We start from the raw sequence: 72,089 nt of genomic DNA on the forward strand, positions 1-72,089 counted from the left end.
TTTCTTGTAGAGTAACTTCAGCATGGATAGGTTTTAAACTACTAATTAAATTGTGTGCACACATTAACATAATAGGAATATAGTTACGTAACCAAAGCATACCTGTAATTACCAGCCATCTCCAGTGAAACCAAGAAAACCAGTTAGGCACCTTAGGCATTTGTGAAAACTTATCTATGATATGGTGGATATTGTCCAACTGAACTTGAACAGTCTGAGAGAATTCAGATAAATTAGAACAACCCATTCCTGGGGACTGTTCACATCCCATATGTTCTTTTAACAGTAAATAGTCTGTGGTTGTAAGATTTTGGAGTGCTACAATTTGCACTTATCCAAATTCTTGATTGAGTTCCAACAGTATAGATCCAGACAAAATTGTTGTTTTACTGTATGCACAGGCCAGCTTAGATATCTCCTTCCTCATTCCAATGGCAAGTCCAGGAACTGGTGGGATGAGTGCATCTACAGCTGTAGCAGTGCGTGGATCGTTGTTGCGGTTTTTTTTTTTTTGCTGATCATCTTCTGGCATGAGTCTTCCCGAGAGTGCTGATGTTGGAAGTTCGTTTTCATATCATATCTTAGTTCATTTTTGGGGTAGCCAAATTAGGCTTTGATCCTCTGTATAAACACAAACAGACCCTTTGCCTACACTTTTCTATGCCCTTTATACCCTTGTGTAGAACTCATTGGAGGTCACCACATAGGAACTGCTTTTTTTTTTTTTTTTTTTTTTTTTTGGTATCACTAATCTACACTTAGATGATGAATACTTTGTTTACTAGGCTCTCCCCTATACCAGGTCCCCCCTATATACTCCTTTACAGTCACTGTCCTTTAGCGTAGCAAAATGTAGTAGAATCACTACTTGTCTTCTCTGTGTTGTACAGCCCTCCCCTTTCTCCCACCCCGCTATGGATGCTAATCTTAATACCCCTCTTTTTCTCCCCACCCTTATCCCTCCCTACCCACCCATCCTCCCCAGTCCCTTTCCCTTTGGTACCTGTTAGTCCATTCTTGAGCTCTGTGATTCTGCTGCTGTTTTGTTCCTTCAGTTTTTCCTTTGTTCTTATATTCCACAGATAAATGAAATCATTTGGTATTTCTCTTTCTCTGCTTGGCTTGTTTCACTGAGCATAATACCCTCCAGCTCCATCCATGTTGCTGCAAATGGTAGGATTTGCCCTTTTCTTATGGCTGAGTAGTATTCCATTGTGTATATGTACCACATCTTCTTTATCCACTCATCTATCGATGGACATTTAGGTTGCTTCCAATTCTTGGCTATTGTAAATAGTGCTGCGATAAACATAGGGGTACATTGGTCTTTCTCATACTTGATTGCTGCATTCTTAGGGTAAATTCCTAGGAGTGCAATTCCTGGGTCAAATGGTATGTCTGTTTTGAGCATTTTGATGTACCTTCATACTGCTTTCCACAATGGTTGAACTAATTTACATTCCCACCAGCAGTGTAGGAGGGTTCCCCTTTCTCCACAGCCTCGCCAACCTTTGTTGTTGTTTGTCTTTTGGATGGCAGCCATCCTTACTGGTGTGAGGTGATACCTCATTGTAGTTTTAGTTTGCATTTCTCTGATAATTAGCGATGTGGAGCATCTTTTCATGTGTCTGTTGGCCATCTGTATTTCGTTTTTGGAGAACCGTCTGTTCAGTTCCTCTGCCCATTTTTTAATTGGGTTATTTGTTTTTTATTTGTTGAGGTGTGTGAGCTCTTTATATATTCTTATGGACGTCAAGCCTTTATCGGATGTGTCATTTTCAAATATATTCTCCCATACTGTAGGGTTCCTTTTTGTTCTATTGATGGTATCTTTTGCTGTACAGAAGCTTTTCAGTTTAATATAGTCCCACTTGTTCATTTTTGCTGTTGTTTTCCTTGCCCGGGGAGATATGTTCAAGAAGAGGTCACTCATGTTTATGTCTAAGAGGCTTTTGCCTATGTTTTCTTCCAAGAGTTTAATGGTTTCGTGACTTACATTCAGGTCTTTGATCCATTTTGAGTTTACTTTTGTATATGGGGTTAGACAATGGTCCAGTTTCATTCCATTCTCCTACATGTAGCTGTCCAGTTTTGCCAGCACCATCTGTTGAAGAGACTCTCATTTCGCCATTGTATGTCTATGGCTCCTTTATCAAATATTAATTGACCATATATGTCTGGGTTAATGTCTGGATTCTCTAGTCTGTTCCATAGGTCTGTGGCTCTGTTCTTGTGCCAGTACCAAATTGTCTTGATTACTATGGCTTTATAATAGAGCTTGAAGTTGGGGAGTGAGGTCCCCCCTACTTTATTCTTCTTTCTCAGGATTGCTTTGGCTATTCGGGGTCTTTGGTGGTTCCATATGAATTTTTGAATTATTTGTTCCAGCTCATTGAAGAATGTTGCTGGTAGTTTCATAGGGATTTCATCAAATCTGTATATTGCTTTGGGCAGGATGGCCATTTTGATGATATTAATTCTTCCTAGCCATAAGCATGGGATGCGTTTCCATCTGTTAGTGCCCCTTTAATTTCTTTTAAGAGTGACTTGTAGTTTTCAGAGTATAAGTCTTTCAATTCTTTGGTTAGGTTTATTCCTAGGTATTTTATTTTTTTTGATGCAATTGTGAATGGAGTTGTTTTCCTGATTTCTCTTTCTGTTGGTTCATTGTTGGTGTATAGGAAAGCCACAGATTTCTGTGTGTTGATTTTGTATCCTGCAACTTTGCTGTATTCCGATATCAGTTCTAGTAGTTCTGGGGTGGAGTCTTTAGGGTTTTTTATGTATAGTATCATGTCATCTGCAAATAGTGACAGTTTAACTTCTTCTTTGCCAATCTGGATTCCTTGTATTTTTTTGTTTTGTCTGATTGCTGTGGCTAGGACCTCCAGTACTATGTTAAATAACAGTGGGGAGAGTGGGCATCCCTTTCTAGTTCCCGATCTCAGCGGAAATGATTTCAGCTTCTCGCTGTTCAATATAATGTTGGCTGTGGGTTTATCATAGATGGCCTTTATTATGTTGAGGTACTTGCCCTCTATTCCCATTTTGCTGAGAGTTTTTATCATGAATGGATGTTGAACTTTGTCAAATGCTTTTTCAGCATCTATGGAGATGATCATGTGGTTTTTGTCTTTCTTTTTGTTGATGTGGTGGATGATATTGATGGACTTTCGAATGTTGTGCCATCCTTGCATCCCTGGGATGAATCCCACTTGGTCATGGTGTATGATCGTTTTGATGTATTTTTGAATTCGGTTTGCTAAAATTTTGTTGAGTATTTTTGCCTCTACGTTCATCAGGGATATTGGTCTGTAGTTTTCTTTTTTGGTGGTGTCTTTGCCTGGTTTTGGTATTAGGGTGATGTTAGCTTCATAGAATGAGTTTGGGAGTATCCCCTCCTCTTCTATTTCTTGGAAAACTTTAAGGAAAATGGGTATTATGTCTTCCCTGTATGTCTGATAAAATTCCGAGGTAAATCCATCTGGCCTGGGGGTTTTGTTCTTGGGTAGTTTTTTGATTACCGCTTCAATTTCGTTGATGGTAATTGGTCTCTTTAGATTTTCTGTTTCTTTTTGGGTCAGTCTTGGAAGGTTGTATTTTTCTAGGAAGTTGTCCATTTCTGCTAGGTTTCCCAGCTTGTTAGCATATAGGTTTTCATAGCAGTCTCTAATAATTCTTTGTATTTCTGCGGGGTCCGTCATGATTTTTCCTTTCTCGTTTCTGATACTGTTGATTTGTGTTGAATCTCTTTTCCTCTTAATAAGTCTGGCTAGAGGCTTATCTATTTTGTTTATTTTCTCGAAGAACCAGCTCTTGGTTTCATTGATTTTTGCTATTGTTTTATTCTTCTCCATTTTTTTTATTTCTTCTCTGATCTTTATTATGTCCCTCCTTCTGCTGACCTTAGGCCTCATTTGTTCTTCTTTTTCCAATTTCGATAATTGTGACATTAGACCATTCATTTGGGATTGCTCTTCCTTTTTTAAATATGCTTGGATTGCTATATACTTTCCTCTTAAGACTGCTTTTGCTGTGTCCCACAGAAGTTGGGACTTAGTGTTGTTGTTGTCATTTGTTTCCATATATTGCTGGATCTCCATTTTGATTTGGTCATTGATCCATTGATTATTTAGGAGCGTGTTGTTTAGCCTCCATGTGTTTGTGAGCCTTTTTGCTTTCTTTGAACAGTTTATTTCTAGTTTAATGCCTTTGTGGTCTGAAAAGTTGTTTGGTAGGGTTTCAATCTTTTGGAATTTACTGAGGCTCTTTTTGTGTCCTAGGATGTGGTCTATTCTGGAGAATGTTCCATGTGCACTTGAGAAGAATGTGTATCCTGTTGCTTTTGGATGTAGAGCTCTGTAGATGTCTATTAGGTCCATCTGTTCTAGTATGTTGTTCAGTGCCTCTGTGTCCTTACTTATTTTCTGTCTCGTGGATCTGTCCTTTGGAGTGAGTGGTGTGTTGAAGTCTCCTAGAATGAATGCATTGCATTCTATTTCCTCCTTTAGGTCTGTTAGTATTTGTTTCACATATGCTGGTGCTCCTGTGTTGGGTGCATATATATTTATAATGGTTATATCCTCTTGATGGACTGAGCCGTTTATCATTATGTAATGTCCTTCTTTGTCTTTTGTTACTTTCTTTATTTTGAAGTCTGCTTTGTCTGATACCAGAATTGCAACACCTGCTTTCTTCTCTCTGTTGTTTGCTTGAAATATCTTTTTCCATCCCTTGACTATAAGTCTGTGCGTGTCTTTGGGTTTGAGGTGAGTCTCTTGTAAGCAGCATATGGATGGATCTTGCTTTTTTATCCATTCTATTACTCTGTGTCTTTTGATTGGTACATTCAGTCCATTTACATTTAGGGTGATTTTTGAAAGGTATGAATTTATTGCCAATGCAGGCTTTAAGTTTGTGGTTACCAAAGGTTTAGGGTTAGCTTCTTTACTATCTTACTGTCTAACTTATCTCACTTGTTGAGCTATTATAAACACAGTCTGATGATTCTTTATTTCTCTCCCTTCTTATTCCTCCTCCTCCCTTCTTCATATGTTGGGTGTTTTGTTCTGTGTTCTTTTTAGGAGTGCTCCCATCTAGAGCAGTCACTGTAGGATGCCCTGTAGAGGTGGTTTGTGGGAGGCAAATTCCCTCAACTTTTGCTTGTCTGGGAATTGTTTAATCCCTCCTTCATATTTAAATGATATTCGTGCTGGATACAGTAGTCTTGGTTCGAGACCGTTCTGTTTCATTGCATTAAGTATATCATGCCATTCTCTTCTGGCCTGTAGGGTTTCTGTTGAGAAGTCTGATGATAGCCTGATGGGTTTTTCTTTGTAGGTAACCTTTTTTTTCTCTCTGGCTGCCTTTAATACTTTGTCTTTGTCTTTGATCTTTGCCATTTTAATTATTATGTGTCTTGGTGTTGCCCTCCTTGGATCCCTTGTCATGGGAGTTCTGTGTACCTCTGTGTTCTGAGAGGCCATTTCTTCCCCTAGTTTGGGGAAGTTTTCAGCAATTATTTCTTCAAAGACATTTTCTATCCCCTTTTCTCTCTCTACTTCTTCTGGTATACCTATAATTCGTATATTGTTCCTTTTCGTTTGGTCACTCAGCTCTCTTAAAATTCTTTCATTCCTGGAGATCCTTTTATCTCTCTCTGCATCAGCTTCTCTGCGTTCCTGTTCTCTGTTTTCTTGTCCATTAATGGTCTCTTGCATCTTGTCCATTCTGTTTTGAAGTCCTTCCAGAGCTTGTTTTATTTCTGAATTCTTCTTACTTAGTTCTTGCATATTTCTCTGCAAGTCCATCAGCATGGTTATGACTTTTGTTTTGAATTCTTTTTCAGGAAGATTGGTTAAATCTATCTCCCCAGATTCCTTCTCAGGGGAAGATGTAGCAGATGCCGAAGCTGTCTGGGTTAGTCTTGTCTGGATCATATTTTTTTGCCTTTTGATGTTGTCAGGTGCTATTGACTGTCAGCTGGGAGGGCCAAAATTTTCACTTGCTACTGGCCTTTCTTTACTGGGACATCTGCGACCCCTAGTGGCTTGTGTTGGGTAATTGCGTGTAGAGTGGGTCTTTGTGTCTTGCCTGGCCGGAAGGGAGAAATTTCCCTTTCTGTGGGCGGAGTTTGTCTCAGGCTGCTTCTCTGCTTTCGCAGCGCCCAGAGGGGTAATGGATGGGGGGGCTGCTTGACTGTTTACCTCCGTGAGGGGTCACAGAGCTGTTGCCCAGGGGGTTAGTGTGCCCGGTTTTCCCTGTAATTTCCAGCTGCTGTACTGTGACCTGGGTTGTTTCCGTCAAGTTGTTAAGTCCCTGTCCCTTTAAGACTTTCAAAAAGCCCCCGCTTTTCTTTGTCACAAGGGCATCATCTTCGGCACCCGCTCAGAGGTCTTACTGCCCTGTTCCCCCAGTATCCAGGGCCCTCTGCCCATGCACTGTGTCTGTGCTCTGGTGGGGGTGGCTGGGGCTGGGTGTTTGGCAGCCCTGGGCTCCGTCTCCCTCCCGCTCTGCCTGCTCTTCTCCCGCCGGGAGCTGGGGGGAGGGGCGCTCGGGTCCCGCCGGGCCGGGGCTTTTATCTTACCCCTTTCACCAGTCGCTGGGTTCTCGCTGGTGTAGCTGCAGTCTGGCCACTGTCCTGCGTCTTCTGGTCTCTCTTTTAGGGCTAGTTGTGTTTGTTGTATTTTCAAAAGTATATATGTTTTTGGGAGGAGATTCCCACTGTCCTACTCACGCCGCCATGTTGGCTCCGCCCCTCTCTAGGGTCCATATTGAAGTGAAACTCTGTTGAGTCTTTTATTGAACATTATATGAGATTAAAAGAAAAACACTCTGTGTTTGAAGTGGTTAAGTGTAGTGTGTGTGTGTGTGTGTGTGTGTGTGTGTGTGTGTGAGAGAGAGAGAGAGAGAGAGACAGACAGACAGACAGACAGACAGACAGAGAGAGAGAGACTTATGAACCCCCATGAAGAGCTTGGAGTGAGTTCCCCAAATGTATAGTCAACATCTCTATAAAGAGAGTTCATGACTGTCAAAACCATGGAAAATACAATTATTTTGCTCTTTGGTTTCCCTGCATTATCACTGTCTCTGAGCTGTTCACTAACACATTTCTATGCAAGCCAGGTAGTGGACCAAAGCAATTTTTTGTGTTATTTGGTTCTCTGCCAATATCATCTTCCCTTTAGACCACTAAATTTTTGAGGGAAGAGCTTCTGCCTTATTTATCTTTGAATCTCCACATTAGACTCCATCTTCTCTGTAACATAACAGGTGCTTAATAAATGTTTATTTGTTCATTAAAAAAAATAATATTTGGATTCAAAAAATAGTAAATGGGCACATTTTTAGTGGAAATTTCATCCAGAAAAAAGAAATAGTTTACTTCTGGCAGAATAATGCCTCTCAATTCAACTATCCTGTTGTGTTTTAGTGAGTTAATAATCTTCATCTGCTTTTTTTGTAATATTTTAATTAGTCCTCATTCTAAGGGCTCAAAGAAGGAACTAATTATAGTAAATAACCAAGAGTTAATTATTAAGTGCCAGGTATTGGTCTAAGCTTTCTCTGTATTACCTCATTTAGCTATCAAAAACTAACGGAACTATTGTTATTATCTCTTGTGCAAATCAGGCAATGGGTTATAGCTTGCCCAAGGGCGCACAGCTAGTTATTAGGACAGTATGGAGCTAAAGGAAGATTGCTTGATTCTAGGCTGGTGTCTTAATACTGCCTCTTAGAGAAGGATGGATGTGCAAGTGCATACATTAAGGATGATTCACATTTGCATTGTTAAAGAACAAGATTCAACTGAGTAAATTTGAAGATCTAATTGGTTTTATTAACTGATTCATGAATGGGGCAGAAGCTTATCTAGCAAGTGGAAAGATGCTTCGAGGGGCTATACAAAATGGAAGGTTTTTATAGACAGGCCGGTGAGACAAAAAGTTATTAACAAAAGAAAAGAAGGGATTGTTTCAGGCAAGGTCACTCTCCCTTAGTGGAAGAGCATGGGGGTCTTATCCTGCTGATGACCTCTTCTTCTTTTTGGGGGTGGAGAGTGCTCACGTGGGAGATTACCTCATTGATGCTGGCCAGAAAATGCCTGATTGACTACGACTACATTTCTTGGGGAGGTTGACACTGCAGTTAGGCTGGGCATTAAGGCCTGGTCTGGTGACCTGGCCCAGCACATGCTCATAGGCCAGTAGCTTTCCATTTTAACAGCAACAACTTGTTAGAAGAGGTTGAAAAGGAACTGAATTATAAAGAATTTTGAAATTTTCGGTTGCAGCAAACTTGAATTTGGCTTTTAAAGCATTGTTTTTTCTTTATCCATGGATTTATTTTCTAGGCATTCTGTCTAGAGCCCATTCAACATGGATACTGGTATGGAGGAAAAATACACATACTTAATCTGAGACTGAACTTCATAAAGACCATGCCACATAAAATAGGTGCTGAATAAATCCTTTTTTGATAGTTTGAGGATGGTATTAGTATTCTAAATTGCACTCTCATTTTAGACTAATCTATAATTCTAGTTTATGACTTTCTCATATCCATCCCTGCTTTGTGGAAATGTATACCCAGATCTTAGATTACAATGTAGCATTGATTCTGCAGTAAATTTAATGTTCATATTGTATCATATCATAGTCAATTAAGGAACTAGCAATTATTTTTTGATGGTGATTTAATTTACTGGCATTTTAGAGTAATTCTACATGTGTATGTACACACAGACTAAAAAATACGTAGATCAAGAATCAGAAATCCCAGGTCCTGGTGGGAGTTTCATATAAAGAATTTAACTTATTCAAAAGGACAGCTCTTACTACCTCGGAGTTTTCATTTTTGTAAGTTTGATGGAGTTAAGGATTTTTTTCAGAAAGACAGAATGGCTTTAAATTTGTCTTTTTAAAATTTCAAATTAATGTCTAAAATTAACTGATAGAACCATATTTTGGATCATCCAGAGGACTGCTTGTAACCAAGTAGCAAGTTAGGATTTGACAGTTGGCAGTTGGCGTTTGCCTTGGCCAAGTTTCTCAGCCTCCACACTCCTGACGTTTTGGAATTGGTGATGATTCTTCTTTGTGGGGATCTGTACAGTATGGTTAGCAGAATCCCTGGCCTCTACCTCCTATTTTATTTAGCACCCCTTCTTCCCAGTTGTGACAACCAAAAATGCCACCAGATGTCGCCAAATGTCCTCAGGATGTAAGAATTGCCACAAAGGAGAACCACTGTGTACTGGTGTCTAAGAATGTACTTAAAGCGAAGTGGTATTTAGATGTGAGATGATAAGAAAATATTCGACACAGAACTTAATACATAAGTGGTACATTTCAAGCCAGGTAAAGGCCAAATGACATCACCTGCATGAAAATTTAAGGTTTCACAATAGTTTTTGCGGAGAAACATCTTAGAGCATTGAATCACTGCTATCACAGGATAGTATAAGCATTAGGAACTACGATGACAACACTGTGTTGAAGCAATCAGGGAGCATATTTACTTTAAGTTGCAGCATAGTAGCATCAACTATCTCTCTAATTTAGTGAATTTTATTCTTTTATAATTTTGTTTATATACATTGGTAAATTTGTTTTGGCTTTAGAATTAGAAGTCTAAGCATAAGCTCTAAGCATAAGGAGTTTATACTTAGTTTTGTGTTTGTACAATTTTAACAAACATAACAATAAAAACAATTTGTCAACACCAGAGAGCCTCAAAGAAGTTGTTTTTCATTGAAAAGGACCAGTACATTTCTGAAGCTGAAGAAACACCTGAATTTGGGGTATCAGAGGCTGAGAGAAGGGAGGGGCAAAGGGCAAATGGGAAGAGAACATTGCTGAGAAACCTTGGGGAAACTCTAGAATTTGGTGCTTGACTTCTGCATCATTTAAAGTTGTGCCAAGGACATAAGAAAGGAAACTCAATGTGCTCTTTTTCTAGTTTGTAAATGACAGAGACTGCTAACTGGATTGCTTTTCATTTCCTTTTGACAAAATTAAAAAGTTTATAAACACACTTTTGTCTTGCATAAACCACCATGTGAAAGCACTATTATCCTAGTGAGATAATTTCAATTTAGATCATAAATGAAGACATAAGAATCAGGGATGCAATTAGGTACATACTCAGGTGATTTTGACAATTAACTGTGTCCTGTTGTACAAGCAATAGATAATCCCTGTGATGTATTTATGCTATGTTACATTTACAGCAGGTGGAATGGCCCCCCAGGCTGCAGAACAAGATCCTGATACAGAGCATACTATTGTTACCATATACTTTTGTTGGACTCACCTGTTCAGAGTCCTTGAGACACTACTGCTTTATACACCAAAGGAGCTGGAAAACTCTCGCCTTCCAGCCATGATCCTTTGCCTCTTCTCCTTTCATTCTCTTCACCTGGTGGTATTTTGCAGTGGTGGTCATGGCTTTAGTAGTTGAAGTAGAAGAACCAATCCTCTTGCTGAACTTCCCAGAATGAAGAGATCCCTTGAATAATTGATTCCTCCAGCTGCTCCAGGATGGCTGGAGATGGTACCCTTCCCTGGGCCCCAGGGAAAGGAGATGAGAAAAGTAATTAGGGATTGGATAGCATTTCTTAGCCTTCCGTGAGGAAAGACATCCTTATGCCCTGCAAACCATGAGCATGATTAGTCCCCTCTACCTTACCCCTCATCCAGCAGAGGCCCAGACAGCTACATTGCCATAGAGATGGCAGCACCCGAGTCTCTCAGTTTCAGTCTAAGCTCTTAAGGAAAGCTTTAATGCATCAAAGCTGGTTTTGAAAATTCAAGAGGAAAATCCCTGAAGACAGAGAAGGGGCTCTCTGATGAGAGACTTTGGGGAGCGTTTGCAGGGCATTGGGAACCTTGTTTTCCTCTCTCCCTTTAGGAGGAAATGGGATGTTCAATCATTTCATGTATCTCCAGGGAATTTGGGCCATTTGAAGATTTGTAGTAGTATTGCATTTCTAAAAAGTCACAATAAAAAGTGAACCAACAGAGTAGATTAAAACTTTGCTACATCATTAGGATGACCCTCTGCTAATTAGGATCATTCCTTTCTTCAAAAAAGATGATTCAGGTTACATATTAGATATAACAATTGGCAAAGAAGCATTCTTTGGTACTTAATGTGACATAATTATTCCAAAGTCTTAATGAAAAAAAGACAGTTTATGCAGGAGGTTCTATCTTTTACTGTGTATATGCTAATATGTAGCATTTATGCTTTGAGGTCCTGATATCTGAAAAGGGAGATCACTCCTTCAAATTTCTATGATTATGGAATCAAGCCTCTCACTCTTATAAATGAACCAGCAGCAGCATTTAATAGAAAATTTGAATAGCTGTTTTATAATGTCAACCTCCTGCAAGATAAGTGAAAATGGCGACTTCGTTTCTTGCAGGCACAACTGTCTTACAGTTGTCTTGTAAACTGTCAAACCTTTGATGGGTGCAGCTTGCACTGAGCTTGTTTAAGATATAGGAAGAATCCCCAAAGAAACAAGAATAGAGACTTCAACCTTCCAAAAGTTCATAAGCTCATTTGAAAACAATTGTTTAGACACTTCCCTGATTCTCTTCGTAAAACAAAACAAAGTCTGATTTCTTTGAAAAAGGCCACCCTTCCAGAAGATGTCCATATAGCTTTACACACTAATATATTTTTCAGAACTCAAAATTGCTGAAACTAAATTTATCTGAAATTTTATGAAGCAAATTCTCCCTTGACTATTTTATTTGTTGCCTTTTGAACATGCGTATATGTTATCAAGAAATAGGCTGTCATGGTTATTTAAACATTCCATTTTTAAATTCATCCTACATTATGGGTAAATCTGGTCTTTTATGGATAAAAGTTTAAAAATTGAGGATGCACAAATCACTCCTTTTAAAATTATTTTTCTTTTGTATTTTAAAAAGAAGCAGCTTCTAAATGGAATTCTTCCAGGTATGTACATTGCAAGCTACTTACTATTCTTTAACATTGAGGAAGCATTCTTTTCTGAAAAGGTAACCCTGTGACTGTGGCCATTGAAAGCTGGGATTTCAGGTATCAGAGATGAAAAAATACTTTCAGGCCTTTCATCTGGAATAAAGAGCTATCTGAATGAAGCAAAGAATGATCTTTCATCAACCACTTCCATGGTTGGGTTTAGCACACTTAAGCACATTTTCTTTTTCATTGCAACTGATGTTATGTGCATTCTGAAATACAAACTAAAGTGCCATGTTGTTTTAATCCATCTCTGAACCAGAACGTAGTACCTAAGGAATATGGAAATATATTTCCATAGCTGAGTTTTGACACATATATTTCCTTTCCTCTCTACTCCTCTGCATTTTCTTTCTTTCCTCCTCATTTTTTGGGGAGATTTCTTGCTCTTCAGTAATAGAATTCATTTTGTGTGTAATGGAGGGCACACAGTATCTCAGATGCTAATTAAGTTTAATTTCCAGCTGAAGCATTTTTCATGAATACTTAAAACATTTAAGAGAGATCTAAATAATTTCAGCCGGAGAGGGAGTTACATCTTTCACGAACTTGGCATTCATTCATTCAGCAACTATTTCCTGTATGCCTGTAATGTGCAGGGCACAGTGCACAAATCCATGTACTAATTAGAAATTGTCCATGCCTTCCAGTAGGAGGAATAAATACTTAAATCAGAATTATGTAAGAACATCACATACCTTTGTGTAGAGCCAAGAATTCTCCCTAAAAGAGAGATGGCAATTGAGCTGGATATACTATATAACATGCAATTTTACCACAGAAGAATAAAGGAAAGGATATCACAAGATAAGAGACTAGCGTAGTCAAATGCAGAGAAGTACTCTCTTGGGAAATATCAAGAAGTGTGGTAGATTACACAGCAAACTTTTTTTCAGCTCAAGGCAGAGCTTGTGACTGACTCTCTCCACTCTTAGCAAATCATCTTTATCCTCTTGTGGCCTGTCTCCCTTAGCCCTGCCTAGTCTCTCCACCTGGAAGGCCTGGTGCAGCTTTGCTCAGCCCTTGGGCCATTTCAGTTGTAAATAAAAAGCTTTTTTGAGTACTTGGTCCCAGGAAGAGGTAGAGTCCAGAATCCATCCTGTTACCCTGGACTTGGGGTCAGCAGTGCCACGCTGACAGGGGTGCCCTGGGCCACAGCCCTCCTTTGACTCCTTCTGCGGTCCCTTGTGCTGAATTCAGCCGACAGGGTCACTGATTCTCTGTCCGTTTCTTCCTCCAGCTAGAGTACCTGCGTCATTTGTTCCTAGCTGGCCTATTTGGAGAGACTGATTGTTCCACAATGACAACATAATTGCCCATGCAAAGTATATATCCTACTATTTTTCTTCTCCCAATGTGCATTTTTCCCTGGAGTGAGCTTCCTTTGATGTCAAGTCTTGGCAGAAGCAGGAGAGATGAGGCCTCATCACCTAATACTACTCTTGCAACACTGACTTCAGCTGTCAGCAGCCTTTCCCTCTACTTTGAGGCCAGTTCTGGACTTAGGACAGTTTCTCGGTGAAACACATTTTGGATGCAAGTATTTGGATAAAAGTAACAAATTTATTTGAGCTAATATGAGTGAGAAGAAGATATATTTATTGGAAGTATGTGGGTATATCTCACAGAAAGCTGTAGGGCCACGTCTTGGAAAAGGCAGCTGGGAGGCTGGAGGCAGCAGGAAATGATGGACTCTGTTCAAGATACCATGACCACGGGGATGAATCAGCTCCACAGCTTTTCTTCCTTTGCAACTGATGCTATACCTGAGCCCAATTCCTGAGAGACTGATCTAGATCAATCAATGTTTTTCCTTCCCTTTGGCATGGTGGCTTAACTGACATCCTATGAAGACCACAGTCAGTGGGAACAGAGTAATCCTCCAGACAGAATGGTAGTGTTACAGACAAAAGAAGTTGGAAATACTTGACAAGCAAAACCAGTACTACTGACTGTAATCAGCCTCCCTCTTTGTCTCTGGTCTAACTTATTTTCTCCTCAATGGCCAATGCTATTTGGGTCCAGTATACACTGAGACTAACCCCTCCCAATTTATAACAATATTGGAGTCTCAAACATACTTTCTACTATGAGGCTGCTTCTCAGAGGTTTCTCATTTAAAGTTTGGTCAGACTAGGTTTGCTTGCCTAATGTAATCAGAATCCAAAATCCTCTACCCAAGGGACTACTTTTACTTTATTTCTGTTAGACTTGAGAAGAATAACAAGACATAAACTATCTATAATTACAAAACTGCAATCAGGTTTTAAAAATCTTAATATGTCAAGCACCATATCAAGATTTCCCAAGCCTCTAAATTTAGATTGGGCTAAAATTCATATAACTAATTCTGGTAATGTTTCTTGAAGCTCAAAAATGAAGAAAGTAATTTAATGGAAGTTGTACCTGTGCCTACTGCAGTTTAACATTTCTTGTACCATGAATTACTTAATAAGATTTGATATTTCTTATTATTGACTTTAAAATTAGATACATATTTTCAAAAATTCTCTTAATAACATTGTAACATTTTAAATATATGCAGTTCTTGTTAAAAAATGGGATTTCTAATTCTTGCCCTAAAGCAGTTCTCACGCTTCTCAAACTGATCAACCATGAATTAATTATTTTTTTAATTTCATTTGAAAAAAAGGTGAGTGATTAACATGTTAGGACATTTAAAGGCATTTTCAGTTAAAATAGCCAATGATTCTGTGACTCTCTAGTATATTATTTGGCTGTGTTTTCACCTCTTGTGATGAGCCTTTTGCAACACATACTAGAGTGCTTAATTCAATACATTATAGCTAACCCTGTCTCTTAATTTAGTTCAAATGTGTGGCAATTAGGCCTAAATGATTGATTTTACCATTACGTAAACCAGGCATTTTGCAGAGACATTCTGTCTCTTTTGATCATTCTCCAATTATGTATCTCCTCTTAACCATCTTCCAGATTCTACTGTGTGTTTCCTGTCACAGTGGAGAGTGGGTATCAGGTGGGTGAACAACTCAGTATAATCCAGAACCAGCACTGAAGAAAGAGAAACAAGAATTGTTTTTTTATTTCTAATGATAGTGCTGCAATATTATCTCAGCTGTTGGACTGTGGCATAGAAGAGAGATGATAGAATTGTCAGGCTATAAGAACTTTAAAAAAAATGAACAACAAAAAAGCATTTTGAATCCATCTATTTTAACTACCATTTAAAACAGTAATCATCGGATGCTCTTGACCAGACCTCAGCCTCCTATGCAACACACAAGAGAAATGGGCCACGAGAGCAAGAAAAGATGACTATTGTCTTGGGTTAAAGGTCAGCGCACATATTGTTGTAGTGAGGTGGGAGGCGAGAGGTCCCTGATGTTAAATAGAATTAGTTTTATGGCTGGACTTCTTAGAAAGCAGTGGAGCATTCTTAATCTGGGCTCAGCTCCATTGCTTCCAATGAAGAATTCTTAATATAAATGCACTGAATCAATCTGGATTCAATTGAAAGCAATACTGTAAGATGCAGAATATTTCTCACAAATCTTTGCTGCCAATTACCAGCTCATGTTAGAATGCACTATTGATTTCAGTAAAAAAAAAAAATTTCTAAGTCCATAGAGTATATAAAATATAGTTTAAAAATATTTATGTAACACACATACACATGCTAGTATTTGAATTTATTGAAAGATACATATTATCAAGTATGTCAAAATATGGGTGACTAAAAAAATATGTCTCTTTTGCCATGAGTCAAAGAGACGTATCTTTACAGAAATAAAGAAATCTTAAGATTGGTGTGAAAACAAGATTGGTGGAAAATCCAAAATCTGCAAATCCATCTTAAAATCCTATTAGAGCTCAACATTGTGCTAACATGTGAAGAATAATGATTTTCTTAAAGGGTAAAGATGGGGGCAACACAGAAAATATCATGGATTTCTCAAATTACTGCTCCTAGAAGATTGTATCAGTACCTGAGGGTAGGTGGCATATAGGGACGATCTTGAAATAGTTACTACCTCACCCCACCCACTTGTTATTGTGTGAACGTCAAAGTCCCCAGCCTGGATCCATTTACAAGGTATATAGCAGGAGTTAACATTTTTCAAAGAGTTAGATTGAGAGGCTGGAGAGACTAGCAGGCCATCCCTAAGTAACCTTGGATTTCTCCATGTGACTCCTTAACAACTCCTCCTAATGACATAGCCTCTGCAACTAAAAATTTCAAAGTAAAAACCACCCTTAACCATTACATATCTGAGCAAATACTGTGCAAGGTACAGAGGGCAACTGTAGCCATGCTACCAACTCTGAGGGAATCAGTTGGCCCTCACCTAAAATCAGCAGAATGGAATCATGGAAGCTGAATCTCTAAAAATGAATAATAAATGCAAGAATATAATTTACTAGAAAAAGAACATTTCGTTTAATCTAAAGGTTAAGCCCTTTAATATGCTTCCCAAGATATTGCTCATTTAGGATAGTGTGCAAGAAAACTCTAGCAAGAACAAACACTGTAGACAAGTCAGAAATGTTTTGCTAACAGGAAGGACAGATCTAAAAATACATATATTTGGAAAGGAATTTGGACCTCTCTCTCCACATTACCCTCAATATTTTTGAGTGAGTAATGTGATCCAGTTGTGATTGATGAGAAAAATGTGACATGAAAGACAATACCAGTGAGTTCAAATGGTATGCATTTAATGAATTCTCCAGTCTGAATATGAAAAAAGAGGTTTATACTTTTATGTACATTAAAAATCAGGTTTCTTCCCTAGATTTTTAGTCTAGTTGGAGTGTCTTGATTTGCCCCCCAGCTTATAGATGTGGAATAAAATCAAGTACAAGATGGCCTAATGCAGTCATTTCTGATGGTCATAGATAAGGAAGAATTCAAGGAAATAGTGAGAATTGAACTGACCCTAAAAAAAGTTCAGGAATTGAATCTGAAATGAAAAAAAGTGATGAGGGACATGTTGACTTATTTTATGAGACTTTTTGTCCATTTGTGAACTGTTTTTGTTTTAGTTAACTGGAATTTGAGCTCAATAAATCTATAGTCACGTGGGTGGCTGAAAACAATGTACTATCAAATTTTGAAAATAACAGATTGGCATTTTTACTTTTTAAAGGGTCACATAGTAAGAAAAAAGAGACTAAAGGCTATCTTTTATGTTCTCTGGGTTCTTCACCATAATATCTGATCACTTTTATGACTAAGCTATTTGAATAAACTGCTGAACCTTGACTCACCACATCAACTGAAGCAGCCTCAAATCCATTATAGGGAAGGTAAGTCACCTTTGTGAGTCAAAGATTCCCATAAATTATTTTCATTATAGACTAGTGGTCTGTGAAGATTCAAGTCTTTTGAAGAGTTGGATGCATTGTTTTCTGTGTACTATGGGAAATTATAAGTTGTTTTAAAGTTTCAACCATTTTAAGGAAATCTATTCAGATTCTATCACAAGTACCATTTAAGTCTTCTTCTGACCAGATGTTTTGTGGGCATCAATGCAAAAATGCAAGTATTATGAATGAGAAATATTTCATACTCTGTTTTTTTTTCAAATTTGAGAGGAGGTCAAATAATATCCATTTATAACAATTGTGATAAAGTACCCTTTTTGCCATTTCCCATTTGACATAGTCCAGTCACTGTGATGAATGCCTTACACTCTTTTATCTAGCACTCCTCTGATTCCGTGAGGAAAATGAGAAAAGCAAGACAAGGAGAGGTCAGTAACTTACCCACATTAACACAACTGCTAGTGAAGAAATCAGAATTAAACCCAGACCTGTTTGATCTAAACCTGCATTTTTGATCCCTCCTCCATTAAGTGGGTGTACTAGCTTTCCCAAAGTTACATGCATGGTGTGTTAGCCAAGATGGTTTATTCCAAGTGACAGAACCCAGCTTAAAATAACCTACTAAAAGAAAAAAAAAATGTGTTGGAAGGTTACAAGGATGATCCACACAATTTCGAAAAGTGCTGAAGAAACTATAGTTGTTTCAGAGGTTAGGGATTGGGACCAGGATCTGGAATAAAATCACACCCATTTCTTTTTTCATTTCCTCGATTATGGGAGACCCAGAAATTGTACACATACTATTTTATATCTTTGCAAAAATTATCTGGATAGACTGCCATTATTTCTTTTGACAACTGTGATAACTAAGACATAATAAATGAATTGAGTTGTCCAAGATGGGTGGCTGATTGGTGGCAGAGGCAGGATTAGAGCCCAGCCCTCCAGACACTTATACCATGCTCTGCTAATCTACTTGTGTTTTATCAAGCCCAATTGTATCAGTATTCCTATAAGTAGTAAAGCCTTTTTTATTTTAGATATATAGGCAGGTTAATGGAGATATCAATATGTGTTAAAGCGAAAATAAATTTAGTATTTGAGATTCTCCTATACCTCAGATATTCTTATGAATATGGACCATATGGAACACAGGGAGAATACATTGGCAATCAATCTACATCTTATTTAAGGTGTCTGGCACTGTATTGTAGTGTTAAATGAAAGATTACATTTACTTTTATGTATTTCATTAATTCCCTGTAAAATTTTTCATTAAACTGCTTTTTTAACAGCTGTTTTGGAATATAACATTTGGTTTGTAGCTGATACAAAATGGGAGAAAGCTTCTTCTGATAAAAATTACTCAGTATTCTTTTTTAACCTTATGTAGAAATGCTAATGATATAAAGGCGAAGCTATTGACTGACTCTGATACTTAAAACATTTTTAATCTTTTGCTATGTGATTTCAAATGGACAGGTTTCCAAATTAGATGCCTTACCCACAAGATGGTGTCCTAACATTAGCAACTGATAGGTTGAGCTTATAAACAGAATTGACTTTTCTTAGCAAAAAGGTTTTTCAAGTTGAAAATGCCAAGTGCCCATGCATAAAAATAATTACTCCTCGGCCTGTAGTTTTGTGCAAAATATACTTGGGAAAATGTATTGTTCACCTCTATTTGATTAACTCTCTTTGTCATAGATGTGTGTTTATTTACGTTTAAGCTACACCAGAGTACTTAGTTCATTAACTTCTAATTTAGCTAAAACACAGAGGAAAACTGTTTTCCTTGCCAATCACAAATTCTCATATGGCACAATAGTTGAATTCTGTGTGATGTACCTTTTGTTGTATATCATCAGAAATACACTTAAGAATTTAAAAAACTTTTTACTCTATTTTTTTAGAATTTTCATAATGGTTTGCTTTTGAAATTGAGGATGGTAACTTTCATCTGACTTCATTAAAAATCTGAATATGGGGAGCGCGCGCCGCCGGCCCGCCCCGCGGCCTGGCTGCGCCGCTGACAGGGAAGCGGGGCGGCTGCCGGCGCCTCCTGGTGCCCGGCGCCTCCGGGCCTCGGGATGCCCAAGCCGCCGCGGGGACGAGGCGTAGCCCGGGTTGAGCCTCCCCGGAGCCGACGGCTCGCGCCGCGCCCTCGGGCCGCCCCACCTGCTGAAATGAGTGGTGGACTGGCTCCAAGTAAGAGCGCAGCGTATGTATATGTATCCAACTTGCCCTTTTTCCTGACCAACAATGACTTACACAGGGTATTTTCCAAGTATGGCAAAGTTGTAAAGGTGACTATAATGAAAGATAAAAATACCAGGAAGAGTAAAGGGGTTGCATTTATTTTATTTTTGGATAAAGACTGCGCCAAACTGCACCAAGGCAACCAACAGCTGCTCGGCAGAGGGATCCGCGCGAGCATCGTCGTCGACAACGAAGAGCCGCCGAGGTCACCAGGCCCGCAGCTACTTAGATGAAGCCCCGCCACTAGGAATGCGGGCAAGGTGGTCACTGAAGTTATGCCTGTCCTGAAAATATGCTTGGAGAACGTGAGCCTCCAAAGAAGAAAGAGAGAAAGAAAAAGAAGGAAATTCCTGAACCAGAAGAAGAAATCGAAGTAGTAGAAGAAAGTAAAGAAGAAGGGGAAGATCCTGCTCTTGACAGCCTGTCAGGCCAGAGCTTTCCAGCAAGCCAGAATTAAAGAACAAACAAAAATGGAAACCCAGTCCAGGGGGTCCCTCAACATCAGATGATTCAGGACGTCCAAGGGTAAAGAAAAGCACATATTTCAGTGATGAGGAAGAACTGGGTGAATAAAATTTTATTTATTATGCAAATATCATTAAACATTTTCTTAAAATCTTGGAATATCAAGTTCAGTTGGGATTAAAGGTTACTCTTAGAACTTGAGCATAAGAACACTTAGTACCAAGTAGTTTTGCACTAAAAAATAGTTCATGGGGAATTGAAAAAAATTTCAAAGCATCATGTTTCTATCTTGCTTTAGCAGAGTAGTAAAAAAATCAAGATTTGCCAATAACCATTAATATTGAAAACAGTTCATTTGACTATAAAAGAGAACTTAATACCATCACAATAATGCTATTGTCATCCCAAGAAAAAAGGTATTACAGAGACTTGCTGGAGAAGTTCATTGTAAAAGTTTATTCATGTCTGATTGTTTACACTAGGACTTTTGAAATACATTTTATCTTTAAAACTAAAACTTCAGAAAGGCTGAAAAGTTGAATAATTTACTGCTTATTAAATGTTTATAAAATTTTCAAGGGAATTTTTTTAATATAAAATTTAAAAATCTGAATATGTAAATTATATGTTGTTTTCTGAATTGAACTCTATTGTTTTCTGCTTTCAAAAACAAGCATCTGTATTTCCAGGACCCTGAGAAATCTCTGGTTTTAATAATTCTTACTGGTTAACTCTGACTTTTGAACACATGCAGAGACTTTGTAATACCCAATCCTGAGGGAAAAGAGATTGGATGCATTCTATTGCTTTTAAAAGACTGAATAAAAAAGAGAAATTGTTTTAGATAAAACTAAAGTACACTGATAATAACCTCTAACTCCATTCTAACACTAGCTTCAGAGAAAGCTGTATTTGCCCTACAATTGAAAGTAATGCTTTTGCTTATAAAAATAATTGTTTTCCATTTGTATGTTATCTCTACTTCTATGAGGCCATGAGTTGGTAAAAAGAGTGTTTGGGGGACCTTTCTATATTTCATCCTGGAAAAGAAATTGCACAAAAAGTCATTTGCTTGTGTCAGAGGGCAAGAAAGAAATTTATAAAAGTGAGATACAGAATCTCCAAGTTATTCTCTGCATTAATGGTACAAATGTGACTTTTATAGAATTTTGGAAATAAATCTGACATTATATATATTATAATAAAAAATATACATAGTATTGAAACTATTGTCACCTTTAGAAACCTATTCTACAGAAATAGAAGTCCTGATTCATAAGGGTATATGAACAATAATGTTTACTTCAGCATTGTTCATGGAAGACAAAATAAAAACAAAACAGTTCTGTAATAAGGTGTCCAGCAAAAGATGAATGATTGAAAATATTTTATCTACATTATGGCATATTTTTAGCTGCCAAAAGAACGAACCAAAGCTATACAAATTGCCTAGAGGAAATGACATTGTATATTGTTAAATGGGAAAATTAAGAAATTTGTAATATGCCTTTAAAACAAAACAGAAAAATCTTATATATTTAACATGTGTACATGTATATGCCCATATATATTTGTACATGAATATATCATCATGGAAGGAAGCATGGAAGAATTCATATTAGTTTATTTACATGGTATCCTTCTCCAGGGCTCTCAATCTCAGGCTCCTCAGAGAGCAGACCCTGAGGTAAAGACTGGCACGCAGGAAGCTTGAGTGAGGGGGAACGCTCCTAGGGTCAACCTCAGAATGAAGGGAAGGAAGGCAGGTTAGGCTGGGCAGGGCTGGGCTTAGCGGCCCAGGGGATCCCATGGGGCCTCTGGACCTGGACCCGAGCCATTCCAATTTGGAGCTAGGGGCCTTTTTGCCGTCTCCTGTCTGTCTGCCTTCCCCCTCCCAACCCCTAACATTGCCTAGTCCTTAGATGCAGACACCCCCAGGCAGGAGGCTGATGCCCTCACTGCAGCTTTCTTTAGCAGAGGGTCATCTTTAGAAGGGGAAATTCACCTGTGAGCCATCAGCTGTCACCACCCCCAGCAGCTGAAGGAATAAGCACTTTCATCCTGAAAGGAGTAAGAAAATCTAGTTGGTACACCATAACATCCTCTAAAGAGTGGATTTGAGGGATAATGTGGTCGAAACAGAGGAGAGAGGAAGGGGTAGCTGTACAAGAAAAGAGAAAAACAATTTTAATAAAAACATTTAAGCAAGTGGTAAATGTGCATCGGTACTGCAAGTGCTATGGGAGTAGCAACGCTATGAAAAATTCATAATGTTTTACCTGGAAAAACACTCGCAAAACATTTCTTGACCCAACTTTCAGGGTCATCCTCATTTTTCGATGTACTACATTTTCTTTGACAACACTGGAGGGAAAAAATGCTCAGGAAAGGAGGATTGAGAAGTAAGCTTAAAGATTTTATTTTTAGAAGGAGTAAATGACTGATGGAGAAAGTTACATGATTCTGTACATTTGTTGCAGTATTTTGGTAATAGTAATGTGTGTTACTAAGATGCTACATTTGGAGAAAAAATTGCCTTGGGTAAATAGATAAGCATGTTGAGAATACAATGCACTTTAGTGTATTATAGTAAGGCTCTGAACTACTTTAGCCAGAAGATACATACAGCTTTGTGGCTTGATGCATTTATTGAATAGCTATCACATGCTGAGAAGTTTATTAGGCCCTGAGGACTACGAACTAAATACTTGGTGACTCAGAGCCTTGTAGGATAGACAGGCAAATAAGCAGGCAATCATGAAGTGATAAAAGCTATGGTATAGACAGGGTATTGTAGGATTTCAAATTATAATGGGATCACAGACCAGACGGTTGTATGTTGAAGATGTCAAAGCTTCCAGGAAGAGGACACTTCTGAATTGTGGGGTGGTTATCGGGGCAGGTGAACCATAGGAAGAAGACCAGAGTGTACTAAGGGCACACTCAGGGAGCTGTAAGTAGTACACTGTGTTGCAGTAGAGACTGTGAGCTGTGTGGATTGGGATGAAGGCAAGAGTATCAGGAGATCATGTTGTAGAAAGAAGCAGGGTCAAGATCATAGGGTACTGACAGGAAACATCTGGCACAGTCAGTAAGATAATTTGAAAATAGTATATAAAGCAGCTATTGACAATGATGTGGTGCTGGACATTTCCACCCCAGACCCAAAGCAACAGGGATTAGCAGGTGTTATTAGAATCTGGAGGCAGAGGGGTGAAGTAGAGGCACCTGACTTCCTCACAGGAGATGTGGCATCTATGGAGGGAGGCCGCAAACCTGCAGTGACATTGAAGGGTGGGAGCTGGGAGAACAAATGGTTTGATGGGACAAAGAGCAGACGAGCCCACTGCTGTGCCCTTTAGGTTAGAATAGAGACAAGCAAGAGTGGTTCTGGAGGGGCAAACAGAAGAGCTCTTCCCTGGGTGAGTAGTTGCAGAATGGAAGATTAAACAGGAGGCAAGTAGATGAGGAAGGGAAGGAAGCAATTTCCAAATGGGGCAGCATGGCAATATTCTGTGGCAGGAGGATGCATGCAGGCTCTAGAGGCGAAAAGGATGCTGGTGCAGCTAGGGTGGACATGATGTTATGGCGGTGGCATGAGGCAGAGCATTCAGGGCGAGTTTTGTCCAACTAAATAATTTTGTATTAATCCCAAAGTCATGCTGGACCATAGAAGAGTATGATCATGGTAACAAGTTAGATATTGGTTTTGTAGAAATCACTCTCCTATTGGAGAGCAGACTAGGACAGATGGGATGTGGAAAGACAACTTACAAGATGACGACAGTGTTCTGGGGGAAGTGATCATGGTGGCTTGAACCAGGGTGCTGGCGGTGAAGACGCAGAGGGCAGACACAGTCAAGACACACTTAGGTAAAAATCCACAGACCTTGATGACAGTTTGGACATGGACGTTGAGGGAAAGGGAATTGTGCAGCATGACTGTTAGATTTCCCCCTAGATCTAAGGATTCCTTTTACCCTTCCTGATAATTGTGACTCTTTGTATTCCCACTAACTCTTCTCTCCAGTCTCCATATATTGTAATGATCATTTCTTTACTCATGCTTGACCAGTTTCCCTGTATTACATAATGGACTCATCTCCTTTTCTCCCATACTGGATCATTACATTTCACAGATTTCCACCCAGGAGTTTCCTTCTCTAGGTCCACTCATATCACACCTCACTCCTGACTCCCCTCCCCTGCATGCAGTCCCTGTGAGATTAGTAATGGATGCAGGTAGCATGCTTCCAATTAGAAGCTTAGTGTCATTAAAATTTCTTCAGGTTTGTGACTTTGAAATTACCCAGGTATAGTTCCCTATCTTGCTCTAGCTACCTTCTTCATAAATACCTTCCTGGTTATCAAAGACACTTAAGTCTTTTGCCCTTTCAAGATTACTAATGTGCAGTGTCTAGGTATTTCAAAATGCAGAATCATCAGAAATAACATAATTCAAATGCAGAATCATCAGAAATAACATAATTCATCCTAAAACTAAGTTATTCCTCAAGCACATTTTCTATTTATTTATGAAGGAAATAATTGAAACAAGTCTATCAAACATTTGCCTGTTTCAACAATGGAGTACGCTCTCCTGAACTCATGTCAATAAAGGGGAAAATAAAGGACCCCCAATTATTTTGTGTGGATTCTGTTCAGTTAGAGAAAAATCATTTTTGCCATATGGCTATATGAATCCAGTAATGTACATATGTCTCATAAACGACAATAGAGTATTAACAACCAAGAAATGAAACTCAGGTACTGCTGACATTTGTGACATTTTCAGTGCCAATTAATATAACTGAAAATGTATCTAATAATTAAAAGTGTAAGATCATTATATTCCATTAATAAGTATAATTGGATCTAATCATTTAGTCTTCAAAATTAAGCATAAAGTGCACATTCACTTGGGGAAAATGAGCATGGTTTATTTAGCGCCTCAGATGAGGAACTCTGCATAGATTTGGTCTTGAATCCTTCCCTAGTAAGGCAAAATGATACAGTGAAAACCCCCAGAACATGAAATTGAAACCTCAGAGTTCAAGTCTAGCTTAACCACTATCTAATTGTGCAACTTAAGAGTCTCAGTTTCTTCATCTGTGTAAATACCTTAATTATGAGGTTGTTGTGAGAAATAAGTTAATATATAAAAAGGAACTTTATAAATTGCCCAGTACAATGCTAATATTATATTACTTATTATTGTTATTGAACTTTAAATAGGCACACTGGCCCTAATTCTAGTATTTTTGCATTCACAGTAGCTTGGTTCCTATGTTACTACCTATAATAATTCAAAGACAGTTATTTAAATGGACGAATGCCTGACAAATATCAGAAAAAAGTCTCTATAATGATATTTTTAACAGAGAAATCAGTTTTCTATTTAATCAAATGTACAAATAATTCTTGTTTTGCATGGCCGTGCAAAGCCATAAAAATCACCTTGCAAGTTGAAACCATGCAAAGAGATCTAAATAATCATTGGAGAAAACTTTGAATGTTGTGACTTTTAATATTTTGTTTTGTCAAAACATTAAAACTTTTTACTGTCAGTTATAAATGTAAAGGGAGATGAAAAAATAGTAAAACCCATGTTTACTTAGTACACTATTATTTAAAACATTAGAAACATTGTGAATCAAAGTGTTTTACTTCTTTGAAGAAATTTCTTAAGTGTAGTTTGATCAGTGTTTGCCTTTTTAAAAGATAATATATGTAACATAACAGTACAGGAAGCCAGCCTCTCTTTTTATTTCTTGGTGAATTTGTCATACCCCTTTCAATCAGATTTAATTCTAAATTTTTATCTTTTGCACTTTCAATGCTGTAAAATATCTCCAAGAGTTCTGGTGTCAGTTCACCGCGGTATCTTCATCATTTTTATCAAAACTGCTCATTTATATCCATAAGTTCCAATAGCACCCATTTCATTTCCTGCAGTATTGCTTTTCACTTCTTTGTTACTCTTTCAGCTTTTGACCAATTCTCCCTTGGAATTACCCAAAATTATAAAATGGGACCTGTGTTTTTTTGCTGAGAGGTAAGGTGGCAACACCACTATATGCTTTATTGTCTGAAGGTAAACTGAACAACTGATGCACAGTGACCAATCGCCAAGGGACTTTGAAAGAAACCATGTAATTGGTAGCTGATCATGATGTGCATATGCTATTTATACCGTGATTCGTGGACCAAAAAGCTTACAGCACAAGTTTGGTCTTTTCGCAATTCTTTCACAATAAATATGCCATGGTAACTGAAATTTTACACACGTTGTTGAGGGACTGGTGTTATTTAAACTGTAGGAACTGAAATTCATGGATATTGGAACAATATGAAGTGAGAAATGCCTGTGTATTTAATCGATGGCTAAGGAGAGAGCAAAACAAATAGTTTTGGGAGGTGCTTTAGGCTAGAGAAAAGGGAGAGAAACATGAATCCTCCTCCAACTTTGTGTTTGGGTTACTTCTTACCCTAATGTAGAGAAATGCAGCATATCAGCACTGCTTAGAAGCAAGTAAAATTAATAGCAGCTCTTACTGATTTGCTGTATTTCAATTTTAGAACTTTTTAAAAGGTGGTCATTTCAAATGGTTCAAGAGATATGAAAGGTGAAACCGTGAGAAAAATCGTACCAGTTCCCATTTCCCAGCCACCAGGTTCTTTTCATCGAGGGCAACTGCCATTATCCTTCCAGAGATATTCTTTGCATATATAAACAACCTATTCACAAACACACTCACTACAATTGTCTCCCATTTTATTATACCATTTCTAGGCAGCTAATAGTTATTGAGTATTTGCTAGTACCAGACAATGTGCTGAACTTTATATGCTTTGTCTAATTTAATCCCCCAATAACCCCTGTTAATACGGCAGAGGAAAATCAGTCTCTAAGTATTTTATTTCTTTTCCCCAAATCACACTGTTGGCACAAGGAGGAGCAGCTATTCTTACCTAAGTATTCTGAATTCTCAAGTCCAGGCTCTTAATGACCAGACTACACTGTCTAGGATCTGCGTACAGGCCAGGCAATGGCATTTTATTCATCTGACAGTCCTTTTATGGTACTGGAAATTCTTTTTGCTAGTTCAGTCTATGAAAATATGGTGCTCAGGGGTTTTGAAAGAGACTAAGGTATATCCAAAAACATTAGACATCTCCATGTCTCTCAGGAGGTTGTTCGACCACCATCTGTACTGGGAAACTGGCCAGGTTACTTGGACAGAGCCCAACCCCGAGAGCATGTCTCTGGTTTGTTCTCCGGAACTGCCAGGCAGTCCTCCCCTAGAATTAGCAAGCGTATGCCTGTGTGTGCATGTGCACACACACACACACACACACACACGCTTGTTCATTTATTAATTCAAAAACAAATATAATACCTATTAAGTATCTCAATCTTTCACAATAAAAGGAGGACGCTAAGAAAAGCTGGCAACATATACCAGAGCCCGGTCACCTTTCTGATTTCAGAAAGTGAATGCTGCCTGACAGTTTGTGCTTCAGTGTGTTGTAAGCAGAGATCCTAGCCTTGTCAGTTCTGCTTAGCAATTGTGCGTGTTTTCTAGTTTCCTGCCTCCCAAATGCATCTCTTGGTGCACTCACGGAGGGGAGCTGGCGAGGAGGGTCTCAGGAGAGAGCCTGTGTAGAACCTGTGTTGCTCCCTTTTCTCCACCACACATACCTCATACCTCTTACTTCGTTACTGTGGAAGTGTTCAGTGTTTTCTCTAATGCCTGTGAGTGGGGAGAGGAAAGCTTGAAGGTGAGGCTCATATTTTTAAAAAGTCAAGTGAACTTTCTTGGCTTCAGGAAATGTGGGTCAAAATTTCAGTAAGAAATTTACACACACACACACACACACACACACACACACACACACACACACACTCACTCTCTGTCTGGGATTATCTTGGCATGCAGATGAAGCGGTTCTCCAAGGCAGCTTTACCCTTTTAAATAAACTGCACAAAACCGGTTAGCAATTGAGTGTGAAGGATGATGATTTTCAAGAGCTGCCAGTATTACGGGAAATATGCTCTGTATTTTCCTGCAAGTCTGAAAGCCTTGGATCTTGGCATCACTGGGAGTTTGTGTTCAAGAATAATACAACCAACCATAATATTTTGGGGCTTGGAGTCACTGCTTTCTGTATAGTAGGTTTTTAGAAATCTAGCCTCCACTTGGCTCAATTCCAGGCTTATGTTTTCTGATTTGTGGAAGCTCCAGTCTTTGCTTTAAATGTTAAACAAAGAGCAAAGATTATACCCCATCTGTACAATAGTATATTTACTATTTTTGTAACAATATCAGATAAATGAAGTTAACTGGTACACTGCTGTAGAGATGTAGCCGTATCTGTGCAGATGACCTCACTCGCTGCTTTACTGAGAAGTCTGAGCTCAGCCAGCGCAAACGCCCCCAATTCTCCTCTTCACATCTTGCCATCTAAGGGACGTCTCCCCTCGTTCATGCGTTCTGGTTTGGGAGGACAGACACTTCCAGGTCAGGCCTGGGCTCAGTGTCTTGTGCTCCATTCTTCCCAGAACCTCATTCCACCACTTGCTTCCCAAGTCTTTCCTTCAGCTTCTTGCCTCAGTCTGCAAGACTCACAGCCCTGCTGTACCCCCCTCCTCCTTCAATCACTTCAAAAAGAAAACCTTTTCAGAAGAGAACTCTGTATTCTCTGCCTCATTTACCTTAACCCTATGAATATGGCCTTCTACCTCCATCATGTCAAAAGCCACCCTTCTGAAATTGCCCAGGACTACTGATCACCAAGTCTGATGGTCTTTTGAGCCTTCTCTCCACTGGACTCAGCAGCCTTGATGGAGACTGTCCTCCCACAGCTTCCAGGATGGGTGTCATTTTCTGGGTCTTGGTATTTTTATGATCCTTTTCTGTATCCTGTAAGGGTTCTGTATATAATCTCCCTAAATATTGAGTTTCTCCAATTCTCCAAGCTTCGCCATTGGGACCTCTCCTCTGTCTGTCTTTTCTCTTCTCTCCATTGTTGATGCAGCTTTTCCACAGCTTTACTTATCCTCCCCATATGGATAACTTACAGATTCACTTCTCTGATATTAACTTATTGAAAAATGCTGACCAGGGACTTCTTTAACTGGCGTCCTGATACCTTCATTGGCTCACTCACTCATTGACTTATATTCATTGAGAACCTATGAAAAGACAAGGAATGTTCTAGAGCCCTGGGGACCGTAGTGAACTGTAGAGACAAAGAGCTCACACTCTGGTGAGAGAAGGAAGCACAAGAAAATCAACAATATGTCAGGTGGTGGTGAGTAAAATGAGAAAAATCAAATGAGACGATAGAGTGATGGGAAATGGGGCCACTGATTCGGATTGGATGATCAGAAAAGTGTCTATAAAATGGCACTTGAGCAGAAATCTAAAAGCAGGGGGAGAACAACCCTCACATCTGGGGCAAAGTGTTCCCAACAGAGGGAACAGGCCCTGAAGGACAAGAAGGCAAAGGTGAGTGCAGCACAGTGAGCAAGAAGTTGTTCTCTGTCTTTCTCTGAGGTCTGAGGATAGAGATATCTGATATGGAGAGAGACGGAGAGGTACTTCTTTGACTATATATATATATATGGAAATATGTATACACACACACAGTTTACAATCTTACCACCTCTCACACTCTTAGGCACACACACACACACACACACACACACCCCTCTCTGTATGTTACACAGAAGTAAAGGCTCCAGTCACACAGGGCCTTGTGGGCATGGTGAGGGCTTGGACTCTGACTCCCACCGAGAGAGGCCATTGAAGAGTGTGAGCCGAGAAGTCACAATGTCTGATTTAGACTGAGAAATGAATATTTGGCTGCTTTGTGGAGAAATGATTGTATGTGCTCAAGGGTGGCAAAAGTGAGACTGGTCAAGAATGCAATGTAAAATGTAATAAGGCAGGAAAGAAGATGGGAACTTGTACCCAAGTGACAATGATGACGGTTAGAAGTGGTAACATTCAAGATGTGTTTTGAAGAATTTGCTGAAGCGCTGGTGTGAAATATGAGAGAGAGAGAGAGGGCTTGGTCAAGAAAGACAGGGCCTTAAAAGCTGATAGAATATAATGTCCACTTATGAAGCAGAAGACTTTGGGTTGAATAGTTTGTGGAGGGTGGTGGAATCAGGAGTATGGTTTTGACATGTTAAATATGACATGCCTATTGCACATCTGAGGAGAGATAGCAATGCAGTATTCAGATATCTAAGTCTGGAGTTCAGAGGCAAGGTTAAGCAAAGTGTATAAGCATGTTACTTGTCAATAGATGTATATTTAAATAAAGTCACAGGGCTGGATCAGATCTTTGGAGACATAGACAAATAAGAGGAGAGGTCCAGGACTGAGACTGAGGCCTGAGTACTGGGACACTGTAATGTATAAAGTTGTGGAAAATGAGGGGACATGAGAAAGGGAGATAGAGATAAACAACAGCACGTGAGTGTTTCAAGAGGGAGATGACAAGTTCTGCCAACTGGTTGAGGAAGAGGAAGGCTGAAAAATGACCATTCCAGGTGATTTACCCTCATGGAAGTCACCAGTGACCTTGACAGAAAAACATAAAAGGTGGTATGGTGGTGAACAGTGAACACAGCCTTACTTGGGAGGCACCGGAGGAAACAGAAGAACTGGAGATGGAGCAGAAATAACTTTTTCCTGAAGCTGTGCTGTAAAAGAGAGCAGAGTAGAGGGTGGTAGCTTAGTGTTTGCCAGAGGGAGGGAAAGTAAGTCCAAAGATTACATTTTTTTTTTTAAGATGAGGATAACAGGTGCCATTTTTGCTTCTCATGACAATCAACCAATAGAAAGGACAAAATTGATGATGCCAGTGAAAGGACAAGTGTAAGTGTGATGTCCTTGTGTCCCTGAGTATGTCAGAGGCTTGGGACTCAGGACACAGAGGAGGTTGGTTTTCCAAAACAACATAGATGCTTCAACCACTGTAGTAGAACAAAAAGCTTTGTACATGAATACAGATGTAAGTATGTGAGCAACTCAATGATGAGAAAGTGGGAAGTTCCCTGTGATTACTTCTAAATTCTCAGAGAAATAGGATTATCAGCTGACAATGGAAAGGGGGAGGAGAAAGGGAGATCAGAGATGAGGATGTATAAGATAATTATCCAGGATAATGGCAATTGAATGTTGTTAGCTGTAACCTAAAATAAGAAATATCCCTATCTTGGATGTAAATACATGCACACAAACATGCGGAGACCATCTTCTTGCTTCACTTATTTTCATTTCAATTCCATTTTATTAACAGAAGGTGGGTAGTGGCTCAATACATAATTTCATGACAGGCTAATGGTTGCAATCTGCAGTCTGAAAAACACTCATTTAGAAGAATTGAAGAAGAAATTTTCTAAAGAAATGTGATAGGATTCCTGTGCAGCCTGATAAACCAACTAAGGGTAGAATGAAAAGTGAGACTGATTAGCATAAACAAAAGCAAATCATTACCCACCTCCACATCCCAATCACTCTTCCTGTTGAGATCCCTGTTCCCAACCCCTTCTTCTCCAGTAACACAGGCTGACATCTGCCAATTTTCTTCCTATACCCCATTTCTGTAACTCTCTCAATTGTTTGGAAAATCTGCCTCTAAACTCTTAACAGGATATATTTATTTCTATTTCCACTGGTTTCACCATATTTCAGGCCCTTATTGCTTTCTCTCTTGGGTTTTTACTTTCCTCATGATGAAAATACAGTTAAGAGCTATCCATGATAAGAAATTTGCGTTAAAAAATAATGAAAGGGAGCCAAGATAGCGGCGTGAGTAGAGCAGCAGAAACCTCCTCCCAAAACCACATATATCTATGAAAATATAACAAAGACAACTCTTCCTAGAATAGAGACCAGAGGACACAGGACTACATCCAGCCACATCCACACCTGCGAGAACCCAGCGCCTTGCGAAGGGAGACAGGAAGGCCACAAAACAACAAGAAGGGAAGTTCTTCCAGCCGTCACTCATTCCAGCTCTGCAAACTATTTCTATCACCATGAAAAGGCAAAACTACAGGCAAACCAAGATCACAGAGGCAACACCAGAGAAGGAGACAGACCTAACCAGTCTTCCTGAAAAAGAATTCAAAATAAAAATCATAAACATGCTGACAGAGATGCAGAGAAAAATGCAAGAGCAATGGGATGAAGTCCGGAGTCCGGAGGGAGATCACAGATGTCAGGAAAGAGATTACAGAAGTAAAACAAACCCTGGAAGGATTTATAAGCAGAATGGATAAGATGCAAGAGGCCATTGATGAAATAGAAACAAGAGAACAGGAACGCATAGAAGCTGACATAGAGAGAGATAAAAGGAACTCCAGGAATGAAACAATATTAAGAGAACTGTGTGACCAATCCAAAAGGAACAATATCCATATTATAGGGGTACCAGAAGAGTAAAAGAGAGGAAAAGGGATAGAAAGTGTCTTTGAAGAAATAATTGCTGAAAACTTCCCCAAACTGGGGGAGGAAATAATCGAACAGACCAAGGAAATACACAGAACCCCCAACAGAAAGGATCCAAGGAAGACAACACCAAGACACATAATAATTAAAATGGCAAAGATCAAGGAAAGAGTTTTAAAGGTAGCTAGAGAGAAAAAGGTCACCTATAAAGGAAAACCCATCAGGCTATCATCAGACTTCTCGACAGAAACCCTACAGGCCAGAAGAGAATGGCATGATATATTTAATGCAATGAAACAGAGGGCCTTGAACCAAGGATACTGTATTCAGCACGACTATCATTTAAATATGATGGCGGGATTAAACAATTCCCAGACAAGCAAAAGTCGAGGAAATTTGTCCCCCACAAACCACCTCTTCAGGGCATTCTACAGGGACTGCTCTAGATGGGAGCACTCCTAAAAAGAGCACCGAACAAAACACCCAACATATGAAGAATGGAGGAGGAGGAATAAGAAGGGAGAGAAGAAAAGAATATCCAGACGGTGTATATAACAGCTCAATAAGCAAGCTAAGTTAGGCAGTAAGGTACTAAAGAGGCTAACATTGAAACCTTGGTAACCACGAATTTAAAGCCTGCAATGGCAATAAGTACATATCTCTCAATAGTCACCATAAATGTAAATGGACTTAATGCACCAATCATAAGACACAGAGTAATAGAATAGATAAAAAAGAAAGACCCATCTATATGCTGCCTAAAAGAAACTCACCTCAAACCCAAAGACATGCACAGACTAAAAGTCAAGGGATGGAAAAACATATTTCAGGCAAACAACAGTGAGAAGAAAGCAGGGGTTGCAGTACTAACATCAGACAAAATAGACTTCAAAACAAAGAAAGTAACAAGAGATAAAGAAGGACACTACATAATGATAAAGGGCTCAGTCCAACAAGAGGATATAACCATTCTAAATATATATGCACCCAACACAGGAGCAACCAGCATATGTGAAACAAATACTAACAGAACTAAAGGAGGAAATAGCCTGCAATGCATTCATTTTAGGAGACTTCAACACACCACTCACCCCAAAGAATAGATCCACCAGGCAGAAAATAAGTAAGGACACGGAGGCACTGAACAACACAGTAGAACAGATGGACCTAATAGACATCTATAGAACTCTACCTCCAAATGCAACAAGGATATACATTCTTCTCAAGTGCACATGGAACATTCTCCAGACTAGACCACATACTAGCCCACAAAAAGAGCCTCAGTAAATTCCAAAATACTGAAATTCTACCAACCAATTTTTCAGACCACAAAGGTATAAAATTGGAAATAAATTCTACAAAGAAAACAAAAAGGCTCACAAACACATGGAGGCTTAACAACATGCTCTTAAATAATCAATGGATCAACGAACAAATTAAAATAGAGATCAAGGAATATATAGAAACAAATGACAACAACAACACAAAGCCCCAACTTCTGTGGGATGCAGAAAAAGCAGTCTTAAGAGGAAAGTATATAGCGATCCAGGCACACATGAAGAAGGAAGAACAATCCCAAATGAATAGTGTAACATCACAATTATCGAAACTGGAAAAAGAAGAACAAATGAGGCCTAAAGTCAGCAGAAGGAAGGACATAATAAAGATCAGAGAAGAAATAAACAAAATTGAGAAGAATAAAACAATAGCAAAAATCAATGAAACCAAGAGCTGGTTCTTTGAGAAAATAAACAAAATAGATAAGCCTCTAGCCAAACTTATTAAGAGAAAAAGAGAATCAACACAAATCAATAGAAACAGAAATGAGAATGGAAAAATCACAACAGACTCCACAGAAATACAAAGAATTATTAAAGACTACTATGAAAACCTATATGCCAACAAGCTGGAAGACCTAGAAGAAATGGACAACTTCCTAGAAAAATACAACCTTCCAAGATTGACCAAGGAAGAAACACAAAAGTTAAACGAACCAATTACGAGCAAAGATATTGAAATGGCAATCAAAAAACTACCCAAGAACAAAACCCCCGGGCCAGATGGATTTACCTCAGAATTTTATCAGACACACAGAGAAGACATAATACCCATTCTCCTTAAAGTTTTCCAAAAAATAGAAGAGGAGGGAATACTCCCAAACTCATTCTATGAAGACAAAATCACCCCAATACCAAAACCAGGCAAAGACCCCACCAAAAAAGGAAACTACAGACCAATATCACTGATCAATGTAGATGCAAAAATACTCAATAAAATATTAGCAAACCAAATTCAAAAGTATATCAATAGGATCATACACCATGACCAAATGGGATTCATCCCAGGGATGCAAGGATGTTACAACATTCGAAAGTCCATCAACATCATCCACCACATCAACAAAAAGAAAGACAAAAACCACATGATCATCTCCATAGATGCTGAAAAAGCACTTGACAAACTTCAACATCCATTCATGATAAAAACTCTCAGCAAAATGGGAATAGAGGGCAAGTACCTCAACATAATAAAGGCCATATATGATAAATCCACAGCCAACATTATACTGAACAGGGAGAAGCTGAAAGCTTTTCCTCTGAGATCGGGAACTAGACAGGGATGCCCACTCTCCCCACTGTTATTCAACATAGTACTGGAGATCCTAGCCACGGCAATCAGACAAAACAAAGAAATACAAGGAATCCAGATTGGTAAAGATGTTAACTGTCACTATTTGCAGATGACATGATATTGTACAAAAAAACCCCTAAAGACTCCAATCCAAAACTACTAGAACTGATATCGGAATACAGCAAAGTTGCAGGATACAAAATTAACACACAGAAATCTGTAGCTTTCCTATACACTAGCAATGAACCAATAGAGAGAAATCAGGAAAACAATTCCATTCACAATTGCATCCAAAAGAATAAAATACCTAGGAATAAACCTAACCAAAGAAGTGAAAGACCTGTACCCTAAAAACTACAAGTCACTCTTAAGAGAAATTAAAGGGGACATTAACAAATGGAACCTCATCCCATGCTCATGGCTAGGAAGAATTAATATTGTCAAAATGGCCATCCTGCCCAAAGCAATATACAGATTTGATGCAATCCCTATCAAATTACCAGCAACATTCTTCAATGAACTAGAACAAATAATTCAAAAATTCATATGGAAACACCAAAGACCCCAAATAGCCAAAGCAATCTTGAGAAAGAATAAAGTAGGGGGGATCTCACTCCCCAACTTCAAGCTCTACTACAAAGCCATAGTAATCAAGACAATTTGGTACTGGCACAAGAGCAGAGCCACAGACCATTGGAACAGATTAGAGACTCCAGACATTAACCCAAACATATATGGTTAATTAATATTTGATAAAGGAGCCATGGACATACAATGGCCAAATGACAGTCTCTTCAACAGATGGTGCTGGCAAAACTGGACAGCTACATGTAGGAGAATGAAACTGGACCATTGTCTAACCCCATATACAAAAGTAAACTCAAAATGGATCAAAGACCTGAATGTAAGTATGGAAGAAAACATAGGCACAAACCTCTTAGACATAAACATGAGTGACCTCTTCTTGAACGTATCTCCCCGGGCAAGGAAAACAACAGCAAAAATGAACAAGTGGGACTATATTAAGCTGAAAAGCTTCTGTACAGCAAAAGACACCATCAATAGAACAAAAAGGAACCCTACAGTATGGGAGAATATATTTGAAAATGACAGATCCGATAAAGGCTTGCCATCCAAAATATATAAAGAGCTCACCCACATGAACAAACAAAAAACAAACAATCCACTTAAAAAATGAGCAGAGGAACTGAACAGACAGTTCTCCAAAAAAGAAATACAGATGGCCAACAGACACATGAAAAGATGTTCCACATCGCTAATTATCAGAGAAATGCAAACTAAAACTACAATGAGGTATCACCTCACACCAGTAAGGATGGCTATCATCCAAAAGACAAATAACAACAAATGTTGGCGAGGCAGTGGAGAAAGGGGAACCCTCCTACACTGCTGGTGGGAATGTAAATTATTTCAACCATTGTGGAAAGCAGTATGGAGGTTCCTCAAAATGCTCAAAATAAACTTACCATTTGACCGAGGAATTCCACTCCTAGGAATTTACCCTAAGAACGCAGCACTCAAGTTTGGAAAAGACAGATGCACCCCTATGTTTATCGCAGCATTATTTACAATAGCCAAGAATTGGAAGCAACCTAAGTGTCCATCAGTAGACGATTGAATAAAGAAGATATGGTACATATACACAATGGAATATTACTCAGCCATAAGAAAAGGGCAAATCCTACCATTTGCAACAACATGGATGGAGCTAGAGGGTATTATGATCAGTGAAATAAGTCAAGCGGAGAAAGAGAAATACCAAATGATTTCACTCATCTGTGGAGTATAAGGACAAAGGAAAAACTGAAGGAACAAAACAGCAGCAGAATCACAGAACCCAAGAATGGACTAACAGGTACCAAAGGGAAAGGGACTGGGTAGGAAGGGTGGGTATGGAGGGATAAGGGCGGGGAGATGAAGAGGGGTATTAAGATTAGCATGCATAAAGGGTGGGTGGGAGAAAGGGGAGGGCTGTACAACACAGAGAAGACAGGTAGTGATTCTACAGCATTTTGCTATGCTGATGGACAGTGACTGTAAAGGGGTTTATAGGGGGGACCTGGTATAGGGGAGAGCCTAGTAAACATAATATTCTTCATGTAATTGTAGATTAATGATAAAAAAAATTAAAAGCAGTTCCTGTGTGGTGACCTCCAATAAGTTCTTCACAATGGTATAAAAGGCATATCAAAGTGTGGGCAAAGGGTCTGTTTGTGTTTATACAGAGGATCAAAGCCTAATTTGGCTACCCAGAAAACGAACTAAGATACAATATGAAGAAGAAGTTCCAACATCAACATACTCTGGAAGAGTCATTCCAGAAGATGATCATCAAAAAATGTCAACAAAGATCCTGGCGCTGTGGCAGTTGTAGCTGCATTAATCCCACTGGTTCCTGGATTTGCCATTGGAATGAAGAAGGAGATATCTAAGCTGGCCTGTGCATACAGTAAAATAACAAATTTGACTGGATCTATACTGTTGGAACTCAACCAAGAATTAGGAGAAGTGCAAGTTGCAGCGCTCCAAAATCTTGAGACTACAGACTATCTACTGTTAAAAGAACATATGGGATGTGAACAGTTCCCAGGAATGTGTTGTTTTAAATTGTCTGATTTTTCTCAAACTATTCAAATTCAGTTAGACAATATCCATCATATCATAGATAAGTTTTCACAAATGCTTAGGGTGCCTAACTGGTTTTCTTGGTTTCACTGGAGATGGCTGGTAATTGTAGGTCTGCTTTGGTTATGTAACTGTATTCCTATTATGTTAATGTGGGTGTGCAATTTAATTAGTAGTTTAAAACCTATACATGCTTAAGTTACTCTACAAGAAGATATGTCAAAGAAATAACCAATCTTCCCATGTTTTCTTCCGTCTGCTACTTTTATAGCTTTTCTTCTTCCTTCCTAATTACAACCCTTAAATAGAATTCGTGCCTCATATCGAATTTACCGAGTATCATAATTCTTCCAAGTGGTAAAGATACCTCAAGACAAATGCTGGGCATAGAAGCCACAGGGCATAAATCTGCAAGGAAGTAAAAAGCCAACCTTTTCAAACAATATTGCTTCTCTCTCACTTACCAACTTTACATTTCCCTGTATGGCCCCAGAAGATGACTGGTTAGCCAGAGACGGGTAAGATTCCTCAAGGGAGGAACAACTTAAGACAGGCACAGTTGCAGGGGGGTCATCAGGTGAGAAATTGGGGATCAACAGAGGTGAGGCTTAGAACCTCACCCCCCCTGTTTTGAGAGAAATCATCTGCATCGGTGGATGTTTTGTTGCCCTTGTTTAGCTTGGATTGATACTTAGCCTATATGCACACACCTGATCATCTACATTTGCTTTCTTACAGCACTAAACTATGTTTTCTACCTTTATCTTGCATCTACCTACCACTTCAGCATTTTATTAAAAATAATGATAATAATAATAATATGGGAGAAATGTGGGATTCACCTATAAATCAAGTATAAAAATCAAACAAATATTCATATTTGACCTGATTGTTTATAGTTCATAATGCGTGATCAAAACTGAAAGTTTCTGTGATGACTGCCCTTGTACTGTTCACCATGTAAGAACTTATTCACTAAGTAAGAATTTGTTCACCATGTAAAAAATAATAATAATAATAATAATGAAAGAAAATAAATATCAAACATCATCTCACTAAGAGATTGTCCAGCCTCATTTGTTGGAATATGTACTTCCATTTTATAAGCATATCTATCAGAATTTTCCCTGTGATTTTATATATATATATATATATATATATATATATATATATATACAATTATATAGTATAACACTGTTTTATAATACATTTGTTTTTAATGAGAATTTCTGCCCACTTTGTTACGTTTGACAAAATCATGCTTAATAGTGGCAGAGCTTTCCATCTATGGCATTTCAACCTAAACCATTTTGCCGAGTTTGTGTCTCACACATATGGGCATGTGCCCCACAGATCTAGGACTGTGAGGATGACAGTTCGGCAAGGACCCCAGTTGCTGTGCTCTAAAATCGGTTCATTTTAGTTTGTTGCAAGGCTCCACTTCCTGCCTGCCGGTCCCATTCTGTCAATAACTGAGCACCAGATATGTTCCTACACAAGCCCATTTCTTGGAGATTTAGGAAGCTTCCAAGTATAGTTTTGACCAGAGGTCACCCGGGTGGCTTTACAGGACTTTCCTTGGATCTATGCACAACTTTCCTTTCTTCCTTCCCTCAGGATCAGACTTGGAGTCTGAAGGCTCTCCCTGCTTCTCCCAGCATTTTTGCCATTTTTTCTCAAGGGCATTTCTCTAATAAATTTCTTATACACTTAATCCCACCCTGGCATCTGTTTCTCAGAGGACTCACACTAGCACAGGCATTTTGGTTGTTCTCAGATTTTTATCCTTTACAACTGGACTTCTGATTGCTCGGCTCAGCACAGTGCTCTTCTGGGAGCCCTTGAGAGCACTGCCATTGCTTGCTAAATGAAGCCCAAACCCGTCCTCACCTCTGCACTTGGGCCACAACCTATCTTTCTAACCACCACCCAGTGCTCTTAGTCTAGCCTAAGACCTGCTCACCAAATATTCCTCTACTGACTGGAATTAGTTACTGTGCCTCCTGCCCCTCAACTACCCAATAAAACATCTGCCCAGCCAATGCCTCATTCATTCTGGAATCCTTCCTGACTTTTTCACCGAATATTCTTTCCCTCCATTTTAAAAGCCACAGAAGGGGTTTTCTGCTGTGTTCACTCCTTTTGGTGTTAACAGTGAGGCTGTGGTGCCCAATGGCCACGTGTGTATCTGTAATCAGACAAACTTGGATAGCTACATTATCACTTACACACACACACACACACACACAGGTTGAGATTAGATATGTTTAGGATACACTGACCTAAACAAAAATAATCCAAGCCTTTTTGTTTTTTGTTTTTATTTGCAAGACCTCCCAGAGCCCTTAAAATGCAAGAGTGTACTTCCTGACTTTCCAAGCCAGCACTGATACCTTATATAGCTTTTCTAGAACTTATTTCATTACAAAATCCTTTAAAAACAGATCATCTCCAGACATTACTGTTTCTTGGAACACACTTCGGAAAAAGATAAAAGTTGTCACAGAATTTTGCATGTATGATGATTTTTCCAGTACTATATATATTCTTCATCTTGGTATATAGTTATTTGTATGTTTACATATTTTCACACCTTAGCCTTTAGTAGAAGGTCTTGATAATAACAGGCACTTGTTGAATTGAAAATCACACAATTTTAGTGAAGGTTTGAGGTCTGGAGTAGTATTTGGTAACTGGAGGAATTTAGTTTGCATCTACTTTCAGCAGCTATTTTTTGCAGTCCTTTTTACACCTGGGCTACCTTTGAGGCTGGGAAAATGATTTTGATACTGGAAAAAAGACCTTGTTAACATGGGGCTAAATGCATTTTTCTCTACAAATCGCTTCATTGGGACAGTGTAACACAAGAATATAAAGATGGAGATGCAATTTAAGGGTAAGAAAGCAGGAGACAGCTGACTGGGTGCTGGTATGCCCTGGGTGGTGGGGAAAGCAGCCTGCGGCTTAGTTCTGATTGTTTTCATTTCCAAGAGTATGTTTGTCAAAAAGGTACTCTGCCAGGTCACAGTTTGGGGCCCCCATCTTAATCAAGTTGTGCACATGGTCCCCTAGTTCTTTGATAGACTTCACCTGCTCATTCAGATAGTGGGTTTCCAGGAAGTCACACAAATGGGGGTCACCTTTGTCTGAGGCCAGAGTGTGCAATTCCAGCAATGACTGGTTCACATCCTTTTCCAAGAGCAGCGCACACTCCATGGCATTCAGCCCGCTTCCCCAGTCGTCCTGGTTGGGCTTCTTGATGTCCTGCAAGCAGATTCGGCCTCCCCGCTGATTCTGCAGCCTCATGAGTTTCTCTGCATGCTCCGTCTCCGCCCTGGACAGGCGAAGGAAGTAACTGGCAAAGTTGTTCAAGGCCACGTCATCTCGGGAGAAGTAATAGGCCATTGACAGGTACGCGTAGGACGCACAAAGCTCGAGGTTGATCTGGCGGTTGATGGCGGCCTCAGAGTCACGGTGGAAGTTCTGGCGCACCCGGGAGTTATCCCCAGCTGGGTCCCCAGAAGAGGTGGCTGTGGCCAGCAGGCGGTGGGGGGTGGCAGGCTGGGGCCCCCAGCGACGCCCAGGGATCCAGCACGGCGTGAGCACAAAGCCCGGGCGTGCGCGGCACAGGGACACCAGCGAGGAGCTGACATGCTTGGAGAGGAATAAGAAACAGGACAGCATGGCTCCTCTTTAGAAGTGGGGAAACTGAGCCCAGGACAGCGCTGTCGGGCGCCAGGGGCTTCAGGCCTGAATCGGAACACGGCCCTAGGCGACGGTGGCCGCGTCACAGGCGCCTTCCCTTCCAGTGGTGCCAAGTTCCACGCGTTCAGCAGGTGGGGGGCGCGGGTGGGGGGGCACGAGTGTCTGCAGCAATTGAGCACAGACAGATAGTTACACAACCCCATTGTTCACCCAAGATTTTTGCTCACGGGCGTTTGTAATTTATCGGCTAACCTAAGGTAAAAATGCTGTCAAAAAAAAAGTAAACACTGTGACTTGTTAAAGAAAGGACCAAACCAAGCCACACTAGTATACCCCCGCGTCTACCCCCACACCCATCCCTGGACCTTTTCCTGTCCAAGGACGAAGGGATCAGGGAAGCAAGGCAATTAATAAACAGGGTGAAACAAAGGCCACCACCAATCCATCTTAGAGAGCAAAGGTCCACAGCCAAAGGTGATGTTTGTAAACTGACTTTCTGGTTACTTTATCAAATTTGAGTATGGAAATAATTGCCAGTATAGAGGGTAAATTTTCAAGAGTCTGTAGTAAGGGCTTTCAAAAGAAACAAGACATGGTTTCTTTTTAAATATAAAATGTATCTTCACTGCTGAAAAATCAGGCCTGAGACAATTAGGAATTATAAATTAGCTCTAAACTTGATGTTACTTTCCTGTTTTTTGTTAGGGCAGATAAATACTTTTAAAAAGGGCAATAAAATGGCATTTTGTTTTAAAAGAATTTAATTGTTGCAGTGTTTTGAGGATTATTAGCTCACAGAAGAAAATTCAGAATATTCCTAATCTTCCTTTACCCAGAGAGAACCGGTGTTAAATGTTGGTAATTTTCACAGACTAAAAATACATAATAAAAATATATATCACAGGCACACAAAATATGAATCTTTTTAACAGCTTTATAGTGGTATAATTGACATAAACTGAAGATACTTAAAATGTACAACATGATGGGGTCTGACGTATGCCTATGTCCGTGAAACCATCACAGACGTCAAGGTGATGAGCACACGTGACACATCCCCTCCCCGGGCTTCCTCACGCCCCTGTGTGCTGTGCAGGCCCTCCCTTCTGCCTGTTGGCCCCACCTCGTCCCAGGACTCCATGGATCAGCTTTCCCTCACTACACAGATTAATTGGTGTTTTCTGGAATTTTACATAAATGGAATCAGATGATAGGTCTTCCTTTTTGCCTGGTTTCTTTCACTCAGCAAATTATTTTGATATCCATCCATGTTTGGCTCGATCAGGTGGTGGTTAAGTGTATGCTTAACTATTTAGAAACTTCAAACTGTTTTCCAAAGTGGTTGCACCATTTTCCCATTGGCAGCATTTGAGAGTTTAAGTTCTTTCACATCCTTGCTCATACTTGGTTACTTAATTTTAATTTAAAATTTAGCCACTCTAGTAGGTTTTTACTGGTACTTGAAACCTTAAAATTAAAAATTATATTTTTAATTTGCATTCCCATAATAATTGATGATGCTGAGTATATTTTCAAATATTTCTTTGCCAACCATGTATCTTTGGTGAAGTGTATGTTCAAATCTTTTGCCCATTTATATGTTGTCTCATTTTTTTCTTAATGATTATTTAATTTCCTATGGTTAATATCTGGGTCTTTGATATGAGTACTACTTCTATCCAGCTCTTCTTTATATTATCTGTTTATTACCTTCTCTAAATAACTTTCCTACTTTCCCTTGGGAAAGTCAGATTTGTAGTTTAGTTTCCTCAGTTGTAGATTTAGGATCCTGATTTTTTCCATTGGGTGTTGAAAGGATTAAAAAAGAATTCTACAAAGGGATGTGTCACAGTGCTAATGCAGAATAAACTCAAAATACTTTAATAGCTTTTATTGGACAATTTATATTTAATTATTCAAAATCAATCATTTTCTATTATTTGGTAAGCAATAATAGGAAAGAAAATGAAGAATTGTACAGCTTATAAAGTATTCTTACATATATACTATACTGTTGATATCATGCATAGGTAGTGAGGCAGAAATTCTTTTATTGCATGGACATACCAAACTCATAGTTTTGTAGTAAATTCTCTGATCTCAAATGAGCTTTAAGTGCAAGGGTACCTAAATCTAGGTACCCTTAAACTCTGCTAACAGAATGTGACTGATATTCACCAAGCAAGTTCTCACCTAAGTTTTGCTTCTCTGTACCCATCTTTGCTTTTATTGTCCCCAAACTTCTGCTACTACTAACATGTAGTTCCCTAAAGAGAACTTCTGAAAATGTTTTTTTTTACAGTGGTATTAAATGCCAACTGCTACTACAAGTGTTTTAGGAGAAGTGATGCTCTTCATATAAATGCTTATCCCCAAGATAATAAAACACATAGATACAAAACAAATGTATTACATGAAATGGAATGCAAAGCAATGCTATAAAGTACAATACACATTGGAATATCCCATGTTAATTTGTTAAAAATGTTTCTTCCATTAAAAATTTAGTCATATATTTTGCTGGACTTTGAAAATAAAAGGATTTATTTTTATCTTATGGGCATTTTGATTTCTAGTATTCATAGTAAAATTCATGCTGTTCTGCCAAAAAAACAAACCTACACCACCGCCCATCGTTCTTCACAACTCATTTTCCTTTGTTTGTTTTAACACTTTTTTCTCTTCCTTGAACACAGCCCTAGGCTTTCGTGTTTGCCTGAGATTCCCTCTGCTTCCTCACCTTCCTCTTGTCCCTTCTCTCACTTTCTGGTGAAATCCTATCAAATATATTACCTTCTTTGTAATTCGTCATTCAGGATTGAAAACATTTTTTTTGTTGTCAAAGGCTTGTTTATATTGAGAGTATATAATATCATGTTATAGTTCTTTGTGTATATGTGGTGTGTGTATGGTTGTGTGTGTCTTTAAGGGCAGAGCCTTTAAGCTTATTCATTTTTAAATCTCCAGGCCTAGCACAATGCTTGACACTTAAAAAACACAAAAAAAATGATTTCAGATACCCAAATGAATAGAGGTAGAAATTCTTATTTCTGTATAGCATACCAGCACTTTTATAAAATATATTAGGAGATGGCTTCACTTTAAGTTATTGGAGGCTGTCCAGAAAACCTCTATACTTTGATGATTTCAGTATCCAAAGGAATAACAATATCCATTTTTTCTCCTCTATAGATATGTCAGGTAAAATGTTTATTTTATATGCAGAAATGCTTTATATGAATGTGGATTGTTATTCACTCAGTCCTGCTTTGATTTATGTAACACATAGATCACATTTTATCATCTAATTTTCTTTAAGGCATTTGATTTCAAATAAATCCTCTTTTAGGATTACCTACCTTGGGTAATATTAAAATGACACTCTCCACTTTTACATTGTTAGGTAGAAGCAGTCATAAATAATGAGAAAAAGAGAAGGTGAAAAGTAACGCTACCCCTTTATACTTGTAATGAAGACATTTTTTCTCCTTTTCTAATTTCTTTTTATTCTCTATTCTACCTTCTAATGAGGTTAGTCCCCGAATAGTCTCAGGCTTTCAGTGATAGCTCTTACTCCATGTGTCAAGGAATCAACGTTGAGAGAATACAAGTTTTACTTACTTTTTTTCCCCAGGGTAAAAATAATCGTACAGATTTCAGTTCAGTAACCTTTACAATGATTTCTTGTTGCCTTTGTGCATGAAGACATTTCTGTCCAAAAATCTGCAATAAATTTTAATACATCAGAGTTTTGTGGTTCATTTAATTATCAGCCTGAAGCTAAGTTGTGTATTTATCTTCATGATACACAAAAGTGGTCTTCTCAGACTTCTCACTCACTGAATTGATGACAGGCACTCATGCATGTCTACTGGAAAAACACTAAAACAAATGAAATATGAAACTGTTTTAGGATAGTGTATGCAGGACACTTTGGAGACTGCCCCCTTCACCCAGTAATTGTTTCTGTAACTAGAAATGAGTCATTTTTACCCAACTGATTTTTTTCAAATCTCACTTTCTCTTTTTTTTTTCTTTTTGCATAAAGTAGGCCTTTATTGCTTTGCACTTAGTAAGTATTCATAAGGCACAAGCACTTACAGCTCAGATTCTTTTTCATAGTTCATCATAGTCCAATCCAGAAAGCAGATGGCTGTGACAAGCATGATGTATAGGTACTTTTTCTTGCTTTCTCTGGTAGCAAAAAATTTCCCTAGGACAAAATCAATCCACAAGTTTGCTGGAATGTCATTGTTATAGAATTCATAGTTCATGTTTTTGGACTTTGGGATTCTCTTGACTCTTCTCCTTGAACTCTGTATTGGCCCTGAAATCTCAACTTTAATCTTCTTGGGTTAACTATTTGGATTATAAGGGTGGCATTAAGATGGAATGTTTGGAAGGTGGTCTGTGTTGTTCCCGAATACCATCTGAGTCCTGACACCTGGAAGAGGACTGCCATGTGTGACTGTGTGGTTTGTGTTCTGTGGACAAATATGTGCAGCTGAGGGCTCTACAGGTGGCCAAAATCCTGCCTGTGTCCACTGATGAAAGGGATGCTCATTGTACAGTAGCACTGTTCATGTGCCAATCTGGGCCCATGGGTGTTGCCAGCTTTTCATTTGCCTAAAGGTACTGGATGGCCTAGCAGCCATTTTGACCTGGAAGGTTTTGAATTTTAATCCACCTTTGTATTTTATTGAAACTGGGATAGTGATAATGTACTACAACTTTAGGTCTGAGGGTCCAAATTTTATAAATGCAAACACAGTTTTCATATACATTGTTCAAGAACCAGGACTTTGTCTTCCTTATCTCTGCATCCTCCATGTCTTTAGGCATTGACCAGCACATCCGACAATATGTAGTTCATGAATGAATGAGTAAATGAAGGAATAATTCACTGATTCACTCAAATGGTTCCAAGTCATAAATTCTACCTAAAAAGAGATTTGGGTGATAAGGATTGATGCCCCTCTAGGATAGTAGTGTGGATTGCTATAAGTGATTGATAAATATTTTGCCTTATTTCCTGATATGTAAAGGAAGGATTAGAAGAATTTTCTCTAGAAGTGACATTGGTTGCTCCAATAATATAAAGACACAAGTCCATATATACATGGTCTGTATATTAAGATCCAAGTCCAGAGGCAGCTGAAAGTCTGTGACGGTGCTACCAAATGGAATGCCATAGCCTTCTAGAGCTGAATGAATCCTGTATGAACTACAGTTTCCTGCAACCCTGAAGATTTGACATAACTAAGAGCCAGCTCTTTTAGATTGCCGCAGGTTGGCTAGTGTGATGGATTGAATTGTCCACCCTCACACCCCACACCAAATCCATACAACAAAGTCCTAATTCCCAATGTGACTGTATTTGAAGACAGGACATTTCAGGAGATAATGAGGTTAGATGAAGTCATAAGGATTGGCTCCTAATCTGACAGAGTGGGAGTTCCTACAAGAGGTAGGGACACTAGGATTGTGCTGCACGGAGGAAAAGCCATGTGAGGACAGAGAGGAGATGGCCTTCTGCAAGCCAAGGAGAGAGCTCTCACCAGAAGGCGGCCCTGCTGACACACCTTGACGGGAGACTCCTAGCCTCCAGAACTCGGAGAAAGTAAATTGGTATTGTTTAAGCCACCCGGTCTGTGGCGTTTTGTCATGACAGCCCTAGCAGAGTAATACAGCTAGTAACGCTTTATTACCATTATGCCCTAACTTACTTTCACAAGAATTCTGTGGAGGCCACTCAGGAACAGATAATCATTTAAAGATGGACACATCAAGACCATGTAGGACCATCACAGAGATATGACAGCCGATTATATTGAAAGCTTTATCTGATTCAGGCAATTTTCAATGTTTAGTAATGGTATTAAATGGAGGCAAGTTAGCAAAAGAAGGGAAAACTACTGACCAGGAATAATTACTAAGTGGTATTTTATGTCAAGGAAGAGTAATGGCTGAGTTGTATTGTTAGGGCAAGACAGACAAAAGGGCGAGGTGGAGACAAAATAGGGAGTAGGCAGTCCAACAGAAGGTTCACTGTGCTACTGCTATCTCTGGGTAATGTACATTCCCATATGTGAAAGCTGTCATTTGGGGGCAGGTGATAAATAACTGCTAAATCACAAGGGCATCTTTTAAGTATGCTACTCTTTCTCGAAACACACACCTTCTTATTGCTCCAGAAAGGTGTAATGTTTTCTGTGTTTATAAAAATCTTGAATGAGACTTTCACTTTAAGCAAGCACACCCAGAGGAAAGGACAGCCATATTGTTTCAAATTTAAAGTCTGTTCATTCAAATAATGGTTAAAAGAGCTATTTTCTACTAGGAATTAAAATACAAATTTATGTTATTTTGTCGGTAGTCAGTTTTTTATTTTTTTGGCCTATGAAACTAGCTTGAATTTTTAAGTGAAACTTAACTTCCTAGCATTATTTCCTTTTAAATTTACAATTTTAAATATTATCACTTTGATACAGATGCATTCATCATGTGCCTTCTACACATGGCAAAAGTATGTTTCAGCATCACTTTCAATAACAAACTCTTACATGTTTCTTCATGTATGTGCAAGCCTGAATATACCATTTGTGTGTATGTGTGTATAACTCCTGTGAAAAATTCCTATGTAAGCCTGCATTATTATTTATGAATAACTCCTACATTGGGAATAATATCTTCTACTTATAAAACGAAAGCAGAAAGCAAAGTTACCTATTTAAATAAATATTTTAAATTATCTAATTCATAGCATTGGTAGCATGGACTTTATGTGATTGCTAGAAATATTTTAAATGGCCTTGAAAGTGATGAGTCAACAGAGGGTATTCTAAAGCCTAGGAGAGTATAGTGCTCTGAGGTATGATTTTTGCAGATATGCATGATCATTAGTATCTGTCTTTTGTCCTATTCAATAGTTTCAGTTTAGGGTCAACCTCAAGCAAGAGTCAGGTCAGGGATTCAGATGCTCTGAAAGGAATTAGTCCTCCAACGGTGACATCTGAAATACCAAATGGGTCACAGGACTGGCCTGATACCTTCTTAGTTAAAAAAAAGTAATAAGCAGTAGGGATCTGTGATTTTAATGATCTGATTACAATTCCTTTTGCCTCAATCAGGAGAACCAAAAATGTAACAGTTTGAGACAGATGTATGAAGAAAGGACCCTTTAGAAAACTGTGAAGGGCAAAGATAGTGACTCATTGAAGAAACTGATATTTAATCCTTGATGATACTTGTATAAAGAACAATGTAAGTGATTTGGATACAGTTTTTTTACTTTGAGAAATAAGGAAATGAATGGCTGCTATGTGAGTAGCAGGTATGGATGTTATATGTATTTGTTATTAGTACTCTTTTGTTTTTCTCTTTTTTATTTTTAATAACTGAGGCAATGATAGATCTGGAATGAATCAACTTTTCCAAGTCTTTTACATTTTTGCTTGTTTTTATCCACAATTTAATTAACCTCTTTATGCTGAGCCAGAAAAATATTCTTGCCAACCTGAAACAGAAGTTATTCTTCATCAGATTTGATTTATGGTTCAAATTTGAGTTTATTAATACTATACCAAAAGATTCCATAATCTCATTTCCAAAGAAAAGAATGACATTCAACAATTATTTGATAACTAGAAATTACATTTTAAAGCTGTTATAAATAGTGCAAAAAGTTCAAATTTGTTTCTTACAATGTCAAAAATGGCCCATCTTGGAAGATATAACTTACTTTATATAGAATAATAAATTGTATTTAAGTGTGCTTTACTGGAATAATGGGTCCAGGAGATGCAAATAAGTGAATTACCCAGATATCTAATTGATATTCAAATAAATTATCACAATTGAGAGCTGGCTGCCAGTTAAAAAGAACTGAGACCTAACAGATATATTTGCAGTAGAGTGCCAGTGCAGTATGTGAAAGGCCGTCTTTACTTCACCCAGGATGATCCCTACCTCCTGGTACCACACACTTGTGTAATTCCCATCCCTTGAATGTGAGCTGGGCTCACTGACTTTCCGATGACCAGAATATGGCAAAAAATATGGGATATCACTTCCAACATTGGATGGATAAACACTATGGCTTCCATCTTGGACTTTCTCTCTGTTTTTCTCAGATCTTCTATTCTGTGTAGGAGCAATTTGCTGTGCTGTGGGACAGGACAAGCTAGTAACCCTGGCTGCATATGTTGTGAGGCCTGCCAAAAACTGCCTGACGAGCCTTGGAGAGGCCGCCTGCCCCAGCCCAGCCTTGTGATAAGGACGTGGCCCTAGGCAACAGCTGGACCATAATTTCATCAAAGACCCTGAGCCAGAGGCACCAAGCTAGGCTGTGCTTGCAGTCCCTATCAAGAAATTGGGAGATAGTAAATGTTGTTTTTAGTCATTAATTTTATTTTGTAGCAATAGATACTCAATATACCATGTTTATCAGTTCATTAGTTTATGAGCCATCTGTTAGTTCCTTAATGGACATAACTTTCAAGTGCTTTCTAAGGACAACATGAATTGGATAATGCAGATATTCTACATAGTATTTGAAGTCACTTATTTTACATGTTATTGGTATTTTTTAGGGAGAAATTATGTGTAAAAAGGGAAGGAAAATTTTATATTTGCTAGTGTATATTTGATTCCCATAGTTCAGGCATACTTATATCTACGTGAAAGATGAAAAATTTAGAAATAGGAATCATAAACTGATGAAATTAAATCCATTTGTTTTAAAAGACTATTGGATCTTTTGATCTCTCAGGTCATCTTTGTATATCTATCTAAAATGAGTTTTGTACAGCTATTTATAGCATATAGTTGGATATATTGTTAATATCCAGAACATGATTTTTCAGGCCTTCCCTCAAAATTTGCTTCAGGGTATCTATGCCTATTATTCCTAAGGATAAATAAATAAATAAAATTGAAATATATTTCCAAGTGTGTTTTACTAAGGGCTCAAGTTACAGATAAGTATTTTACATGGGAACATGCTGTTCGCTAAGAAATTATAGACGAAATCTAACATTCATAGTATTTCTGAGTATATACTGGTATAATGAATGGTGACAAATTGATTATGATAGTTTCTGTAAATGATCTCAAAGTACTTTTCAGAGTAGAATTTCCACTTCCAATGTATTTCCTACATAGGTCAATGATTGTTATCTTAGGAAAAATACACCTGAGTTTTAAACCTCTGTCAATATAGGAAAGAGGTGTAACAGTGTGAAAAGGATACAGTGATGTGTGCATATGCTTGCTAGATCTCAACTTCCAGAGAAAATTCAAGCCTTAAATTATAATGATAGTTTAGCTGGATCCAACAGCCCATCCCTAATTGACCATTGCTTTGTTTTTCAAGTGGCTGTCAGTACTCTCTGGTTAGGTTCCCACTTCCAAAAGTGAAGCAGATGTTTAATTTCCTTGAAATGTGGGTCAAAAATATAAAATGAGGTATTTAGATACAAATTTGACTATGGAGAGTGCAGGCCGTTTTACAATGAGGAGCAGACAAAGACAATGTGCTTAGCTTTCTGGTTAGAGTCCACCCTGAACGCTCAATCACACAGGCTGCGCTGATAGCCAGGATTCTAGCAGCTGCCCATGGCAGCCTGAAATCTGACTCGGCTGCTGCTGCTGGGTAACTGTCATAAAGTGACCGCCACTACACAGTATGCATCATGTACTCTGCCACTGCTCTCTGTTCCTTTGTTTGTAGTGTGTTCGTGTATTGGGAACAATTTCATAGCACTGTCCAACACAATCATGGACTTTTAGTTTGCATTAAAGTTCTGAAATGTCAGGCTTAATGAGAAAGGAAAGCATTGTGCACAGTGTGAGCATTTCCACTCCTTTGGACAAGCATCTTCCTAACGAGGCTAATCAGGCAGCCCTGTGACACCTGTGGTACTGCAGGCTCGTGGACGAATCTGAGATGAATTCCTGTTCTCACCTACTGCACTGCGTAAGCTGTGGACAGGTCAGAGGAAGCTGTCTCAGAGACATAGCTAAATCAAGGATTACATTTCTTGATATAAAATAAAATAAAATGTAGAAGTGACAATATTCTGTATTTAATCACTGCTTTCTTTCAAAGTGATTAGCGACCTTCATCCCTAACATTTCCCAGATGTGACAGACCATGAGGTGCCCAACTCCATGGATACAGGAGAGGTAGCATGGCAGAACTTTAGCACTTGCTGTTTCAACAACATTGTCTAAAACCTGTCAGGCTGTGTCATTTTACTAAGACACAGATTTCAACTGTGTGCAGGAGGTATTAGATGTGGGGAATGAGTGAGCTAGCTTTATGGTAGCCTTGCCTAGTTGTAATATATATGGTTCAAGAACATTCCATTGGTCCTTACTAGAATTCAGCATTACTAAGTACCCAAATACCTGATTATTTCGGGAAGCAATGAGATCTTCAGATTAACTCCATAAGAACATCAGAGGCCTGCTGGCAGGCACACAGATTTCAGGTGGCCAGAGATGTTCTGAGACCAGCAGAATCATCTTCCAGGACTGGATATCTAATTTATATAAAATTTTAAGGAGAGATTCGGCCTTTACCAGTGGTTTAGAACATCCTCATCAATTAGAGAACTGCACATAAGCTGGCCAAAGACAAGGCTGTTTTCTTGATTGAAGATCTATAACTATAAAGAGTTGGCTTTCATAATTCTTTGGAAACCCTACTATTTGAGTGTTACTATCCAGAGGGAAGACAGTGGTCAGAGAGTTATTGGTGGTCACAGCTTTAAGTTTATAGAAAATGTAAAATTTTATGGTTTTGTTCATCCCTCAGGGTCTACTTAGACAAGTACACTTTCTGGCACTGACAGGGTCCTTGAAAATCATGGTACATTCTGTTTTCTGCAGATACTCAGTGGAAACAATTTTCCTCTCCAAAATTTTCAAAACATATTCTTCAAGCTAACTTTTGGTGGTTCCCTGGGAGCTAGTAACAGTGGCAATTTGCAGAAACTACACCATAATTGTTAAAGAGGTAATGTTTCCAGCAGCTGCTTTGTAAATCAAAGAAAAGCAAAAGACCATTTTGGGAATCCTGTACTTGCACTGTTTGGAGATGATCCAAGAAAATATTGACATCCTTGGTAGTCACCTACAGTTTATAATGCACTTTTTATTTTAGATTTGTAGAAGCCAAATATAGTAATGAACTAGCAATAAAAAGAGAAAGAAAAGAGTTAAATTATGTTTTGAAGAGTTAAGATTTTGAAGAATAAGTGTGATAATGGCAGATCACAAGTGGAGAAAATAGGACTGTATCTTGGCCAACAGTTGTTAATGAAAAAATTCACATTTTTGCTCATAAGAGGGCCAACTGTTAGAAAAATTCTTGGTAATCTGTTGTCAAGTCCTGAAGTTTGTTGACTAAGAATTTTATTTTATGTAAGTATTTTACATAAACTTTACATAAAATTGATGGTGCAATTTTTTCTGACACATTTTTTTCTCTACCAAACTTTGATAACTGTTTCTCCCTGGGATGGGAAAAATGTCTACATTAAAGTGGGAAAAATTAAGAAAACCACGAAGTCTCTTGCTCTATAACAAGAGAAGCTTAGCTGAATTATAATATCACTTAATGGTCACAGGTGATGACTCTTAAATGATTTCCTAACTCAGCCATTCTTTAAAAGTCCAAAAGGACTTTATAGGAGATGTTGCCTTCCCGGAAAAAGCACAGGTTATATCTGTTTGCTTATCTCAGTGGAATCCACGCTCCTATCTGTGCCTAGTATCACAGGACACATGCTTCTTGGAGCTCATGGGCCACTGAAAGGAAAAGACAGGCCTTGCTCTGTCATTTCCCATTAGTGGCCCTTTGGGATCTCTAAGTGGCTCCTTGCTCTGTGACACCTCAGTTATGGTAAGTATGCATAGTATTGGCCATGAACAGAAACATTAATCATATTGACACAAGTCTAATTCCGCATCATAAACCAATTTGACAAATGCTGCATTTAAGAATGTATGAGCCATCCAAGATTGACTGATCTTTTGAAGCTGTTTAAATATAAAGATTTGGGCATGGAAAATCATTTGGAGATTTTTAGGGCAGGTTGAGATATATGCCCAAAACTCAGCTGAGTCTCTAGAAGACTTAAGTATCATTACAGTAACTCCTCTGTAGTATTCATTTTTTTCTTTTTAAAATTGCTCATAGTAGTGATTACAGTGACTTATTCATGTATTTCCCTTCAGGTATATATTTGGTATGTTAGATATTGTTAATGAAAAATTCTATTGTTTGCCTAATTTTTAAGAATTTTGTTTCCCTTGTAATGTATCCTTCATTTGTGGATATCCTCTTATTTTTTCATATTTTTACCCTTGTAGTCATTGTCCAGGCAGAGAAGATAACCTTTCACATTTAAGGTTTTAATATTTCAGATCTTCCTACACTTCTTGAAATCACTCAGTGCCACCCAAATCTCTCCAGTGACTAAAGCCATATTTTTAATATTAGGGGATGCAATTTTAGACTGCTATTAAAATACAGTTCTGAGAACACGGTCCTCTTATAAATGATTAAATGTTGTCTTACTATGGATTTTTTTAGCTCTTTAAGTCATTTCCTAGAAGCCCATGATGTACCTGGGCTTAGTAGAATTTTGTTCCTCTGGTATATGCTAACTTATTACATGGGTTATTTCTGATAAATGAGTACATGACTGTACTCAGTAGTTCAGTCTTACTTTTTATTAGTAGACTGGGAAAAATCCAGTTTTTCAAATATACATATATGCCACTCAGTCAGACACTCAGTGCCCCACTCACATCTCTTCAGGTGGCCCTCAAGTTCACCTGCAGGAAGAACACCATTGGCTTCTGGGGTCTCTGCTTGAGCCATGCTTTGGTCCTGGGAGTATGCTGTACCCACAGATGGGTTAGACCAGCAGCACTGGGGTGTGAGCTCTGCTGGGACAATTCCTAACCATCAAACAGTGTGAATTGGTGAAAATAACACAGGTTTCTTACCTACAGAAGACAATTCTGAGGGCATGTTCTCTGCTGTCTCTCAGAGGATCCCCAATAGGAATAGGTTCCAGTTACCCACAGAACAATAAGACCTTCATTAGCCAGCTTTATTTCCATCTTATATCCCCATTCCCTTACTATGCTTCTTGCAATCACCACCAAAATGAACTCACACACAAAATCCTTATCTCAGGCTCTGCATTTCGGAAACACACTTGTTTTGTCTGACATATGCTCCTCCCTGCTTCTGGGGCAGCAGTGTTGGTTTGCATTTTTCAATCATCACATTCTCATGTGTTGATCAGAACCCACTTTGTTTTCCTGTATATTTGTTAGCTTTGGGTGTTACTTACACAGTCAATATGTGTTCCAGAAACAGTGCTGTGACTCTACTGTTCTTTCTGCCAGGAATGCCCTGCCTTTTCTCCATGGCTTTGCTCAACCCCGCTCCCCTCTCTCCTACAAACCAAGAAACACAGTTTACTTAACTCACAGTTGCTCATCCTTCCAGTCTTAAACACTCCTCCCACTGGGAAGTATTCCTACACACATCAAAGAAGAAAAATGACCCCTTCCCACCCACACTGGCTACTGTTGCACCTTGTATTTCTATTATATTATTATATTTGTAACTACTTGTTGACTTTTTCTCTTCCTAATGTCATTATAAACTTCATGTTGCTTCTGTTCACCCCTGTAACTTCAGGATTTAGCACATTCTCCAACCTCTAACACTAAGCATTTATTTATTAAAGAGTAAATAACTGGACCAAAGGATCACTTAATACAAACCTTCATTTTGTGGATGAGAAGACCAAAGATAAAATCAGATGGACAGTGGAACTAGAATTCAGAAACCCTGATTCCTGTCCTAGTGATATTAGCATACGTTCTATGCAATACTTTGTCCAATCTCCATCTCCCTAACCAACAACTTGCATTCCAATGTCCCAACCTGCATTTCCAATAAAGTAAACCCACTGACAAATCATAATGAAACCTTTGAATTTTTGTTTTTCAAGTGAAGTCTCAAGGGACGAGGGAGCAAGCAACAGGGGCTTGAAGCCTTGGCTCACAACCATCCCACCTCCCTGCAGCCTCCCTGGATGGGTGTCCCTATTCCCTGACTCTCTAGCATCCTGGGACCCTTGAGCATCCTTCTCCCCATCCCCCACCCCATTAATCTCTACCAGCCCCCATGCCCTACAGGGGCTTTGACATGGCTGCAGGAAAGGTGAGGCTGGGTGAGTGGTCCCCTCAGTGTCCTAGAGTCTAGAATGATATTAACTCTCCTCAGTGCAGACCAGCAGCACCTGCCCCATGGTCCATCTGCTGGGGGCTACCTCTGGCCTCTTATCCTCTCCTAATCTGGGTAGACTGTCTTCTAGTACAGAGTTAAAAGATCTTTGGGGGTTGCCTGTCTATCCTGGAAGAGGACACTGAACAGGGACTCAGACCTTGACTTCTCCAAACCTCACCCGCTCTGAGGTACAGCTCCTGAATCTGCAGCAGGCCCAGGGGATGCGTGCGTGCCTGCGTCCTTCGATGGCCCCACGCTTGTGTCACCTGTGACAACTTACACTTGTCCCAAAGTGTTCTTGTGTGCCAGAACACTTGCTAGCCTGTCTCTGTCTCCTCTCTTTCTCCTTCCAGGTTTTCTGAGTCTGACTTGTGTTTCTCTCTCCTAGAGGGCTTGTGGGATCCTCTGGGAAGGAGTCACATATGAAAGGTGATTACATAGATAAGTTAAATGCTTTGACTTTTGCATTTGAAATTAGCAAGCACATAAAGATGAACAGTAAGAATTATACTCATAATTTAAAATGTTAATTTTTCTTCACTGAAAATGTTATGAAATAATAACAACAAAAAAGCCAAATGGTTGGAGAGACTGTGAAAGAAAGGAGAAAGCATTTTATATACATGGAACCTCATTTTTTTCCTGCTTTCTCAACAAAGGGCCCCTCATGTTCATTCAGCACTGGGCCCCACAAATTACGCAGCCATCCCTGCCCTTGCCTCCCCATCCTGTCCCTGCACAATGAGGTTTCAGACGTGCCCAAACAGTACATATTCATCACCTGTTTGTTCAGAGATCTGCGTTCTCTAAAGAAGTAATTCAGGTAAAAAATGAAGTACTAGTTGTTCTTTGGTGTAGAACAAATTACCCTAAAGCTTAATGACTTAAACAACAACAATTTGAGGGCTCACTGAGTTCGACTAGGCTATTCCCGTCAGGGTCCATCATGTTGCACTCATGCCTGGCGAAATGATGAGGCTGGATGTTGACTGGGATGCCAGCTGGGGCTGTCACCTAGAACTATTATATGTGGCTTCTGCAGATGGCCTGAATTCCTCAGAGAGCAATGGCTGGAATGTCAGAGAGAGAAGGAGGAGGTGGTGGGGAGGGGGGGAATGGGGGTGCGGAAAGGGAGAGCAGAGCACAGAAACACTCTTGTCTCTTCTGAGCTGACCCAGCCTTGGTCACGCAGCAGCACGCCCCCCTCATTCTGTCTGTTGGAAGTACTGCTGGTTGGAGACTATTGATTATGTGGACAGAGGCCTGTATAATGGGCCTGGAAGACCTCCCAGATGCACTTGGTGCTCAATACACAATAGTTGCTCCTGTCCTCGAAGTCCTTTTTCTGATTGCAAATACAGACCAGGGGGCATGGTCACCCTTGGTTCTTCAAAGGGCACTATTTTGAATATTTGATTTTGAGTCCTCGATTCATCCAATTTTTAGCCGTTTGCCTTTACTCAAGTCATATATGCTGTTTGAGCAGCTGTTTTCTCCCTGATTGTGTTGTGTGAATCAGTAATGAGATGTGTGCAAAATCACTTTGCAAACCATTTAGGTTGTGTGAATGCAAGTTAGCAAAAAATCTTAGTTCCATTCACAAACTCGGTAACAATTATAGTTAGTTCTGTAGATTGAGTTTTGTTTTTATGACGAACCATTGGTATTTTGTATATTTTGTATAAAGTAATTACCTCCTGCCCTTCCTCCTTCCCCCAGCCCACTACATCCATTTATTTTGTTTTTGTTACCTGGCGGTGGATTATGAAATTCCTCGGTTCTTGTGTTCTCAGAAGGAAGAATTCAGTTGAAAAATTCCCAGATAGTTAAAGCTGCACATTTTTTGTTTAACAAAGTGAAAGGAAAGTATGCTCCAGAGACAGAGGAGTGGGCTGACCCTGAGGGTGGGGAGCCTCCCACTGGGTTTGACACATTGTGTCTTTTATGGGGACCTTATTTGGCTTCCTCTTCCCATTTTGTCATTCTCACACCATCCTTTGGATCTTGCTTGGTTCCTCCCTTTCAGCCACTTTTCACGTTTGTATTTGTCATTTTCCCCACCAGTGCCCAAGCAAAACCCACAGTGGGGCCAAAACCGCAGTGTAAATGATATTGTGATGATATTATGACGGCGTCAGGCTCACTGACCGACCAGGCCGTCCTTAAGGGCACATGCTCCAAGACTGGGCCGTCACAGTGACCCACAGTTTTTGCCTATCAGTTTGTGCTGAACTGCACACGGGTTGGTCTGAAGGAGACAGGCGGTCTCTGGGCAAGGACGGATGGTCTGCCACCCTCCTTTCTCCCCTCCTGCTCATGTCTAACTGACTAACAATTTGGTTGGTCGTTTCTTGGAACAGATCACAGGTGATATCCTTTCTCTCTTCATTTACTATCTTTCTGATTTCTCTAATCATATACCCTGCACCTTACCATTATGAGCTCTTCGATATTTGTGGTTTGGGGAGTATGGGAAGAGAAGGAAAAGGGGAGAAGCAAGAGAGGTAATGCTTTTATCCTTAAAAGGCAGCAGAAGAGGGAATCCCAAACCAACCTAAAAAATTCCCACCACCTGTTAATGTAAATCTCTTGTCTGATGGACACTGACCTCTGCAGCCCTCATTGTCCATCATAAAACTGGCTCTTATCACCTTATATTGAGTTTTCTTATACGTGTCTCATACTCTCATTAATCAGAGAAGAAACCTAAACTCTGTAGGTTTTGTTTGCTCCTATGGTGCATGATAACATGTTCTAGAGTATCTTACACACTGTTGGAGTTCAATAGTCCTGATGCATTGATTCATACTATTGAAAATTCAGACATTTTCATTACTGCATGCACCAGAGTCTCAATCTCTAATTCTTCCTCATTAAGTCACTTAAATCTTTTTACAACAAACTCTGAAACTCTTATTGTTAGTGTAGTTAGTTGTGTCTTCTCTTTTTCTTGCCGACTAAACTCCTGCTGGTTGGCATTTTAACATAGCCATTTAAAGAGCTGATAATAAAAAGTAAATACTATGAAAGGAAAGAGAATAGAATATACTCTAAAGTTTAGTAACAAATGTTTACAGAGTACCTACTATGTCTGAGGCCCTGTACTAGGCCTGTACCGAGCATCATTTTATCTTACTGGGGCTCTATTTTTCTGTTCCATCTGAAAAACATTGGATACAGTGTTGGAGCATGGTTTTGTAATGCTGTAGGCTGAAGTGAAATGTCTGCTTTCTCCCTAGGGCTTTTACCATGCACTTTTATTGTCAAGTAGATAGATTGCTTCTCTGTTAAGACTATGTCCTCTGTGAAAGTAGGAGCTGTACTGAGCTAAATTCTAATTCCCAAAAGAGTTAATACAGTGCTGCTCCCCATGCAGATGCTTAATTACTGTTAAAACTGATAGTATAGACAATGTCTTGGCAGTATTTTAAGACTGTGATCCTAAATTCCCTTTCTCCTTTTTTTTCTTCTGATCTCTACTTTTAACTTACAAGTGTGTCTGAATGGAAGTCAAAATGGGAAAAGTGGTTCTTCCCTTTTACATATAAACTTATTTTTATTTTATGCAAGTGCCTATTTAGACAAATTTCATGGCTTTAGAAATCTTCATGTTTGCAATGAAATTATTATTTCTTCCATCTTCAGTTTTGGCTTTTTTCCTTTGGTGACTTTATACTTTGTACTGTGTGATATTTTTGTTTCCTTCACTAAATTAACCATTCCTAAAAGAAAGAAAAATACTTCAAGCATCATTATGTGGTAGAAGATATTTTTTAAAGTCCTGCATAGGTGTTTGAAGAAATTTCCCTGATAGAACAGTTCTTTTCTATTGTTTTCAGACAAAAAGAGTGAACTTGCCTTTGTCTTTTTATTTTTGTAATATTGGAACCAGTTCCTAAAATAGCCCGAGAATTGTGTATGTCTTTCAAGTCCGAGCACTGTCTGTTCCTTCAGCAGTCTGCAAGAAAGCCATCGAGGAACACAGCGTTGCTATAAGCCTGGAGTCTCCCAGTTTGGCATTTAACAAGCACCTGCAGAGTTTGTTATAATGCAGCGTGTGGGGCTCACATCCAGAGTTTCTAACTCAGCAGGTCAGAGAGGGGGCCTGGGACTCTGCATCTCTAACAAGTACCCAGGTCAGGATGACATGCCCTGCCCCATCCTTAAAGGAGACCCCACCCTTAAAGGCTACCGCTGCACGCTTTCACTGAGCACCACTTCTAAGGTGGCTTTTATAGCATTATGAACTTTTAGGCTCCAAATAACGTCAAAAAGAAACTTTCTAGAAACCTAAAGCTATTATTAAATGAATGTAATCTCTAAAATTAATTGAAGATGAGTTATTCATTTTTTCCACCGGCGGAACGTTTTCTGTGTCTGTAGTTGAAAAAAGAAAGTCTGAGTAATAGTACCTACTTAGCTTTGCAGTTTTAATAGTGCCGCTGGTATTCTACAACATCTAAAATTACTTTCAACATATCCATTAGTGTAGTCCAAGACTATTCATTGGGTGCCTCCTGTGTGCAATCTCCTGGGAGAGATACACTAGTGCACAGCACAGACATGGAATTTACACGTATATATATGATAATGTGTCTGCTCTGGCTAGACTGATTCTCACAGCTGTTTGAAAGCACAGCAGGCTCAGTATGCACTTCTCACTTGTCATGAAAGGTCACCTGTAATATTAAATACTATGACAACACAGAGTGTGAGATTAAAGACTGAAAGTTGGCTGACTTTTTCCTAGAGGTAGCTGGCTTTTGTCTCTTCTCAGAGCAGTTCAGGTGGAGTAGCTGATCATTCTTTGCTGCTTACTGTCTACATTTAGATATAGCATGTCTATAACATTTCCTGTCTGCTTAGCACTCCATTTATGGTAACATTTAAACTGTTCTAAGCACTTCATTAAATTAATTCTCTATAATAACCTAAGAGGTAGGTACTATTGATACATCTCTTTTATAAATTAGGAAATAGGCCCAGAGAGGTCAAATCACTTGTCCAAGATGTACAATAGATAACTGATGGAGTCGGGAGAAGATTCCAGCAATCTGGTTCCATAGCCTATTCTCTTACTTTTCACATACTGTTATGGTTTAGCTTAGACTTTGCTTCTGAAGAACTAAATATCATTCTTTTCCAATGAATAGTAAGGTCTTTGAGGGCAATTTCTAGGTTTAATGCTCTTGTATCCTATAATGTGTCAAGCACAATAGTTTACATCTAATAGGTATTTAATAAATACTTTTCAAAAGGCTGATTGGTGAAACTCCCAATTGTACAATATTAGTAATTATGAATCTATTTCTTTTGATAGAGCAAGCTATGAATATGCTTATTGTATTTCTTGAAATATGAATATAAATCTTCCATACATACCTAGATTAAGGAATATAGTTATATGAATTCAATTACTGTGGAAAACATTATTATTCATTTAATGGCCAGACTGGTCTCAAAATTCAAAGTGAAATCAGAAAAGCAAAATATTTAAAGCTAGATGGAAACTCAGATATGATCTTATCCAACTCATTTATTTTACTTACTAAGCAGCTGAGCACTAGAACTGTCAAGTTACATATTTTAGGTCTCCTGTATGGCTAATAGTTACTGGAAGAAGATAACTTGTATATTTTGTTGGTTTGAAAATTGGCCACTGTACGTGGAGGGCAGATAGAGACTGAAAATAGAAAAAGGCCACTCCTGATTGGTAGCTGGCAGGTTTAAGAGAACTGAGACATGAGGCTTGTCTTGGGTGGCAGAAAGCGTGTCAGCCAAGAACCCCAGGAGGGCACGAAAAGGAGTGCCCTCCCTCTGCAAAGCATCCTGGCACCAGGCCCAGCGCAGGAATGGAATTTGCCAGATTACCCACCAAGTGCCAAAGAATTTTAACACAAGAGGCAATCAAGGGGGTGTTCCACAGTCCCTTTCCTTCCTAAATAAAGGGTCCCCTCTAGTGACAAGTCCAGGTGCACGACTGTCACCCAGAAACAGGAACCATGAACAGGAAGCCCGGGCCACTGAAGCGATGCCTGCTGATGGCACCGGACTTAGTGGCCCCAGTGGCTCTTCTTTCCTGCTTTCTCTTATTCTTTGGCAAATGTTTCCTCACTTTCCCAATTCTCAGACTCTCCCTATATGAACTCTACCCAAATTCAGGACCAACAGACTCAGAGTTGTGATTGCCTCCCTCAACAGCAGCTATCTTACTACAGACCAGCTTCAAGTCATCAGCCAAACAGATTTGGGAAATGTGGAAACCCCTGCGTTCTCACTCTCCCCATGCATGGAGCACTAAACAGGTGCCTAGAGACACTAATGAGTGCCAACCATGAACAGGCACTGCCCATGGCTGGCCATGGGCACCCTCCACCCCACCAAGCCACACAGCATTTGTTCTAAGGGACAGATCAACACACAAGCAGCCCTGCAGGATGGCACAAGGTACTGATGAGGGAGGGCTGTGTGGGCATGGGACAGAGAATGCAGCAGAGCAGGACCATTTCAGACAGATGATGAGTGAAGGTCAGGGCAGATGGCTTAAAAGTGAGGGACTGAACCCTGCAGACAGCAGGAGACAGAGCCCGCAGCAGAGGAAGGCCTGCAGGTGCAAGGCCCTGAGCTGGAAGGGCCTTGGTGTCTGCAAACAGCAAGTAACCAGTGAGGGATGAGGGCAGAGGATGACGGCTCAGGGCCCCACCGGGTCCCACAGGCCCAGATCAGGACTTTTGGCTGTTCAGCTGTCACAGGAAGCTGTCCCGTGGGTAGATCAGGGCAGTGAGGAGTCAGACATGTCACTCTGGTTGTGACAATGGACCAACAGGGAAGGTAGGCACAACTGCCCCTGATCCCCTCTGGGGCGGACCTTCACGTGAGAACAGCCCTGCCCCTGGGGGAGGATGCAGGCTTTACCATGGAGGCTACTTCTCCCAGGCCTGCCCTCAGGCTTTGGGGTTCAGACTGCACTGAGAGTCAGTCCACCCTACTTCTCAGTGACTGCCAAGCTCCAGGCTGGAGGCTAGGGCGCAGCAGGTGTGACCCCCAAAGAGGTAAAGTTTCCCTCCAGCTCTGCACAGGCCCAGAAAGAGCCAGCCTTCAGGGAGGAAACATGGACCTCAGCCTGAGACAGGTTCTTGGCTAACAGTGGCCACCTCCCGCCCCCTCACCCCCACTCCCAGCCACCTCACCTGGCAGGTAGCAGTAGGTCCAGGCCTGCCCGGCTAGGGTCCCTGCTGGTCTCACTACCTAGCCGCTATTTGCCCCCAGCCTTCAAGCACTGTGTGTACCTGGCTGGTCAAATATTTAGAGAGGGAGAGCTTTCAGGGACAGCTGCAGCCCCGGGGCCAATCATCTTGTGTTTTAAAAGATAAGCGAACAAATCATGTCTACAAATTAAGTGTACAATTCATGTACAAGTGTAGCTAGAGTCGCCCCCATGCCAAACACACTCCCTTGTCTGCCCCATCTTTTCTCCAGTCTTCCCCTTGCCTCCTCTCTCTTCTTTCTCTTTGCTTCCTGGGCACCCAATGCTCAGTGGGGCCACCAGGACTAAGGGCTAAAAATGTCATGGCCTTGGCCTCTCAAAAGCAGAAGAGCCATTTCTCACATAAGTCTTTCATCAAATGGTACTTGAATCTTGAAGTTGAAGCCATGATGAACTGAGACATGGGGTTGTCATTACACATAGAGTCTAACAATCTGTAAGAAAATAGAAACTCATTTTAAAAGCCTATACCTTGATTAGCAAGGCTAACAGTACTTTCTCTACCATTTGAAGGAAAACCATTTCTAGCTTCAGAGGGAAGTGTTTTGAGAACAGGGGAACTGGCATCTAGCTGACTGGCTGGTCAGAGGGAAAAACAACACCTGCCCCGTCTCACACAGACCCTCCAGGGCAAGGTACCCATCAGCAGGTTACTGGCATTTGGGGCTGAATGAGTCTTGGTATGGGAACTTCCCTGTGTACTGTGGGGTGTTTAGCAGTATCCTAGGCTTCAAGATACCAAGAGAATAACAATACCTCTAGTTGTGAAAGTGAAATTATCTCCAACATTGCCAAGTGTCCTCTGGGAGACTAAATTGGCCCTAGCAGATGGCTATAGATCAGCACCGCCAACAGAACTCAGTGATGGAAGAAAGGTTTTGTATCAGTGTTGTCCAACAGGGCAGGTATGAGCCACAGGTGGTTATTAAACATTTGCAATACATACAAACATGACTAGTGGGACTGAGGAACTGAATTTCAACTATGTAATTTTAATTAATTTTAATTTAAGTAGTGACATATGGCTGCCTAGTAGCTCCTATATTAGACAGTGAAGTTGTAGATGTATTAAGAACAAATTATGCACAAGCAAAACTTTTAAAGTGTATTAATGACCACAAAATAGAGAAGCTTTTCATACAAAAAACATAAAAACCTAAGGAAAATAGCTAAATTTTATGTCAGATATCCAACAAATCTAAGGTAGGCAGCCCCTCAAGTGGCCTCCAAAGACCCTTGCCTCCTGATATGCACACCTTTGTGTAACCTTATCCCCTTGAGTGGGCTGGACATCATGACTTACTTCTAACCAAAAGAATACAGCAAAAAGAGATCAGGCTACAGACTGACTGGGACTTCTCTCTTCTACACACACTCTCTCTCATCCACTGTCCCAAAGGGGAGCCAGGACAACATCACAGCTCCCCAAGGGAAAGGCCCACGGGACAAAGAATGGAGGGAGTCCCTGGCCAACAGCCAGAGGGGGATAAGCCCTCGGTCCAGCAACCCACAGTGAACTGAATCCTGAGGGACACCTCTGCCTGGTCAAGCCTTCAGATGAGCTCACAGCCCCTGCTGATGGTCTGCAACCTCACATAAACACTGAGCCACTGGACTCGGCTCCAAGTCACACCTCGATTCCTGACAGGCAGAAACTGTGAGATTATAGATGTTTGTTGTTTTAGGATTCTCAGCAACACCTAACTAATATAACATTTATACAACAAAACTCTGAAAATGAAAGTCAAAGTCATAGCTATCAGAAAATATTCACAATGCATATAACCAGCAATGAACCAATACCCACATTATACAAGAATTCACACAGAACAATGGAAAAAAGATGAAACAACTCTGATGGGCAAGTTAGTTCATTAACCAGCTTTTACCCGGAGGAGTTCTCTGAACCCGGTGATACTGAACTTCTGAGGATCACATGGAGTCTAGACTAGAAACAAACCTACAGAAAGGGCTCACACAATGAGACAACTATGACAGAAGAATGACAAGTAAAAACATAACCAGGTTTCAAAAAATTAAAAGATTAAAAACTATTAATAGATGTATTCAAGTATTACTTAAAAATTTTTCAAAAGTGACAAATTCTAGGAAGCAGGGATGGCTTGACTGCAAAAAAATCATTGTAAGGGAATTTGGGGGGTGATAGAATTAGCTGTGTCATAACTGGTGACGGTTACATGAACACACATTTGTCAGAACTCACAGAACTCTACAAGCATGGTGGATTTTACTGTACATAAAGTTACAAAAACTTCAACTAAGTGTGACGAGAACCCAAAATGGAATACTAAGCCTAAAACAAAAAACAGACTTACTGTATTACAAATAAATAACAAAACCACATTGAAAAAGGCAGGGAAGAAAAGGATTTAACCTTATTTACTTTGAAAAACATTATTTTGAGGGTATCCTGTGAAACTAAGAACAAGGATGCAAGAAGAAAATAGTAAGCTCTGAAGCATGGCCTGGGCTCCTGTACCAAAGGATGTGCCCTGGGGGGGCTGCATCTACTTGGAGAAAGGGATATCATTGAACTTTATACAGGATGTCTTTGGATGACCAAAAATGCTAGAGGGGCAATGGTGGCCTTGTACAGGAATGGGAAGAAAAGGGAGTAAAAGTTCCCATTCCCTGGACTAACAGGTACCAAAGGGAAAAGCACTGGGGAGGATGGGTGAGTAGGGAGGGAGAAGGGGGGGAGAAGTAGGGGGGTATTAAGATTAGCATGCATGGGGGGGGTAGGAGAAAAGGGAGGGCTGTACAACACAGAGAAGGCAAGTAGTGATTCTACAACATTTTGCTATGCTGATGGACAGTGACTGTAAAGGGGTTTATAGGGGGGACCTGGTATAGGGGAGAGCCTAGTAAACATAATATTCGTCATCTAAGTGTAGATTAGTGATACAAAAAATAAAATAAAATAAAATAAAAAAGGCAGTTCCTGTGTGGTAACCTCCAATGAGTTCTACACAAGGGTATAAAGGGCATATAAAAGTGTAGGCAAAGGGTCTGTTTGTGTTTATACAGAGGACCAAAGTCTAATTTGTCTACCCCGAACATGAACTAAGATACAATATGAAAAAGAACTTCCAACATCAGCACTCTCAGGAAGACTCATGCCAGAAGATAATCATCAAAAAACCCCAACAAAGATCCACACACTGCTACAGCTGTAGATGCACTCATCCCACCAGCTCCTGGACTTGCCATGGGAATGAAGAAGGAGATATCTAAGCTGGCCTGTGCATACAGTAAAACAACAAATTTAACTGGATCTATACTGTTGGAACTCAATCAAGAATTAGGAGAAGTGCAAATTGTAGCACGCCAAAATCTTACAACTACAGACTATTTACTGTTAAAAGAACATAAGGGATGTGAACATTCCCCAGGAATGGGTTGTTTTAATTTGTCTGATTTCTCTCAGACTGTTCAAGTTCAGTTGGACAATATCCACCATATCATAGATAAGTTTTCACAAATGCCTAAGGTGCCTAACTGGTTTTCTTGGTTTCACTGGAGATGGCTGGTAATTACAGATATGCTTTGGTTATGTAACTATACTCCTATTATGTTAATGTGTGTGCGCAATTTAAGTAGTAGCTTAAAACCTATACATGCTGAAGTTACTCTACAAGAAGATATGTCAAAGAAATAATCAATCTTCCCATGTTTTCTTCCGCCTGCTACTTCTACAGCTTTTCTTCTTCCTTCCTAATTACAACCCTTAAATAGAATTTGTGCCTCATATCAAATTTACTGAGTATCATAATTCTTCCAAGTGGTAAAGATACCTCCAGACAAATGCTGGGCATAGAAGCTACAGGGCATAAATATGCAAAGAAATAAAAAGCTAACCATTTCAAACAATAAGGCTTCTCTCTCACTTACCAACTTTACATTTCCCTGTATGGCCCCGGAAGATGACTGGTTAGCCAGAGATGGGTAAGATTCCTCAAGGGAGGAACAACCTAAGACAGGCACAGTCGCAGGGGGGCCATCAGGTGAGAAATTGGGGATCAACAGAGGTGAGGATTAGAACCTCAACCCCCTGTTTTGAGAGAAATCATCTGCATCGGTGGATGTTTTGTTGCCCTTGTCTAGCTTGGATTGATACTTAGCCTATATGCACACACCTGATCATCTACATTTGCTTTCTTACAGCACTAAACTATGTTTTCTACCTTTATCTTGCATCTACCTACCACTTCAGCATTTTATTAAAAAAATAATAATAATAATAATAATAATATGGGAGAAATGTGGGATTCACATATAAATCAAGTATAAAAATCAAATGAGTATTCATATTTGAACTGTTTATAGTTCATAATGCATGAGCAAAACCGAAAGTTTCTGTGATGACTGCCCTTGTACTGTTCACTATGTAACTTATTCACTATGTAAGAATTTCTTCTCCGTGTAAGAACTTAAAAAAAAAAAAGTTCCCATTCCCATCTCCACCCTCAGATGTTTATCGCCAGTATTTTACTGCCTTGTGGCATGAAGCATCACATTTGGGTTTTGTTTCTGTTTCTTTTCCATGGCATTTTCATTCATTTTTTGAGCTGGCTCTATGGCAGAGTTAAGTGACTTTTCCAGGAATGACCCTTGTAACACTGACAATTTCTGCCAGTTGCTTTTACACTTGAAAACAACTTGGCTGTAGATCACACTGCAGTATTACACCTTCTTTTTCTCAACGTCTGCAGAAACTCTACTATTTTCAAGCAACATGTGTTGCTTCATGGAAGAGTAAAGCCAGTTTCATGTTTCAGCACTTGCCATGACCTTTTCTCTTGGGATACCTGAAGAATTTTGTTTGTTTTATCCTTTAAGGAAAAAAAAAATAACCGGGGATTAGGAATTTGTGGTTTCAGGTCTTCCTTCACTGTGAGGGGTATTTTACTGTGTCATATCTTGCATAATTATCTGATTTATTGGCTAACCTTTCTATTGTTATATCATTTCACCTTTCTTTTTTTATCTATTGTCTTCTCAATAATTATATAATTTGTCCTTCCTTTATACTGCTGTCAAGTTGGTATGTCAGTTTTCCAGTTTGAAGCATTATTCTGTTATTCTGTTTCTTTCTGGTCTTAATTTGTTTACTTTTCCTGTTCTGACCTTGTTCAGAGTTTTTTTTCCCCTTTCAGCTTTCCATTTTTCATTCTTGGCTTTGGCTTGTCATCTTGTCTTGACACTCTTGTTGTAATGAAGCCTGTTGCCAGTTCTATAGCATGAAGAATTCTAATGTATTTGCTTATCTATTCCTTGGGTTACATTTAATTTCAAACAGGGGCTCTTTTTCTTTATTTCATTTGTCTTTCCTTTTCTCGATATGTTTACCTAGTTGCTATGCTCTCTTCTTTTTCCTATTGCTCTTGTTTAATTAGGGATTCCCATTCTCACTTGGCCACCTCTGTTTTACTACTGGTGAACTTACTCTGACACTCTGTATTGGTCTTGGTGTGGGAGCTGAGAAAATCTCTTTCCACCCACCCCATTGGAAAAGAAATCAACCTCCTCATCAATGGAACCTGTGAATATGTTACTGCAAGTATCAAAAGAGGCTTTTTAGATGGGATTTATTTGAAGATTTTGAAAGGGGCAGATCATCCTGGTTTACCTGTGTGGGGATGATGTAATCACAAGAGTCCTTATGCGGGGAGGGGGGAGAAGAGAGAGAGAGAGGCCATGTGACAGTGGAAGTGGATGTTGGAGTGATGTGTCCTAAAGATGAAGGAAATGAAGGTGAACCAGCAATGCAGGCAGCGTCTAGAACCTGGAAAAGGGAACAGATTCACCCCTACACACTCCAGATGGGACCAATCCTGCTAACATCTTGATTATAGGCAGTAAGACCCATAATGGGCTTGTGATCTCCAGAATTGTAAGATAATAAATTTGTATTTTAAGCCACTAAGGCAGTGGTAATTTGCTGTAACAGCGACAGGAAGCTAATACTATAGGGTAGCTACAGTATTAGCTTCTATAGCTTCTTTCTCTTAGTTCTAGACCTAATATGAACCCTTTTACTTTGGGGAAAGATTTTCTTTTCCCTCTTTAATGTTTATTGACTACTAACTTAATAATTCTCCTTAGTCACCATGTTCTATGGGGCAGGCATGGATCTAGGCCTGGTTCTCTCAGGTAATGCCTTATCCTCACCCTTGGGGATATTTAGAAATGGGGCTACCCTAGATACATAAAGTAACTGTCTTTTGCTTAATCCATATCATTGGTTCTCAAGGTCTGATATGAAGTGCAAGATAAAAATTCAAGTTGATGGTAAAGTTTGTTGGGTAAAAGGGATCCCCCAGTCAGTGGTCTGCTCTGATGCATGTGTCAGAATGCTATGGAACCCTGTCTGTCTTACATCATAATGGCCCTACTGATGTACTTAAGCACCGGCCAGGCCAGTGAGTGAGTGAGTGAGTGAGTGCGGAGAGAGCCTCTCCAGTCGCTTGCTGTTCTTGGATATACTGACTTGATTCTTGGCGGTCATCCCTTGAACCTCCGGCAGCAGAGTTCCGGGGAGGAAGGCACCTGATTTCGGTCACTTACTTTCTCAAGTGCTGAGCCATGAAGCGCAAACGGAAAATGAAACACCTGGAAAACACACGTGCCCCCAAAGCCGCCAGGATGTCAGGAGGTTTGTGTCAGTGATATTCTCTGAGCACTGGGGAGCTAGAAACTGTCTTCTAAACAAAAAAGGAGCGAAGACTCCTACTTATGGGAGAGAAAGGGCAGGAAGGCGGGAGGTTGGAGAAGGTGTGGGTGCGCTGCTTGTTCTCAGGGACCAGATCATCTGAGGGCCGAGAGGAGGTTCCTGTGACCAGGTCCTTGTCTCTGTGGCTCAGGACCTGTGTTCCCCACATTGAGCCTCTCTGGGTTCCTGTATCACAGATGTAGTGATTGGTTAGTATAATATTTCTTATAGAATGTATTTCCCTTTATTTCCTTTTTTACAATTTTACAAATTTTCCAATAATACTTTTTCCAGTTAATGAAGAAAGTGTAGCTCAAAGAGGTAGATGAAAGATTAGGAAAACAGTTTGACTACCTAAAATTGGAGGTGCAGGGATCAGAGTGTAAAGTCATACAGAAAATGAATTGATTTCTCAGATTCTCTCAGACATTGAGACCTTTCTTTCACTGTCTCAGAGTATAGAGATGTAATGGAGGCTCCTTTATGAAATGTAAGAAAAAACCCAGCAGGACACACACACACACACACACACACACACACACACACACACACACACACTTGCACACACATGTACACACAATATCATTTAGCCACAATGGTTGAATTGAGAAAGTGGCTCTTTCTGGAAAAATGGGAAACTGAAATAGTTGTGGTGACTGTGAGGTTTTAAAAAGTAAACAAGTCCTATGAGGAAGAGCAGGTGATTCATCAGTAGTGGGAGGGGACAGATCAGGACCAAAACCGAGAGTCCCAGTGGAGCTCATGAAGAGAACGTGACATTTCCAACAATGTTTGGGATTTCAGCACACTCCAGTGGGGGCCTAGGAGAGAGGCTTGGAAAGTGAGTCTGTCTTCAAGTCAGCTTCAATACAAACAGTGCATGTTCAGAGATATTTTTTAGTGTAAACTATGACACGTAAAACACATTCACACCAATTCACACCTACACACATATACAGCATAAATAAGCCAAGGGAAGACACAGAGTAGTTTCTAACATAATGGCTTGCTTAATAGGCAACAGGTCCAAATATTTGCTTCTCAAACACATTATATCACTAATGGGGTAGATTCATTCATTGGAGTAGATTAGGCCTTAGTAACTAGTACACGAAGGAATGTACCTATTTCTTATGTAACAATTAGTGTATGTGAAGGAATAGGGCAAGTCTCCCTGCTGATAGGAACTTTTTTATGATTAACATCATTTTCAAATAGACCCCAGGTTATCAACATCCCAGAAAAGGAAAGAACACGGGAATGCACAGAGGAGGATTTCATGCCTATGCCTGGCTGCCACTGATTTCCCACTGCAGAAACCTTAGTCACATGGTCAGAACTGCATTAGCTCTGGAGGAAGCGCGCTCCCGGCCCAGGGCCCAGTCCCCCTCTGCAAAGCAGTGAAATGAAGTCCAGGGAAAGGGCAGGTTGGGAGAAAGGCTTTTCGTCTTTGCAGTCACTGGCAGCTAATCCTCCCCAACCTGGCACACACACTACTTCCCCACCGCTTCTGCACAGTCTTACTCACCATGGTGTGGGCCAAGAGCGATAAGGGACTAAGGAAGAGCCAGGCAGGGAGATGGGGCAATGCGATGGCCCAGGCTCAGAACTGAGTTCCTTCCCTCAGCAAGGGCCATAAGTGATCCCTTGTCCAAGAACTGTCTAGGGTGTCTGTTGTCAATCCATGAGCAGAAATGTAACGTGTGTGTGAGCCTCCTATGAAAGAGGTTTTCAAAAGATCTGAATAGGGACGTAAGAGTCTTGAGAAATACAGAAATCAATTCTGTATACATCTTTAGAAATATCACATAAAAGAAACCCACTATTAGTGACATCTACTACACACAATTTTCATAATTGTTGTTTCCTTATATTTTGGAGCAAGTGAAGTTTCAAATGCTTAATTTCATGGGTGGCGACAGGTGGGTTTCACTGCCTAACATGATTACCCACTCAACATGTCTTTTTTGAATGGATATATATCCTAGAAAATGCCGCATCTGTTTTTTTGTATTCGATTCCTCAGAATTCGAGAATTCTCCAGAGGATTCTCCTGAGCCTCAGGCATGTGTGGTGGTCCCAGACCACAGTCAGACACCAGGAGAAGAGCCCTCTGTCTCGGAGTATTTCTTCTGTGTGTTGAGTCCAGGAAAGCTTCCTGCTGCTGCTGAGGACAGTAAGGGAGACACAAAGTCTGGACAGGATGAATAGCTGCGGTGGCTCGGCCCAATCCCTACTTATTTCACTTTCCCTTCGAAAACAGGA

General features: G+C 39.6%; 1 protein-coding gene and 1 pseudogene across 1 annotated transcript; one reads left to right on the forward strand and one right to left on the reverse strand.

Moving 5' to 3' along the window:
* The first annotated feature begins 19,379 nt into the window (after positions 1-19,379).
* Positions 19,380-20,270, forward strand: LOC118921380 (zinc finger CCHC-type and RNA-binding motif-containing protein 1-like; annotated as a pseudogene).
* A 19,874-nt stretch (positions 20,271-40,144) lies between these two features.
* FTMT (ferritin mitochondrial) lies at positions 40,145-41,506 on the reverse strand. The gene has a single exon (XM_036903117.2). The coding sequence runs from the start codon at positions 41,481-41,483 to the stop codon at positions 40,764-40,766; it is 720 nt and encodes a 239-aa protein (XP_036759012.2). The 5' UTR covers positions 41,484-41,506; the 3' UTR covers positions 40,145-40,763.
* Positions 41,507-72,089: the final 30,583 nt, after the last annotated feature.

Source organism: Manis pentadactyla, chromosome 13 (assembly GCF_030020395.1).
Source record: "Manis pentadactyla isolate mManPen7 chromosome 13, mManPen7.hap1, whole genome shotgun sequence".
NCBI lineage: Eukaryota > Metazoa > Chordata > Mammalia > Pholidota > Manidae > Manis > Manis pentadactyla.

What these genes read in the sequence shown, in the direction of transcription:
- FTMT (XM_036903117.2), bottom strand. Translation starts at nt 41,483, where the DNA reads ATGCTGTCCTGTTTCTTATTCCTCTCCAAGCATGTCAGCTCCTCGCTG.